The sequence below is a fragment of the Acinonyx jubatus genome, chromosome C2 (genome assembly GCF_027475565.1).
Source record: "Acinonyx jubatus isolate Ajub_Pintada_27869175 chromosome C2, VMU_Ajub_asm_v1.0, whole genome shotgun sequence".
Lineage (NCBI taxonomy): Eukaryota > Metazoa > Chordata > Mammalia > Carnivora > Felidae > Acinonyx > Acinonyx jubatus.
The window spans coordinates 56,402,860-56,474,948 of NC_069384.1; the positions used below are offsets into that span (position 1 = coordinate 56,402,860).

The 72,089-nt window shown below is 37.7% G+C and overlaps 1 long non-coding RNA gene and 1 other non-coding gene across 2 annotated transcripts; both read left to right on the forward strand.

The window, feature by feature from the left end:
• Positions 1-27,227: 27,227 nt before the first annotated feature.
• On the forward strand, positions 27,228-27,331 carry LOC113604823 (U6 spliceosomal RNA). The gene has a single exon (XR_003426848.1). It is a non-coding gene; the product is annotated as a U6 spliceosomal RNA (small nuclear RNA).
• A 15,732-nt stretch (positions 27,332-43,063) lies between these two features.
• LOC128315055 (uncharacterized) lies at positions 43,064-43,460 on the forward strand. Its single transcript, XR_008297422.1, has 2 exons — positions 43,064-43,183; positions 43,270-43,460. It is a non-coding gene; the product is annotated as an uncharacterized LOC128315055 (long non-coding RNA).
• Positions 43,461-72,089: the final 28,629 nt, after the last annotated feature.

Sequence of the window (72,089 nt, forward strand, 5' to 3'; positions counted from 1 at the left end):
TGTAATTACATAGTCTGATACAAACTTGAAAATTATATTCAGTGGTCTGGTTTCATAATTAATGAAGTCCCAGTACATATCCCAGAATGCACTGGCTTTCACATGGCACTAGCTGAAGAAAGCAGAGAATTCTTTGAGTACACATAAAATAATCTTTTCCTGTCCACCACAGTCGTAGTCCAGATGAGGTGCCCTTTCTGTGCTATTACTCTACTCTCTATTACGTTTAATCTTAGCATTAATTATACTGAATACTAATTATAGCACTATTATATACTAAGCATTATATACTATAGCATTATATACTAAGTATAGCACTAATTATACTGTACTTGTCTCTATTCCCACTACTGAAATTTTAGGATTTAATAAATAGATTATTCTTTTTTGCCCAAGAAAGATAGATAGACACAGGAATCAAAGAGATGGACATTTTAAAATGTCAGTTTTATTACTGACTTTCAAAAAAGAGAAAACACTGGAATGAAGGGTATGGCTAAGGTATTTGAGCAAATGGTCATGATATAATTCACCACTGAGTTAGATATATGGCACTCACTCTACTAGTTGTCACAGTTGGACAATTATGGGCTTCTGCCTACGTGAAAAATGTCCCTTTTACATGACAGAGAGCAGATCTGAGCACTTGCTTTCTGCAAGCAGAAAGATTATAATCTGAGTGGTTCCAGTAGAGTGAATCCATGCATGCCCAGAACCCAATCCTAAACTCCCCATCAGGTAAACCATTTACCATCCTCTGAGGAAGATTGGTAAAAAGGGTAGAGAAAATTCAAGATTGATAATTTTTGCTTTTACTTGAAAATATTAAAGCTAGAAGAAAATTGGCCCACCTAACCTCAAACACCCACTGAACTATAGACCATGGATGCTCGTCTGTCCTGTTCTCCATTTAATTCCTAATGCTTAAGACAGAGCCTAGTATACAGAAAGTGAAAAAACAAATCTTAGACAAACTAAATTGTTGAAAGACCATGTCCAAGAATCTAATATTATACCCCCTCCAAAAAATGAAATAAAATAAAATAAATAAACCAACTAAAATCATCCAGAGGAGGCAGGTAGAGAGAATATATGCTTAAACTTCTTGCTGGGTTTCCACTGGGCTCAGGAAAAAATGTTCAGAACTTACTTTTATGTCTAGTTCAAAATTAATCACTAGTATAGAATTTCTCATCCAGAGAATAACCACAACTGAAGACAATATCAAGACCTGGACTCCTGTTTTGGGTAAGTAGGAGCCAAAGACTGCCCACAGGGTATGGGATGGGCCATCAGGGTGATCCAGTACAGTATAGACAAAAGGGATGTACCATCCAACTGAGGAGCCATTCTAAAGAAAGTAGGCAGAGACACAAATACAATCTTAAGACAGCAATTTACAAGTTAGGAATACTAGAACACAGCACAAGAGAGGAGGCAAGAAGAAGAGGAGACAACGTCTGAAGAGAATCCCACTCAGATAATACAGGAAATTATTGTTGGTGCCCTCGACCCTGCAAGTCATTACCATTGTAATTAGCAGACTTAAATCCATATTCACTTGTTCCTCCATGAGGAGGAAAAGATCCAATAAAAAGCTCTTTCTTCAAAAGATCTTTCTTTTCTTTCCTCAAGAAAAAAAAATCCACAAAGGAGGACGTGTCATTTCAATTGAATGATTACTGACACAGTGGGAATCATTTTACATTTTTATGCATGACCTCTCTTCTACCATGTGGGATCTTATTTATGACAGGATGGCAGGGGTTGAGGTCTTAGCTTTTTTGAGTTTTATTTTTCATTTCCAGCATGTCTGCAACTAAGCATGTTAAGAAGTAATTAGGTAATCATCTCCTGGCATTCTTATCATTGCTATCCTCTGTGTAACATAGATTCTGCTTTCCTGCCTCAGCAACTTTAAGTTTTTCCTTTCATATTTTCATAATTTTGACTATGAGGCACTTCGGTGTGGTTTTTCTTGTATTTATTCTCTACGCTTCATGGATAAGTGGGTTGATGGTTTTGGTCAAATACGGAAAAATTTTAGCCAAATATTCCTTGAAGCTATGTTTTGTCCCATTGTATAACTCCTCTTCTAAAACTTGAATTGTAGAAATGTTTCATCCCCTAAAACTGTCTCACAAGTCACAGAGGTTCTGTTTACTTTGCGCAGTCTTCGTTTTTTCCAATCTGTGTTTCAGTTTAAATGAATACTATTTCCTGTTTTGAAGTTTATTGATTCTTTTATCTGCTGTGTTCAATCTGCTTTTAATATTCAGTATACTTTAAAAGTTTCAGATGGTGCATTTTTAGATCTTTGATTTCAGTTGATTTTTCTTTTTCTGCTTTAAAAATATCTCCTGGAATGTCCCTTCTATTCACTCATTCTTAGTTTAATATACTTCTGACAGCTGTTTAAATTCCTTGATTCATAATTTCACTATCTGGGTTATCTCTCAGTCTGTTTCCATTGACATTTTCCTGATTTTTGTACTTCTTTTTTTTTCCTGTTTTTTTAAAAATTTTTTTTAACGTTTATTTATTTTTGAGACAGAGAGAGACAGAGCATGAACAGGGGAGGGGCAGAGAGAGAGGGAGACACAGAATCTGAAACAGGCTCCAGGCTCTGAGCTGTCAGCACAGAGCCCGACGCGGGGCTCGAACTCACAGACCGTGAGATCATGACCTGAGCCGAAGTCTGACGCTTAACCGACCGAGCCACCCAAGCGCCCCTTTTTTTTTTTTTTGTAATTTAATGCTTAGTAGTGTGTCTAAAAGAACAATAAAGGTCTGGTCTATGGCACACAGACTTCTAAGGTGGCCCCAATTATATTTAATTTCTGGCATCCTTGCCCTTGTATAATGACTTCTGTTGAGTATGGGCTTGAGTTAGTGACTTGCTTCTAAACAACTGAATTTCTGAAGGTAATGGGGTAGCACTTCCATGGAAAGAGTGTGACTTCCATCTTTATAGCTGAATTTATCTATTGACTGCTTGTGTTGCACACTTGGATGAAGCAAGCTATCGTTTAGAAAAGGCTACTTGAGAAAAACACATGCATGTGACAATGAACTGGAGATTATTTTGGTGTTTGGTAATATTCTAGACTCAAATTCAATATTCAACACAGATTCATCAAAAGTTTGTGTGGTTTCTTTTTCTCTAAGCAAAGATAGTCTTTCTTCTCCTTTCTCCTCAGTTGGAGCCAAACACGAAAACATCCCATGTTGCTTACTTATTTAGGAAGGGCTTGTCCCTCTTGGAGTTTAGCTACTTTAGACTTATTTGTGCACCTAGTTCTTGAGTGAGATTTTTAAATGTAGGATTTGTTTGTTTGTTTCTCTTTTGATTTTTATCCAAAAGCAAAGCTCTTATATTCATTTCTGAAATTATAAATTTATTAAAGTAAGTTGATTCTCTTTTATCTATCTTAACTATCTACCTGTACAATCACTAATCAAAGTAGATATTGAGATTGCCAAGTTAAAATCTTAAAACTAATATATTCTCAGTTTCCTGTTAAGTATAATGATCTATTCTAGGTCAAAGTTTGTACTATTTTAGCCTAAATAAGGATTGAATGAAATTTAGTTTTCTATTCTTTTAAAAAGCCTTAGAGAATCCAATAGAGGTTTGTGCCTAGGATTTAAATGTGGAGAAGGGTCAAAAAATATCTTTTGTCTGATTAATTAATTCCACCTCTTATTTGTATAACAAGACGAAACCAAATGTAGAATAAATTGGACTACTATAATCTAGTTTCAGAGTTTTTAAGTACATTACATTCTCAAATCACATTGATAAAATCCATTTGAAAAATTTCTCTGTGTAGTCATGAAATTATTCTGGAAACAATTTAAGATTACACTTTAAGTGTTTTTCCCAGTTTCATATATTTATATTTATAAATAAGGAAGTTCTACATTTGTTTATTGAGAGGCAAAGAAGTTGATTACTATTTTGGATGAAATGTACTTATATTTTCTTTCTTTAATATAGTATCTTAATACCCTTTGATTTGACGTAATTATGGTGAACTTTCTTCTAAATGTAGTTTAATTGTAATTTTTTTTCTTCAAAGGACATGGTAAAAGGGTAGGGAAAGGTCATGATTATGTAACTTAAATTGGAAGCTACTTTAATTATAATTACATTCCAGCAGTGGTCAGTGTTCACAAGAAAAAAAAATTCTGTTAAAATATCACAATATGACATTGTTTTTTTCCCCTGTATTTGAAATCATAAGAAGTACAAAAAAGTATCAGTTATTCTGAAGGTTCTAAACAAGAGAAGAGGACCCTCCTACAATTGTCAGATAACTTATTTTTTAATTACAGATTAGAACCGAAATCCTTATTAATAAACAGCAAACAAAACCAAAAGAAAACACCCAGATTTGTCAATGTAATATAAAAAACAGTGATAGAGTTTATAAGAAATGTTTTCAAAACTTATACCAAAAACTCCATTCAAAAGATCAGTTAAATGGTATCATGGAAGAACTTTGAGAAAGAGAAAAGAACAGACATGGGGGACTCTTTGAGAACTAATAGTTAAGTTTCTTGTGAATTGTGGAAGATTTACTAATAAAATTATTAAGGCCTATTTTATTATGATGTATGTTTGAGCTAAGCTAACAATAACAGAGAAACATGCACAGCCTTTCAAAGGTTTTTGACTGTTGAATGATTTATTTACTTCTTTTTCATAATTTTTCACCAAGTGAAATAATTTATTAGGACTTCATATCTATCAGAAACCTCATAAATAGAGAATACAAATATGGCTATCTTCTTACATGCATCATAAAACTCAAAATGAAAGCATCACACTGTTCACCTCATTGTGTAAGTATTATGGAAGGGGCAAATCACTATGGTGGCCTAAAGTTGATACTCTGAGTTGAGCTCATCAGAGTTGGCCCAAGTGGCAATTTCACAAAGCGGTCTATAAGGCTTTATACTAGGCAAGAATGGTTCATTATTCTTGGGCCCAGGTTGAGAGCAAACTTTCCAGTCTTAAGCCTTTTAACCTTCTCCATATGCTTTTTTTTTTTTTTTAAGTTTATTTACTTTCAAAGAGAGAGAGAGAACAAGAGGGGAAGGGGCAAAGAGAGAGAGTGGGGAACAGAGGACTTGAAGTGGGCTCTGTGCTGACCGCAGCAAGCCCAGTGTGGGTCTCACAAACCATGAGATCATGACCTGAGCCAAAGTCAGATGCTTAACTGACTGAGCCACCCAGGCGCCCCTAACCTTCTCCATATTTTAAAGGATATAATCATACTTCAGTTTTTCTATACTCAGTTTTTCTAAACTCACATACCAGGATTCAATACCTTGATATTTTAGACTTACATTTACTATTATTTGCGGGTCAAAGAGCCTTTTACTCTCATTATCTTCTTCTTTTTTTAATGCTAAAACTTCCCCTCAACCCATGTCTAAATAAAGACTAACCCAGACTGACTTTGCAAAAGGCTTCCAACTTTTTAAAAGTGAATAAACACTACCTTTGATCACAAAACATCCGGATCACAAAACGTATGGGCAGTTTTAGATCAATGATTTAATTCTAATATATCCAAGACATATGCCTTCCTTAAAAAGTTAATCAGTGAAAAGCAAATGAGAAGTCAGGATGCGCATTTGCATGTCACAGTAATAAAAGCAACAAAATGTTTTCAAATGTCTCAGCATACACACCTCCTGTATTTAAAATGAAGTCCTACAACACAGAGGGCAGAAAATCTAAATTTTGCCACTACATGTTGATAGCACTATTGTAGGAAGCTACAGTTTTTCTTGATGGCCCCAAATTCTGTTTTCACGTGTCTCACACATTAATAATAACATAGGATGCACTGATGAAGTCAGAGGGTAATTTTCTTTCCAAATCGGAAGAGGCCTCGGATGCATTGTCTCTCTTCTCTAGTTCACACAGGCTACCTTAACCCTTTCCTATCAACTTTCATTTGTAAAGGCTTTTGAACTCCTGAAAAAATTATATGCTTCATTTTCTACCATTATAGTTTTAAAAAGATGGAATCACATTAAATAAAAAGGACACTAAGTGATCCAAAATTTACAAATTGGTCATCTGAGAGGATTTTGTACTGGTAAGACTTATACATAGTGTTATGCTGTGGAATTAGTATGGCATAAGTTTAATGCCTCAATTAGCATTTTTGAAGCTTCTTCGGTTTGTCTGGTAGATCCTTTCTCTATTACATACATTTAAGTCAGTGTTATTTAATTTCAGCTAAACTCAGAAGAAATATATTGAACATCCACTGTATGCCACAGCAGCAGATAAACATGATACTGTTCTTGTCTAGAAAATAGTTAATATTCAACAAAACACAAAATACTCTGTATAAGGGAGACTTCAAGGCAGATTCAAAAACTGTGAAGATGCATCAGCAAGAGAGCCTCTTTGTACAAATTGACAAACTAAGACCCTATTGGGTTAATTCCTTGCAGAAAACCACCCTAAAACTTGGACATAATGCAAAAAGCAACTCCCTGAAGGTACTGGAAAGAAACAGAAACAGCTTCTCTCAAAAGTGCATAGTTTAACTTAAGTATAAAAGATAGAAGCTATCTATATTGGTAAGTAGGTCTACAAGGCTTTTATCCTTGAACTAAATTCTATTTATCTATCACTTGACTTTTCAACATTCAATTTTTATGAACATATTTGGATGCAGGTAAGGGAAGATCTGTATTTAAAGCTGGTTTGTTACATCACACTTTACAATTGGGGGCTGACCTCTTATATGCCAAGCAACAATTTTCTTAAACATGAGGCTTCTGACATCAAAATTTAAGCCTGCCCTGGAAAAGATATAATTTTGTTAAAGAGATATAAAGTTTAAGATAATTATGCTATATGGAGTGACTAAGAGTTTTACAATGCTACGTAAACAGTCACTGGCCAGCTCTGACCCCATTTTCCTAATTTCTCCAGAATCCTGACAAAATACAATCTGTGACAAAAAGGAATCAGTTTTCAGCAGGTTCCCTGGTGATATTTTGTCTGTCATGAATTGCTTTATTAAAATTAAACCATTTTTTGTTATGAGGATTAAAATGACTTGAAATCAAAATTAACCTCCAAGGAAAAAAGAATCTGCTATTACTTATATTTATAGGCACTGGAAATCTTGGTAGCTCGCAAACCCACACAATAATGCAGAATTTAAACCAACAAACATTTCTCAGAAGTTACAACTCAGATTTAAAGCTCTGTGGCTGACAGAAAATTTAATAGAATTGGTTTTTCATAACCCATTGAGGTGAGAAGCAAGGGCCCAGAGCCTACTCTCTGCCCAAAACATACGTGGCTCTGTAGTTCATAAAACCTACGCATGTGCTATCAGTACAGAAGAGGATCTGTACAAAACACGCCAGAACTAGAAGGTGATTTTCTAAAGCATGATGGGAGCTTTTTGAGGCAAAGATCTGTGTTGTAAGATTAAAATTTGGCATCTAGGAACTTCCTAGTATGTGAATGATCTCCCTCAGGTAAGGGAAGGTACAGGCATAGATGGGAACAGACACTCAAACAGTGCTAAGTGCAAACACAGCAGCTATTCAGTAAATTTTTGCTTGCTGATGTATTCACTACACAGAAAGCATTCAAAGAAAAATGGAAAAGATAGAACCCTACATCTTGAAAATATCTCACTTTACCATGATACTTGCAAATAACTAAATTGTGTATGTAATATAGAAACATTTGCAGATTAGAAACTTTATAAAATAATCCTTTTATTAATTCTTTTCATAACTCTTCAGTAGCTTTTTAAAAATTTCATTTCCATTTGTACATGAGGCCATTCCTGGTCACTCCAGATTATAGAACATTTTAGATAGAGATAGTTAAGGGGTTTAGTTTTAGAAGGAAAAATAAACCACACATTACTTTAAATACTAATCAATTGTTTTAATTTGTTTTGAAATAACTTTGAAATCATTTGAAATCATTTGTTTTAATGGTAAGCTATCGTTACCCCTGGTGCCCTCTATAAATGTTAGCAAAATAAATTAATTTTTTAAAATAAGAAGACCTCTCCTCCACTCCTTGACACCATTGCTATCCTAACTATATGGAAGAATATAATTTTCAGTGCATTTTGAAGTGCCTTATTTACATGAATCGATGAACTGAATTCTTCCATGCATCGTACTGAACTCTGTATTGAAAGATACACCCAGGTGATTTTTAGGTACTTTGTTAACTGGTTATTAGAAAGGCAATATGCCAATGAGAAATTGGAATTTCTTTTGTAATAGTTTAAAATTCTTACAGGCCTTACTCCTACCAGGCTGAAATGATAAATATATCAGACACCTCATGCCCTTCTCAGAGTCAGGTCTTCTCGGCCCACCTTCAACTCCAGTTTTTTCAGAGCACCACCTTTGAGAAAGTGTAACACGATAAACTACTTTCAGCTCTACCTGAATTTCTCGCATCTGTTCTTGGGCTTCTCTGATTCAGCAGCAAGCGCTCACACAAATACATGGGAGTCAATCCCCAAAGAGTCACTGCAAATCAGTGTTCCCTCTTCCATCCCTTGGGTGAGCATTCTGGGAGACAGCTCCTCAGAAGCTCTCAGGCTGATGAGCCCCTGCTGCCCGCTTGTACTGTACCCTGCATTGGCTTGTCTTCCTTTCCTAGTTCCCTCATCCCAGTCCCCTCTCCTACTTCCTAAAGTGACTTCTCAACATAAACCACCTCCATGCAAACCATGGTCTCAGCCTCTGCTTTCCTATGGGAACCAGGCTAGGACAGCGAGGTTTCACTAAAGTCACCAAGTCCAATGATGCACATAGCTGAGAATCCATACATTGCCGCAAAAGTTCGCCTCTTCCCCCAAAAGCTTTCATTAATATATTCTTCTATTCACAACGTATCCAATAAAAACCTAAATTTTCTGCCTGGAGTTAAAGGTCCTTGATATCTGCACCTTCACCCCAGATATCCAAGCTTATTTTCACCTTTTTGCTCAGCTAGAACCTCCTTCTAAATATATTCCCACCACTAGTCAAGCATATCCTGACTTGACCTACTCTTTAATGGCTTTCATAGCCTATACTACCAAGTTTAAAACAATGGTATTGTCTCAAAATCTTATTAATTATTTGGGTTTTTTTAACTCTCTCCAATTATATTTTAGCAACTTGAGGGTAGAGACACTACTAATATTCTGCTTTTGCATTTCACAGCACTGAGCAAAATATCCTTAAAAAATATACACTGTTGATTGATTCACCTTCCAGCATACTTGACAGGCTACTAAAAGCTATTCCAATATCAACTGGCCAAGAAAGATAGCCTAGGTTTTCCCCAAGGTAAGACTCATCACTCTGCTTTTGCAAAAGATCAAGGATATGACCAAGCCTGATAGAAATTAGAATGCACACATGCATGTATACAGGCAAAAATAACTACTAAGTTTCTGCTTCAGGTTAAAATGTCCTTATTTTTTCACAAGAAGTTTTTAATCAGTGTCAGTAACTCAAATTGTTAGGGAGATACAACTTTTTAACCTTCTCGGGGAGTTTAGAATACAAAGAAAACTGTATCTATAGGGAATCACTACCCATGGGTCACACTCAGACCCCAGTAATGGTGCTGTTACTGAATCCCCCTTCTTCTAAGCTAGAACTTAGTAGTCTATCATGTAGTTTGAGGGATGACAACTTCTAATGTGCTAAAAGTTCCTGACAGGTTCAGACAACAAGGCCCAGATGGGTTTGCTCATTGCCTTAAGTCAAGCCCTTACTACTCATTTTCTGGATTGGTATGTAAAACTGCCTGGGGAATGCCCACTGGATAAAATCATCTCCTTATTATGACCTTCAAGGTCCTTCATGGTTTGTTCTCTGTATACTCCTTCAATCATATCCTTCACATGCTTGTACCACTCCAGAACCTAGTCATTCAGGGATGCCTGGATGGCTCAGCAGGTTAAGCATCTGACCGGCTCGGGTCATGAACTTGAGGTTCATGAATTTGAGCCCTGCATGGAGCTCTGTGCTGACAGCTGCTGGAGACAGCTGACAGAACCTGGAGCCTGCTTAAGATTCTGTGTCTCCCTCTATCTCTGCCTCCCCCACCACTCATGCTCTATCTCTCTGTCTCTCTCTCAAAAATAAATAAACATTTAAGAAAATAAATTCTAGTCATTCAGAATTAATTGCAGTTTTCTTTTAATTGTACCTTTTATATTCTACCTCCTCATTATGAAAGGCTCCATCTTTCTTCACTTAATTAAATCATTCTTGGTGTTCAATGCTCAAATAAGTCACTCTTCCCTCTAGAGAGAAACCTCCGATAACTCTACCCTAGTTTAACAATTTATTGATATGTGCCTATTATAATTTTTATATCACACTAAATTGTATTTAGCTCTTTTTCTGTAGTTAAGTTCCATTAGCCTACAAGTTTCCTAAGGGTTTGGACTAGTTCATATGTATATTGGTTTCCTCAACATATAATAAGCCCTCAATTTTTAAAGAATAAATAAACATATTAAAAGATATTTAAATAAGAGCTAGTATGTCATTCCTGTGAAAAAGAAAAGTATAAAGCCAAAGTTCTTAATTATAAAGAGAAATTTGGGGGAGAAACGGAACTAAAACGAAGTGAAAAAAAAGTACAGAGCAACAATGTGGGACTTAGGTGGTCATGTGAATCCATGACTGGTGATACCCATGTTGGGCTGTCCAGGCTGTCCCATGGAGGGACAAAAAAGCTCAGACGAGAGATTAAGATAAAGAGCTCTATACGTATAGCTTGCTATATATGATTTATAGAATGGAAATTCCTTACACTGGCAAGTAAGCTCCTCTTATATACTAATTGACTCAATGATGACTAAACTTGGGTATTTGAACCACACTGACAGCTACAGATTTGGATCCAGCATTTACTTGCTGTATATGCTTAACATTTCTGAATCTGTTTCCTCACCTATAATGTGGGTGACTTGCATATGTGGGTTGGAGTGAGGGTTAAAATGATGCATGCAAAGTCTGTAATGCAGATCTTAATAGCGCATTTATTTAATAAATGGCAGCTGTGTTAGAGTTCTCCAGAGAAACAGAACCAATAGGATCTATATATACACTACCAGCTGGAGACCCAGAAAAGCCGGTGGTGTAATCTGAACGCCTGAGAACCAGGAGCACCAAGGGCAGAAGATCATTTTCCAGCTCAAGCAGTCAGTCAGAGAGAGAATTCAACCTTTCTTTGCCTTTTTGCTCTCTTCAGGCCCTCAACGGATTATAGGATCCCCACCCACATTGGGGAGGGCCAGTTCACTACTCCAATTCTAATCTTTTCCCAAAATACCCTGTTGAACACACCCCAAAACAATGTTTAACCAGCTATCTGGGCATCCCTTGGCTCAGTCAAGTTGACACATAAAATTAACCACCACGATCAGCAGCAGTCACAGTGGTGGTTATTGTTTTCATTTTAGTAGTAACAATAATAATGTAATCTAAAGAAAAAAAATCCTTGATTCATTAGGTGTCTGTAGCAGAACCAGCTGGAGGTAAAGGGAGAAGAGAACTCTTCCACTGAGGTGAGTTCACTATGTATTTTCATCCTAGGATCTGGGTCACTTTCTTCTTTCCCAAGTGTGCTGCTTTCAATGGTCTGGGCTAGCACCAGCATACCAAATTGTTGTATTATAGATGAAGACGGAGAGGCTCTGGCTAATTTGAGTTCCTCATTACCATATGACTGAGGAGATGTTTGAGCAATCCCCCTCATTAAGAGCATTCATTCCAGCAATTGAGCATCTTTTCACTCCTCCATTTTGTGATGACTTTAAGACCACCAGAGAAGAAGAAAGAATAAGGAAGTCACAGTAGATGGGACATAGGACTACTTTTCATTGCTCTTCCACCATGTTTTACATTCTCTCTCAGCCAGCCTGCCTGCCAGCAGCCCTGGATACCTCTAAATCCCTGAAGCTGGGCAAGTATATTTTCTAAATTTTCTGAAAAGCAAATTATTTTTTAACAGTATTTCCATCTGTCCTTCCAAGCGGAGCGTATTACTAAGAAACCACCCTCCCTCCTGCTGACTGCCATCCCTCGCTCATCTCAGGATAAATAGACCCCTTTCGTGTTGATAACCACTCCATTTATGTTGGGATTGCCAAATTAAAGGAACACACTTGAAGTATGTGGGGATCCAATTAGCTTTTACTAACAAACATGATATTATTTTTGAGTTTGATGTGCTACAGGAGTTTATACACAAAGTCAATATCATTGCTTTGCCAGGATCTTTCTTGCAACTCTCCTTTAATCCAAGTTTGAAGCAAAATATAATAATGAGACACAAGCCTACTGAACAACATTCAAATACTTGTCTGATGGTAAAACTCATTAAAAGCCACAGGGCTCTTATGATGAACCCTTACACTTCACAACAAGACAATATGTGCATGACCTTCTCAAAGAACCAGTTGGAAATACACCTTATCAAAAAGCAGGGTCAGACTAAGAATTAGCCCACAGAGTGCACACAAAAATCTCTGGCTTTCTGGGAGAGCCAAGAAACAACAAACCAACTGCCTGCAGTAGCGTCTATTTAATGATAAAAAGAAAACACTGCATTTCTGTGGTAATCCATCCTTACAGCTTTCCCAGCTACCTAATCCTAAACTAACATCTAGCAAATTCCAGAAATATAGAAGCAATAAATTTCATCCTTAATCTATGTAGGATACTCCTTCCATTTTACTATGTTACTTTAGTAAACAGTAGAAATATTTAAAAATAGATATAAGAAGGTATCTTCCCAGTGATGCATTTGAATGTAGTATGTATATTCACATAGAGAGAGCACTTTATGGAAATACACTCACTGCTGTACAAATTAAAGCCCAAAATAGGACAACATATTATCAGAGACCTATACTTATTACTGTATATAATTCATAACGTAGCAGCTTTCAAGAAAATTACAGGTTTCCATAAAAAGCTAACCCACAGTCTTTGGTTGAGATTATTCCTTTGAAGCTGCATGTTCCTAAACCTAGGAATTTGGAGTTTTAGAATACTCTACCTGTAAAATCAGGTACTGTTGCTGATGCTATTGCCCAACTAGGATCTTGAATGATCTTTTTACCCAAAACTCCATTTATGCCAATACATGTATATAGCAACACATTTTTTTCCTTCTTTAATTATAATCATGATTGTATTTTTTCTCATCAGGACTTGGAGACATTTATAGATGTACATATTGTCCCATTGTCTTGGTAAAATAGGTTTTTACCTATTTTTCGCTTTTCACCCAGAGAAATGAAAGTAAATGAAAGTAAATGAAATAAATGAAAGATTTTTCACTTTTCACCCAGAGAAATGAAAGTAAAAGGATTTTCCGAAGGTTGATACTAATGGCCTTAGTATGACTACATCGCGGGCTTTTGTTATCCACAAGTTGAATACTTATCATTTCACTATCTGTTCCTCTCTCTGTAATTTAAATATCCAATCAGAAACAATTTTTTTCATACACACAATACCTATATGTGTAATATCTATGGTTCTTAACATATGGTTAACCATGGTTCTAAAACATATCCCCAAATTACAATGAGGTTTTCTGATGCGTATCTACTAGCGTTTTTCCTAACCTCACTATAGCACCCACTACTTCTATTTGTCACATTTTTTCAAGACATAGCAGTTCAGTTTGAGAGGCTCGCTGAGATATCTTCAATGTGGAAGAGCCATTGGAAGAGGATGCTTAGAAAAACAGGAAATTATCCTTCTAAATACAAGGTATAGAAATATACACAGTCACACATTGGCGAAAGTAGCATACTGTTGCTATTGAAATGAGGTATGGTCTTTGGATTACATTGAAAGGAAGGCTTTTTAGATTGTACAGCTAGCTAGCAGATGGCAGTTGGAAGTGCTCAGTGTGGTTTGCAGATGAAAAGTTCACCGTGCCTTTACCTAATTTTTTTCTCCCCATTCTTTGATAACCTTTTGAATGGAATGTTGAAAATAGCAGCCTTCAGAAGTGCGTGGACACATAGCAGGCTTGACTTTTCCTAATGACCTTTCAGTGCAAAGCAAAAGGTCGACAGCTAGTGTCACTCACACTGAGGCTGACGAAGAATGTGACGACACATAAATGACAAAACCTTAGTGGTGGAGGTCACTTTTGAATTGACTTTCCTGACATTAATTCTTGTGATAACCCAGGCAACTAGTCGTAAAGTTGCGTTTCTCTCTTCAAAGTCCATCGTATTTTAGGTACTTGTCAAAGACACAGGTCACTGCTTGCTTACTCAGTTACATGGATAGTCTATAGAAATTAACCTCCACATGTTGCTCATTCTTTCATATTTTGTCACATTTTATTTAAACTAAGTGGAGTTTCAAGCTACATCTCTAGAACTTTAGGTCTTTGATCTCTGTCTGTACCAGGTGCGTTAATACCCTGGGTGTGTTCACAGGGTCTTCTTGGTTCCTGTGCTTTTTCAGGGGGTGCCGTGGTACCGTGGAATATGGATGGACCCTCAGATGACCAGTGCCCACTCTGACATTCACCATTTTTAAAATTAGAATTGCTTGGGATTTTGCTCTTAAACTCTGAGGCTTCCTAAAAGTTTATATAGGAGTCTAGTAGACAAGGGTTCTGTCACCCAAACTGTTGGGGTCTCAAGTTTCCTAATTTATAACTTTGGGATTTGTATAAATGATCCAAAATTGTGGTTGCACTGCATTGTATGTCTAGCATGTTTGTCTTCTTTCATCTTCAGCTGAATTAGAACAACTCAAACATTCAGCAGCTGCCAGATACTCACATTAGATTGAACACTCTGCTCTTCACCACTCTTTCAAATTTGGCAAACATGTTTTTAAGGTACTTCAGACAATCCAAGGCATGCTTACCAGAGTTTTCCAATCAGAGTAACTTCCTTTATTATGCCCCATAGAAAAAAGAACTATCCCATAAGTTCATGTTCAAAAAAAAAAAAAAAAAAGAAAGCATACAACCTTAGGCTAGAAGAAACCTGCAACTGTCACATATTTCATCTGTGTTACTCACTGACTGTTCAAATCAGCTGTGCCCCTGCCAAGAGGTCTGCTAGACTTGCACTGTCCAATAAGGAGTCACTAGCCACGTATGGATGTTTACATTTAAATTAATGAAAATAAAGTAAAATAAATACCCAGTTCTTGATTTGTATTGGCCACATTTCAAGTGCTCCTAAGCTGATACATGTGGCTAGTGGCTTCCATATTGGACAGTAGAAGCATAGAGTATTTCCATTATCATGGAAAATTCTACTAAACTTTAGTAAAGTGCCAGTGCAAACTAAACTTTAACACTATCATGACAGTAAACTCACCACCTCCTAAGAGAAGCTATGATATTTTTAGAACATTACCTTTTTAGGATTTTTTTCCATATATGGGATCAAACTTCTACCCATTTGTCCTAGCTCCATTCCCTAAAATAAGCCTACAAATCACATGCTTTTCCACATGGGATTCTTTCACATGTTTCAAGAAAGTCGTCATGAACCTCCTCTACTGTTTTGTATCCTCCCACATGTCTATCTCCTGTACTTCAGGTTCATGATAAAATTTGATGACTTGCCCTCAAAAATTCTGAAGTGTGAGTTTTATTCTGAGTCACAAATTTGCAAACCTAGGTGACAGCTATATAGATGCATAAACATTTAACATTAGAAGGAATAAGTGTGTATCCTCCAAATCCTCCACTCCCATCCTGATTGCCAGGCATAAAATGGCCAATCAATACATATCAGCTGAATTAATAAACGAACACATGTAATCAGAACATGTTACTCAATGCTTGCTTTTCATGTGTAATCCTCTCCATGTAGTAAATTAGAAACTCTTCTGATTATAGAATAATATGCATTATAGATAACCTTGAATATGTACAAGAAAAAAGAACCAAGATGCTACTTAGACATAACTTCTGTTAATCTTTCTGTTGTCTAGTCTTTTTAAACAAAGTTGCAGTATACATATATTCATATTTTGTATATTTTCACCTCATATATCATGTGCGTTGTTCCATGTCACTCAGGAAACTTCTAATGCCTTTTATTTCTTTATTAGCTACATTATATTAGATTATTTATATTACGTCAATTTGGATTAACATTTACTTTTTGGACTGAACTGTGTCCCCTCCAAATTCATAGTCAAAAGCCTACCCCCCAGTACCTCAGAATGTGACTGTATTTGAAAATAGAACCTTTAAAAAGGTAACTAAGTTAAAATGGGATCCTTGGTGTGGACCCTAATTCAATATGACTTGTGTCCTTTTTTTAAGATTTTTTTTAATGTTTATTTTATTATTTTTGAGAAAGAGAGACAGTGCAAGTGGGGGAGAGGCAGAGAGAGAGAGAGAGAGAGAGAGAGAGAGAGAGCTGAAGCAGGCTCTTTGCTGACAACAGAGAGCCACATGAGGGGCTGGAACTCACAAACTATAAGATGGTGAGATCATGACCTGATGAAGTCAGGAGCTTAACCCACGGAGCCACCCAGACGCCCCATGTGACTTGTGCTTTTATAAGAAGTGGAGATTAGGACACAGACCACATGGACTGAAGGATGACCATTGAGGACACAGTGAGAAGGCAGCAATCTGCATATCTGCAAGTCAACGGGACAGACCTCAGAGAAAACCACACATGCTGACATCTTGATTTTGGACTAGCTTCCAGAAGTTTCAGACAATTTTGTTTTTCAGGCACCCAATCTGATCATTTCTTAGGGCAACCTTAGTAAACTAATATACTTTATTTCCAGTTTTTCATTGTATAAATAAATTTATTTCAAAAAAATTGCATACATCTCTAATTTTTCACACAAACTTTTTACAAAAAATTGTTTTTGAAAATTCACGAAAAGACCTTTAATATACATTTTCAAATTATCTCATTAAAAATTACGCTTGCAAGCACGCAGGATTTTCCCAATTCAAGAAGCAAAGACAAAATTTATATTACTCTATGTGTTTAATTTTGCATTTTTTAAAAAATTTCAGTGAAGTAGAACATTTCTTTCAAACAATTATTGGCCACTGTTTTCTGTGGCAATGTGATGTGCAAACTTTAGTCTTAATGCTCACGTAAATACGTGTTGATTTTGTGTGTATTTGAACATATACACTTATATATGATATATATTTTCTGCCCTTGCTTTGGCACTCAATGTTATTTTGATATTGATTTGCATGATACAGTTAGTTCATTTTCATTATTTTATACTATTATTCTGTATGACTACATCTCAATTATTCATCATTTCTCTTATCGATGGATTTTTAGGGTTTTTATTTTTAATTTTTTTTGTTATCAACATAATTGCTGTAAGCATGCTTATCTCTTTACACTGTGAGCAAAATTTTACTATGGGGTATGTTGATAAGTGAAATTACTGGATTTACTAGTTAGAAGGGTCAGCATAACACAACAGTTAAGAAGATGAACTCTGAAACTGGACTGCCTGAATTCAATGCTGGGTGTACCAGTTAGATGGTTTTGATCTTGGTCAAGGTACCCAACCTCTCTGTGTCAGTTCCTTCATATATAAAGTGATTAAGATTGCGGTACATAGCTCACAACTTTACAGATAGTATTTGTACAGTTAGGAAAATAGCTGGAACATAGTAAACACTCCACAATCTTTATTACATCTCCAACAGTAGGAGATAATAAATTATTTCCCTAAGTGGTCATATGAATTGATACTTCCACAGTGGTGCATATGAGTTCATGCACGATATTGTTGGACTTTTGTCCAAGATTATTAATTGCAAATAGTGATAGTTTTCACTGTTGCTGTCATATAGCACTTGATTGTATCTTTATATCTCAGTTTCATGATTCTCCTCTCGAAGGAATTTTAGATTGTTCTCAATCTAATCTCACTATCATAAACCTCACTGCTGTGAACATTCCTGTGTGTGACTCCTGGTTCCCATGGGAAAATGTTTCCCCCCTGGTATATGCAAAATATAGGTATCTCAAAGATAAGAATATATCTGAAATTTGAGAGTAAATCTATTACAGAGACCTAGATAATGTATCTATATACAAGAGTTAGCCTCTAATATCCAATTCCAGAAGACTTCTAGAATTCCTCTCCCTACCACAAATTAGTCTCGATAGACACAGTATTCCCAAGACGTAAAAACTAATTAGTTTTCTCTCCTGAGAAGGGATTCAGTTGTGGCTGAATCCTGGGAAGGAATGAAGGCTTTGAGAGAAGAACTTCAGAAACGGAGTAATAAGTGCCACAGCATACCCATAAAATGTATCTATCATGGATGGATAAATATGTTCAATAGCCTCAGGGTTGCAGAGCTGCATTAGCCCTCCACCAGCCATAGTTGCTGATTGATCCTTGGACGGACAGCAGCACCAAAGCACCACAGAATAAAGCAAAGATTCTAAGGTTATTTTAGAAGGTGCGGGTAAGGTACATGCAGCATCTGAGACTGAGAAAGAAAAAAATGATATTGTTGTCTGCCTTCCCTCCCTGCTGGGATGACACCAATCATCCTCAATTTCTTGCCCTTTTATTTAGTCACTTCTTTAGTATTCATCTCTAATAATATGTAACCACAACCTGTCATTACAATCAAAGGACAAAATCAAACATAAAAATGTGAATAGAGGCTACATAAAAAAAAGAGTCCATTTGCTCATCACGGGAACCCCTGGCAGCTGCCTTAGTTCACATTTGGCTCCATCATCTCATTTGCTTTTCCTCAGCCTAGGATTCTCACCCTTTCTTCTGCAATGACCACAGGCATTGGCCCTTTCCACCTCGGCACCTACAAGGTGGGAAAAGAACGGCCACGGGTGCAAATGACCTTTTAAATAATTACTAACTCTAAAAAGAAATGGCGAGAATCTCCCACAGGATTAGAGACTACAGTATGTCTTGCAACTTAATTCAGACCTAGGCAGAAATAAATCCAGAATAAAAACGTCAATTTTTACAAATACTGGAAATGTAATACAAAGTTAGTCCTCGTTTACAAAGTGCTTGAGCTCAATGCTGTCAAATTTCCCATAGTTATAATGCTAGAAGTTTTTTTAAGGGATAAAACCCACTTAGTTCATGTTAACATGGCCTAAAGCAACATCGAAAAGTGAAATGAGCACCAGAATGGAAGTCAGGAGGCATGGCTGATCTTTTATAGGCTGTGTTACTTTAGACCAGTCACTAAATTGTCTGATTTTATATTCTCACTTTGGTAATAATAAGCATGTAACTCCATAATTATTTTCACTCAATAACCTGAATTGTTGCCTCCTTGATCCTTGCAGGAGGGCAAATGGGCAGAAGTCTAGAATGCTCCCGTCCAGATTAACCAGAGCTAGTTTGATCTGTTTCATATATTGGATTAGATGATCACTAAGGTGCTTTTCATCGCCTCTAAATCACTTTAGAAAACAGCTATTGTCCTCAAACCTGGCTGCAAATTGGAATCTTCTTGGGAACTAGAACAATCCCAGTGCCCAGAACACACCCTCAGAGATTGTGACTTAATTGGCCATGCTGAGGCCATGCCAGGAGTATTTAAAAGCTCCCCAGGGAATTCTTTGCAACTAGGGTCAAGAAACCCTGCTCCCAGGGTTTATGCATACATGACTGGCTTGGGACTCCTCCTGGTTTGTCCTTTTACATTAGTCCACATGCCAAACACCCAAAATTATTCAGTCGGCAAGAAATGAGGCAGCAGACTTGAAAGAAATTGAATAAATATTTCCTCTATTTTTTAATCTCTCTGGCTAGACTTTTCATGGACATAGATTGTTATAAAGTGAGCCTTAGCAGCAGAAGCTGGTGTATCCCTAGGCCACTGAGATGGTGAACAAGGGACTATCTGTCTGGGAAAAGCTAGACTAGGATGAATAGATTCAATGAACTTCAGTGCACTTGGTGGAAATTTGGTAAAGCTTTCAGAAAACCTGCAGGCTTCCTAAATCAATATCCCAGGACAGGTTTCAGCGATAACCATGCCAATCTTTCCTACCATGTGTGGGTGAAGCAAGTATCCATGTATTAGTAGCAGTTCCGTTCTCATTCAATATACACCTGGTCTGTCCCTGGTTCAACAGCTGTGGCCACTCAGCTGATTCCTGTTGGCTCTTTTCAGCTCCAGACTTTGTGACCTCAAAAAAAATCTGTCTTCTGTAGATACATAGCAACCTGTTCATTAGCTCTACTAACATTCTTTCCAAGACGCGGGATCAATCTGCATTTCATATATTACAGAGATGCTCTTTGCAAAATTTGCATCAGAAAGCTGAGTTAATTCCATTTCTATTGCCAAAAATGCAAAAATTTATTAATCCAATTTAGGCAAAAGTGAAGAAACAACAAAAATTTCTTTGTAATATGAATGTACCTATTATTAAAACAAGCTTGATTAAAAGAAAAGCTGGCTTTTCATTACACTGTGAAAGCATACTCATAAGTGATAAGTGCGAATAATAATTTATTATTATTAATACATATTACCATATATTAATTATCCATAACCTTATGTATATAATCTGAAAAATGGCTTTATACAAGTAGATAGATGATAGCTAGAGATTGATAGATATTCATAAATGGGGTGAAAATGGCAGATAATATCATTAAAATTGAATAGTCTGGCAATGGCAAAAAACAGAAGTATATCACACACCAGTGCAAAAAACCTTGCTTTAAATCAGAAGCTACTTTCGGGCAATGATTGGGCCTTGTTAGAGATTGGTACATACAACGTCAATTTTTTTACTTAACATCTAAATGCTCACATTTTAAGGTAAATTGTCGACGGGGAGGAAAAGGTGGTGTCTCCTCTTTATTTGAGAATATAAGTGGAGGAAAAAAGCATGAAATAATAATAATAAATTAAACAAATAAAAAGCATAATAATAATAATAGCTATTACTTAAAATCACTATGTATTAATAGATATATGTTTCACATACCTGACCTCATTGACTCATGGAAGATGTATATTACCATCCCTGTGTTACAGGTGAAGAAACTGTCTCTTACATGTGAAATAACTAGCCCAACGGCATAGGAGTCCTAAATGACAGAGATAAGCTCGAACCCTGCACTGTTTTTACTCTATGTAGGTGTTAACATACATAATTATTAGAATGAATTCCAATTGATACACAAACCTAGGAAATGTTCTCCACAAATGGCACCGGTATTCACCCAGCTAGACACATGGAAGCCATCCTGGCCTCACACCCATGTCTAATTAGGCTATCAATTCCAACCATTTCCCCTTCTAAATAGCTCTCATATCCATCTCTTAATTTCTATCTCACTTACATGCGTAAGTTCAAGCCTTAAGCAATTCTCACCTAGATTATTCTCATCATTCTTTCATCCGTTCTTTTCCTTCCTATGTGAAAGATCTATCTAAAAGGCTAGTTTAGCAGTGCCTGGGTGGATCAGTCAGTTGAGCATCTGACTTCGGCTCAGGTCATGATCTCACAGCTTGTGAGTTCGAGCCCCACATTGGGCTCTGTGCTGACAGCTCAGAGCCCGGAGCCTGCTTCGGATTCTGTGTCTCCCTCTCTCTCTGCCCTTCCCCCACTCACACTCTGTTTCTCTCTCTCAAAATAAATAGACATTAAAAATAAAAAAATAAAATAAAAGACTAGTTTGATCAGTTACATTCCTGTGATTCTACAGGATATATAGTATATACTATAATCCAGCAACTCCACTTCTGTGGATAATAACCAACAGAAATGCATTCCTCTATTCACCAAAAGACATATACTCAACATGTGTAACATCTCTATACAAATAAGCTAAAAATTAGAGACTACCTAAACGTCTACCTTTAGGATGGATGAAAAGATTGTGGCATATGAACACAATGAAATATTATACAGCAATGTGAAAAAGCAAACTAAAGTATATAGCAATAAGATGCTTGTATGTATAAGCATTCAATCAGAATTCAAAAACGTGTGAAACTCTTAGAAGTCAACTGTGGTTACTCATGGGAATTTGGGATAGGATCTGGGAGAGGGGGGTGGCAATGTTCCATGTCTCGTCTCTACCTAGGTCCTGATTACATGTAAGTGTTCATATGAATTTCTACAAAGACAATTAACACGCATAAATGTTTACTTTTCACTGTATGTGTTATATGTCAGTAAAAAATAAAAAGAACAAAAGAACAGAAATGATTTGATCATTCTCCATTGCCTTTCATCTTTTACTTCTCTCCTATATTTGTCTGTGTTAGTCAATTAATCTATTTCCCCAGAGAAATAGAATCAATAAAATGTATAGAGAAAAAGAGTTCAAAGAATAATTGGCTCATGCAGTTATGGAGCCTTGGAAAGTCCAAAATCTGCAGGGTAGGCCGGCAGGCTAGAGACCAGGAAGGAGTTGCCATTTGAGTCCAAAGATGGTTTGTGTTAGAATTCTCTTTTCTTCAAGGGAGGTCACTCTTTTTTTAATTAAGGCCTTCAACTGATTGGATGAAGCCCACCCATGTTACGGAGAGTACCCTGCTTTACTTATAGTGTAGTGTGCTGATTTAAACGTTAATCTCATCTAAAAAGTACTTCCACAGAAACATCTAGAATAATGTCTGGCCAAAAATCTGGGTACTATGGCCTAGTCAAATTGACACATGAAATTAACTATCACAGTACCTACTCTCTTCTAAGCCATATTGAATTACTTGGAGATCCTCAAATATACCCATCTCTGTAATATCTTTCTATTAGCACATTTCTCCCCCCTAGGAATTTCTCCCGAAGCCTTTGCTTTATCACTTTCTTATTCCCCTTTTCTGCTTCATTGATTCCCACTCATTCTTCAAGTCATAGTTCAGGTATTACTTCCCCTGGAAAGTCTTTCTGACCCTCTACTTTTTGTTTTGTCTTACTCTGCCATAAAGCTTACCACCACAGGCAATATTCTATCCATTGTTCTAGTTCTCTCTTTCTCCCTCTAAATCATTGAGTTTTGTAGAGGCCAAGACAGCACATACACCCCTAATTAAAATCAGAAGCACCTAGGGAGAGTTAGTTTGGGTCCAGCATGCTATGCAGACACAGATGACTACATCTGATTAAACGAAGTGAATGAATATATAAATAGGATTTGTACCTGCTATCACAGATTTTGTACACTGTTATTGCTATACAGAGTTTTGGCCTCACCACCACCCCATACTTGGTCTTTCCATTTTTAGCTCACAATATAGCAAACGTCTAAGGCTAACCTCATACCATACTAAAACCATCACTTGATTCAGTCATCAGTGAAATCAAATACACATATCCTGATCACTTGTTTTTAAGATGATCATATTGTTACTCAAAATAACTGATTACACCATTGAAGTTTCAATATAAATTTCCAATTACTCCAGCACATGTAATCCTATCAAATTGGGGGGTAATTAGCATAAATTCATATCATTGGAGTTTTTATATCCAAGATGGAATTATGTCACAGACTTAGATGGAATGATCACTCGCTCAAGTTTTTTCCCCAAACAGTGGTAATTACTGGTTTGTACCCCATTCATTCCTCACAATTTCTGAGCAAATTAAGCTGCTTTAGGTCTTCCTGTCCCTCTCCCAGCACCTCATTAAGGATATCTTTGTTTTTGTATTTAATGTAAAACGTAGTCCATAGGCTTTAATGAGGAATTTGTTCAAAAAGTCAAAAGGTCAAATTTAATAGCGATGTTGCTTTTATAAATTGTCACTTCATGCAAATTATGCTCTGCTCTGAAAATGCCCAAATTGAAGAAAATATTCATTTGCTTGCTGAATAAAATCTAATATTTCATTACTTAAAAATGCAGCTTATTACCAGCTTTTAAATCCATTTCTCTTTATAAATTAATTTAAACTTTCCAAAGTCCAAGAAGGTGTTTACCAAAAGAAATTCTGTGCTCAAACACCCTTCGTGAATGCTACATGCCACAGTACATCAAATCGATCAGATACACAACACATATTTTTTCTTAAATTTTTTGAAAAGTGCTGCTTTAAGGAAATCTGTTCAACCTAGTATTTTCTAAACCTATCCTGACCACAGAATATATGCAATTTTTAGCCCAAATAAACTATTGTATTCATTTATTTACTTTAAAATTTTATCATTACTAGTTAGCACTAATTTTCACTAATTTTTATTAATTGTTATAATGGCTTTCTCTGTGCAGAGCACTTATCTAGCATGGAAAATACAGGGAAGGATAAGCCATGAATACTAAACACAGGTGCAATAGAGAGAGAGAGAGAGAGAAGATGCATGATAATATTATAAACTCAAACAGACTTGCATTTAAACTTCAGATCTGCGACTTAAGAATTTTGCAAACTTGGGCAACAATATTTAAATAATTTTTATATAAATGTCTTCCTCTGTAAAATGAGGATAATAATGTGTACTTCATACTATTATTGTAGGGATTAAATATTGAGTATAATATATTTAATACAGTATATGGTACATAGTAAGTGCTCAATAAATGGCACCGATCATGATAGTCCAAAAATGGAGGAGGAGAGGCAAAGAAGCAAAAGGATAACATGAGAGATTTTGTTAAAGGTCAAATTAATTATATAGTTACTCTGATCAACTGTGGAAAAGATCAACAAAGATGGATGAAATAAATTAACCAGAAGAACCAATTTACAAGTTAGGTAGAGATTTGTGATTTATATTCACATTCTACCATATATATATATATATATATACACACATATATATTCCTATTTTATTTTATTTTATTATTTTATTTTATTTTAGAGAGAATGCATGCAAGTGGGGGGAGAAGAGACGAGGGAGAAAGAGAGAGAGAGAGAGAGAGACGAGAGAGAGAATCTTAAGCAGACTCCCCACTCAGGGCAAAGCCCCATGGGGGGCTCAATCACCTGACCCTGGGATCATGACCTGAGCTGAAATCAAGAGTCAGATGCTCGACCAACTGAGGCACCCAGGCCCCCCTATCTTCTCCTATTTGAATGCTGTGTTGATGCTAACAATTTTCATTATTATATTTTTTCTTTTATTATCATTATGTAAATTGTTACATGATATGAGACTTAAAACAAGCAGGTAGGGCAACTCTATTTCTGTTTTATAGAAGAAGCTGCAGACAAGAAAATAGTCAGTCAGAAACAGAGAATCTCCTAGTTCATGACTAGGGCTCATCTCTTAGACTTCACTAATTTCAGAATCTAATTCTAGCCCCACAACACAGATCCCTTACCTTAACCTTATTCTCCTATCTCAGGACAAAATAGCATGACTTTCAAACTATTTGATGACAAGATTTTTTTAAGGCATCACATCTAATTAACTTTGTAAAGAGTAAATATCTGTAAGCGTCAGAATTTTTCTCTATAAAGAGCTAGATAGTAATATTTTAAGCTTTGCAGGCCATCTGGTTTCTGTCACAAATACTGAACTCTGCCATTTTAGCAAAAGAGCACACACACAGCACCACCACCATCACCACCACAAGCTGTTATTAATATGATCTTGAGCTTAAAAAAGAATGGTTTAATTGCGCAATGTCTTTATTTCTTCTGAGGAATATGTTGCTGGCATACTGTTTTTGTTTTTTTTTTAAGTTAATGAGTATTTACTACCTCTATGACTACATTTATTATCTTCCCTTATTTTAGTTTCAGGGATGTGATTTTTTTTTTTATATTAGTCCTTCCTGGGATTTGCTAAACTTGTTAAATTATGGGTTTTCATTCATTAGTTTTGGAAAATTCTTGACCATTCTTTCTTCAGAAATTGCTTCTTTCCATTTCCTTATCTCTTTTCCATCTACCATTCTACTTAAACATGTGTTGGACCTTTTCACATATTCCATAGGCTCTTACCTTTTATTTTGTATTTTCTTCCTTTTAGTCTCTCTTTAATTTTGAAGTTTTCTCTGGTCCTGAATTTCTGTTCCTTAATACTCTCCTCTTTTGTATCAAGTGTGTAGTTACATCACTTTTTAAATCAGTGCCTAATAATAATTATAAACTGATAATTTGTGGATCTGTTTATGTTGTCTGTTTTTCTTTATTGGTTTTCCGTCTATCTGGTCTTCCTTCCTGAAATGCATGGTTATTTTGAATAAAGGATAGAAGGAGAAGAGAGAAAATGGAAAGAATAACAGTAGAGATTTTGGGGACTTTTATCTTCTTTCAAAGGGAATCTAATTTTGTTCTGGAAGGCGCACTGAGTATGATCTGAAACTATGGAAAATATAGATTGAGACTCAGAGATACGTTAACCGAACAAAAAATAAGCCACATTAATTCCATACTAACTCCTTAACCATCACTAGATGAGGCTGCTTTGGGAGAGTCGAATATTCAGAGCTTGCAGTTTCCCCACACATGAGACAAATGAATTCCCTCAGGAAGACCAAAATCTTAGGCAGAAAGTCACATATATTTTCAACATGAGTGTATTGGGGGTAATTGGTGTGACACCAAAGGTGTATGCTATGACTTCTCTCCAAGACCTTGGGTCCTCAAGTTCTTTCTGACTTGGAACTACTTCCTTCATGGGCCTTCAAACACTTACTGTTTTCTTATGTCTTATAATATCTATTTCACATATTCATTCCAGCTTTAATCATTTTCTTGGTAGGAAAGAAAAATAGCAGTCAGAATAGCTAGAAGTAGGGGCGCCTGGGTGGCTCAGTGGGTTGTGTCCGACCTCGGCTCAGGTCATGATCTCACTGTTTGTGAGTTCGAGCCCCGCATCGGGCTCTGTGCTGAAAGCTCAGAGCCTGGAACCTGCGTCTGATTCTGTGTCTCCCTCTCTCTCTGCCCCTCCCCCACTCGTGCTCTGTCTCTGTCTCAGAAATAAACATAAAATTTTTTAAAAAAGAATAGCTAGAAGTAGAAGTCCGCTGCTCCTTTTGTTTTTAATTTAAAATTTTTTAACATTTATGTATTTTTGAGAGAGAGAGAGAGAGAGAGCGCAAGTGGGGGAAGGGACAGAGAGAGAGTGGGACATAGAATCCAAAGCAGGCTGCAAGGTTTGAGCTGTCAGCACAGAGCCCTATGCAGGGCTTGAACTCACGAGCTGGGAGAGATCGTGAGGTGAGTCAAAGTCAGATGCTTAGCCAACTGAGCCACCCAGGCACCCCTTGTTTTTAATTTAAAATATAAACAGTGCTTGCATCCTCAGCATATATACTAAAATTGGAAGGATACAAAGATTAGCATGGCCTCTGAACAAGGATCACATGCAAATTCATGAAGCCTTCCCTATTTTTAAAATAAATAAACAAGCTTTTGTGATATAAACAGTGAGAGGCACCTGGGTGGCTCCATTGGTTAATCTTCGGATTTTTTAATTTGACTCAGGTCATGATCTCAAGGTTGTGAGATCAAGCTTGGGCTGTTGGGCTCTGTGCTAGGCATGGAGCCCTCTTGGGATTCTCTCTCTCTCTCTCTCTCTCTCTCTCTGCCCCTTTCCTCTGCTCATGCTGTCTCTGTGTCTCTTTAATAAAGGGAGGAAGGAAGGAAGGGAGGAAGGAAGGAAGGAAGGGTAATGTAAACAGTGATACAGAAGCTTCAGAATACTGAGAGATGAGTCCATGATGCCTTCTATAAAGTAATCCTGCAAAAGATGAGGTTTGAGGCTCAACAAAAATGAAAAAGTGGAGAAAATTCCCAAATATTTTGAAACCAAATAGCACATCTCTACAATAACACATGGGTTAGAGAAGGCATCAAAAGGAAAATTAGAAAGTGTTTTGAGTTGAATGAGAATGAAAATGAATTGATATTTGTGAAATTCAGTTAAAGCATTGCTTAGAGGGAAAATCATAGGGCCAAATGATTATGTTAGAAGAGAAGAAAAATTTCAAATCCACCCATAAAATTAGAAAATTAAAACATAAAAAGAGGAAACATCAGAGAATAAATTAGTGAAAAAGAAAACAGAAAAACAATAGAGAATACCAATAAAACAAACAAAAAAACTGATTTTATGAAATCAGTAAAATTGATAAATATCCAGACTTATTAAAGAGGAAAAATTTTTAAAAATACATATTATAAATATTAGGAATAAGAGAGGTGACATCACTAAAGATGTTACATATATTGAAAAGAAAATCAGGAGATTTCACATACAAGTTTATGGTCATAAATTTAGCAAATTATAAGAAATGGAAAAATTCTTTGAAATACACAAATCAAAAAATAAACCAAGTAGCCTCCTGGTTACTAAGTAGATTTATTTTACAGCAAAAAAAAAAAAAAAAAAATTGTCCACAAAGAAAACTCTAGGCTCAGATGATCTTATTAATGAATTCTACTAATGAGTTAAGAAGGAAACAGTAGGGGCGCCTGGGTGGCGCAGTCGGTTAAGTGTCCGACTTCAGCCAGGTCACGATCTCATGGTCCGTGAGTTCGAGCCCCGCGTAAGGCTCTGGGCTGATGGCTCAGAGCCTGGAGCCTGTTTCCGATTCTGTGTCTCGCTCTCTCTCTGCCCCTCCCCCGTTCATGCTCTGTCTCTCTCTGTCCCAAAAATAAATAAACGTTGAAAAAAAAATTAAAAAAAAAAAAAAAGAAGGAAACAGTAGAAATTCTACCATGAGAACATTCACTGATACCAAAACCACACAGTGATATTGAGAAGAAGGAAAATTATAAGACCAATATTTTTCATGTGTATAAATATTTAAATTATTTTTTAAATTTAGTAAATCATATGCTGCCATATATAAGTCATATCCAAGTGAGGTTTATCCTGAGAATGGAAACTTGTTTTAACATTTAAAAATCAATCAATAAAATTCATCATATTTACAAAATAAAAGAAAAACCATGTGATGTTCTCATGAAATGCAGATAAAGCATTTGACAAAATCCAATATCCATTCCTGATAAAAACTCTCAGCACAAAAGAAATACAAGGGACCCTCCCCAATTTATTATGAATATTTACAAAAAAAATGAAGCCAATACCATGCTTACTCCTGAAACATTGAATACTTTCCCCCTAGGGTGATGAAAAATAAAAGAATATTTTCTTTTACCAGCCCTATTCACTCTCTCCTAGCCAGTGCAATAAGTCAAAGAGAAAAAGACAAACAGGCAGACAGAGATAAATGGCATCCAGTTGGAAAAGAAAAAACATGATTGTCTATGTATACAATTCTATGGGATTTACAAAAACACTACTAGAACAAATAAGTGAGTTTATCAAGTTTGCAGAATAAAATTTTATTATACAAAATTTAATTATTTTTCTATATTAGTAAAAATCAGAAATTTCAGTTATAAAATATTATTTACAATAGCATCAAAAATTATAAAATACTTAAGGATAAATCTAACAAAATAAGTTTAAGATCTGTACACTGAAAACTATAATATGTTGCTGAAATAAAAGAAGATCTTTATTTAAAAAAATTTTAATGTTTATTCATTTTCGAGAGACAGAGAAAGACAGAGCATGAGTGGTGAAGGGTCAGAGAGAGGGAGACACAGAATCTGAAACAGGCTTCAGTCTCTGAGCTGTCAGCACAGAGCCCGACGCGGGGCTCAAACTCACAAACTGTTAGATCCTGACCTGAGCTGAAGTCGGCTGCTCAACCGACTGAGCCACCCAAGCACCCCTGAAATTAAGAATCTTTAAAATAAAGAAAGAGACCTATACCATGTTATGTGTCAGAAAATTCAGTATTTTTATAACCAATTTTTGACAAATTGGTCTATAGATGCAACACAGTGCCATTCCAAACCCCAACAGCATTTTCTAAGAAATTGACAAGCTACTTTTAAAATTCATGTGGCAATGTAAAAGGCTAAGAATACTTAAAACAACTTTGAAAGGATTTTCTGGTTTTAAGACTTCAAATTATATAATTAAAGTTTATTCTTCAAGTTATATATAATTGGCATAAAAATAGGCAAATAAATCAGTGGAACAAAATTAATCCTGAAATAGTCACGCGCCTAAATGGAAAACTGATTTTTGACCAAGGGCAAGATCAAGTCAATGGAAGACGAATAGCCTTTCAACAAACAATGCTTGAACAATTGGACATGCTTATGCTAAAATGAAAACAAACAAAACAAGACAAAACCAAAAAGCAACAGAAAAAACTTGAATCTACACTTTATATAAAAAATAAAAATAAATCTACATGTAAAACTATAAAACTTCTGAAAGAAAACACAGAAGAAAATTTTTATGAACTTGGATTAGGTTCACATTTCTTGGAAATGACATCAAAAGTATCACTGATAGGGGGCACCTGGGTGGCTTAGTCGGTTAAGCGTCTGACTTCGGCTAAGGTCATGATCTTCCAGTTTGTGAGTTTGAGCCCCGGCGGGCTCTGTGCTGACAGCTCAGAGCCTGGAGCCTGTTTCAGATTCTCTCTCTCTGATCCTCCCATGCTCATGTTCTGTCTTCTCTCTCTCTGTCTCTCAATAATGAATAAACGTTAAAAAAATTTTTTTTAAGTATCATTGATAGAAGGCCATAATACATAGATTAGATTTTATCAAAATAAAAACTTGTTTTCTGCAAGGCACAGTTAACGGAATGAAAATGTAAGACACAGACTGGGAGAAAATTTTTGCAAGTCATATATTTGCTAAAGGACTTGTGTCCAAAATATATTTGTAAAAGCTCCAAGCTTAATAATAGGAAAACAAATGGCTCAATAAAAAATGAACCAAAGACGTGAACAGACACTTCACCAGAGAAAATATGTAGATAGCAAAAAGCACATGAAGAGATGCTCATTTTTTTCTTTTTCTCACCTTAATTTGTCATTAAGGAAAAAGGCAAATTAAAACCACAGTGATATACCACTGTACACCTATTAGAATGACTAAAATTTAAAAAACTGACCATACCAAGTACTGGCAAGAACGTAGAGGAACTGGAGGTACTACATGTTATTAGCAGGGCTATGAAATGGTTTAACGACTTTGAAAAACAGTTTGCCAGTTTCTTAAAAAATTAGACATACATTTAGCATATGATTTCACCATTCCATTCCCAGATACTTATCCAAGAAAAATAAAGGAATATCCATACAAAGACTTAAAAATGAATGCTCATGGCATTCATGTATCTGTAATTATACTTGTAATACTTACGCATGTATGATTTACAAAAACTAGAAACAACTCAAATATCTGTCACAGGTGAATAGATAAAGTGTTGAATATTGGTACTATGAAATACTAATCAGTGATAAAAAGAATGAACTGTTTATGTATGCAATAACATAGATGAATCTCAAAATAATCATACCGAATGACAATTCTAAAATATGCAAACAGCAAATTGGTTGTTGCCTGAAGGGAGAGAGAGAAGAACAGAAGGGAAGATTACAAAAGGGCATGAGGGAACTTTTGCATGGATATGTTGACTACCTTGATTGTACTACTGATTTCATGGCTGTCTTCATATGTCTAAACTTATAAAATTGAATGTTTTAAATGTGTGGAGTTGGTTTTGTATCTATTATTCCTCAATAAAACTACTTCTTGAATGGATTAACCAATGTGGTATGTATATTATACACACACACACACACACACACACACACACACAGAGTGGAACATTATTCAGCCTTGAAATTGAAGGATATTCTGACACATGCTACAACATGGATAAATCTTGAGGACATTATGCTAAGAAAAGTTAGCCAGTCACAAAAAGTCAAATCCTGTATAAATTTACTTACATACAGTATCTAAAGTAGTCCAATTCATAGAAACAGAAAGTAGAATGGTGGTTGCTAGGGCTGAGGGGAGGGGAGAATGGGGAGTTATTGTTTAATGGGTAGAGTTCAAGTTTAATAAGATGAAGAAGCGCTGGAGATTGGTTGCACAACAATGTGAATATATCTAACACTCCTCAACTATACACTTAGAACTGGTTAAGATAATAAATGCTATGTAACTTGGTATTTTGTACCAAAATTTCTAAAAACTGCCTTAAAAAAGTTCAGGAAGTTCAAGGTGTCCATTCACTCCTCCTCGCGTCCAGATGTGAGGTTCTGCCTGCCACACTCAGCATGGGTCTGTAGAGACCACTTATGGAGGCATGATGGGCAGTAACCTCATTTGAGCCTATTACAGTGGGATAGACTTTTTCTAGTCTTTAGTATAAGCATTAACAAATGAAGGAAGAACTTCGGTGCAAAGAAAACTTTTGCAAAAATATTGCTAGGATGACTTATATTTTGTAAAAAGCCCCATGCAATCACTTTGTCACATTGATTCATTCTTTCCCAACACAGAGAAAACGTTTTTGATAGTTGCATAGTGAAAGTTAAGAAAGGGTTCTTTGGACTCAGAAAGGGGGCTTTTCCCAAGACTGAACCAAGAGCCAAAGTATATCATCAACTGGACCTTAAATACCAATATTTGAGAAGGGAGAGGATATTGTATCTGTGGAAACACAGTGGTCAAATCAGTTTTCAAATAAGAATAGAGAAAAATTCAATATTTTTTTGCAAATATTTACATTATCAGTTTTCCAACTTTTCAGATGTCTGTTGAAATGTCATCTCCTCAGGCAGGACTCATGATGTAACACTGCATGATGTTAACCCTCAACCCTCTTACTCTATTGCCTTATGCAACTTCATTTTTTTTCCCTTGGAGTATTGTCAGTACCTGACATTACATTATGCAATAATTGAGTGTTTATTTGTTTACTTTCTTGCCCATAATAATATCCATGAGTGCAGAGACATTGTCCAAATATCTCATTCACACTATGTCCTTAGAGCCTAAAACAATGCCTGGCACATAGAACAGACTGGAAAAAAAAATTGTTGCATGAATGGAGTACCAACAAGCCATTGGACTTGCATATATCTCTTGTTGTCACAGGGCTGAGAGAGGCTTAGGAGCCAATCAGTGAGCTAGATCCTATCCTGCCATTTCTCACCCCAAACTCAGAGCACCTCATGGTCACAGACACTGTCTAACATGATCATTTGGAGTTAAGCCCATACTTCATTTTTGTTCTTTTTTATGTGTTCTATATCCCAGGCAGGTGAAAAGGTCCCTTAAAACTCACATCCTAGAAAGATTCCCCATTATAGACTCTCTGGATATTCTTGTAAATAAAAAGAAAATCAGTGAAAAATAATTAAATTTGCATCTCTGGACCAGCAGCCTTGTTTTATTTTCTATCATAAATGTGGCTCCTGGAAAAAAAAATTCATTAGGATTTATGCAAGAAATTTCACACTGAATAAAATTCTTAGATAAAATAAAAAGTCTTCATATAAGCAGGGAGCTGACAAGGCTCTATAAACCTTGGTGTATAGACCCAGACTCAGTATCTGCTGGGTAGATTTGATGAATCACTGCACAAAAAGGTACCCTCTCCTTAGCTTACCTGTGTCCCATCCCTGTGATCCCTCCTCCACTCTGGACAAGCAGGGGTAATTGTCTCAGCCCCAAGACTTCCAAGTAGACCTGAAGGTGAAGAACTTATATGGGTCCCATTAGCATGAGTCTGATGGGGATATCTTGGTCCCATATAATTTAATAATGTGGTAACCTCATAAGAGGGAAGTCCTAGAACAAGTTCTCATAACTCAGCTGAGAATAAAGCAATTAGAAGTAATATGTGCTTATATCATTTCACAGCCACACCTCAAAATGCTACTAACCTGTAATTAGCCACAGCTCACCATGCTCAATCATCTCCTCATATTACAGGTGCCAGAAGTTTATAATTCCTTAAGAGATGGCAAAAAAAAGGAGGACTGATAAGAATCAATATGTGCTGCAAAGTTCATCTCCTTTTGCAGGTATCACAGGATGCAGGAGGTGGAAGAACTCTAATTAATGAGATGTTAGATCCTGGTCCAATCAAAATGAATAAAGGGAGGTTCTGGAGGTTAAATGATTTTCCCACATTCTGGAAGAAGACAGAGCTAGAATATAGCTGTGTCCCCCAGGGCCCCATTTCAGTACTTTTTCTACAACTACCAATAACATTCTGGATCTGTGGTGTTTAAACATTTTTATCTTTTGCAGAAGAACCCCTTCTTCAACCAAATTCCAACTCAACGTGTGATGTTAGCAACAGAGAAGTGAGTAGGTGACCTGGTGAGACAATGGGGGAACTACTTTGCTTTTCCTATCCACAGTTGAAGATTGGAAGGAACGTCTAAGAAGGGATTGTGAAGTCTTGAAATATGTCTTTAGCGCTCACAATGCCACTGTTCTATTTCCCTTTTCTCTCTTTGGGAGTCTGGCCTGTCCCTGTTTTCATGATGTTAGCCCCTCTGCATGCTCACCCTCTCTTTCATTTGCAGCTGAAGGTATTCAGTGTTACTTTGAATTGAAATCATTCACACTAATACTTATCCAATTGCAGTTCAATTTTCTTTATAAGGCTTTACTTTCTCTTTATTTGTGAGATATAGTCTCCTCTCCCAGTGAACATTTCAAACAATTGGGTTGGATAATTATTTTGGCAAGAGACGTCTGGTCTGGGGGGTGCAGTAGAGCTGTCTAACTAGCTTCAGCTATTGTAGGCATGCATCCCAGGTAGCAATCAAGAGACACTACATAATATTTTTTCAGCTCTCCGTGCCTGGGTTGTAAAGCTCACTCTGCTAGTTACTTCCTATGCAACCTTAAGTAAATTGCTTAACTTCTCATAGTATCAATTCTCTAGTCTGCCAATTAGGCTTAAGAATTCTCCCTCAGGGGCACCTGGCTGGCTTAGTCGGTAGAGTAATTGACTCCTGATCTCAGGGTCATGAGTTCACCTCCCACGTCGGGTACAGAGTTTACTAAAACTAAAATAAAATTACATGCAAAAGAAGAAGAAGAAGAAGAAGAACAAGAAGAACAAGAACAAGAAGAAGAACAAGAACAAGAACAAGAAGAACAAGAACAAGAACAAGAAGAACAAGAAGAACAAGAAGAACAAGAAGAAGAACAAGAAGAACAAGAACAAGAACAAGAACAAGACATCTACTTTGGAAGACTGTTAAGAAACATTAAAGATCATAAGGAGTGTGGTATATCTTGCAATTGTGAGGGCAGCAAACAAAATTGATTCCATTCTCAACTCCCTTCTCCCTTTTGGAAGAGGTCAGTTGAGGTGAAATGGACTGTGACTTCTGATGATCTATTCCCAATAACTGGTGGGAAGGAACAGACCACCAGCTTTTGCAACTGGAATCTATTTTTCCCAAACAAAAGCTCACCCACCCTTTCCAGGCCCGTCCCAGTCTTTGCTCCTGCTCCCCTTTGCCTTCTAGAGCACAGACTGGTTCATTCGTTCAATAAATGCATGGCTCTAGTCTTGCTTATGCATGTGTGTGCACACACACACCCACACACACACACACACACACACACAAATAAAACACAGTTTCATCACCCTAAGAAATCTACATTTCAGTTGCGATTTTATATATATACATATATGAGCTATACACTTTTCCTTTAACCACACCTATGTAAGGGTTTCACAGGGGATCAGGGGTGTTGTTGATTAGTAGGAGGTCACAGTAAAACAGTAGAATTATAGCAATAATCACAGATTTGTCTATAAAAGAGGTGGGTGCATATGGTGCATATCATGCTCATCTTAATTTAATAAACAGCAGCATATAGTTCATTCTGTAAAGTGACATTAATTCTCATCTTTTTGTGGTCTAAAACAACTTTTCAGAAGTTAAAAAGAAAACACTACAGTAGATGGAAGCCAGCAACAAATGCAGTAGGATTTCAGTGTCGAGAGTGGCCAAATAAAGCTACAAGTCTTCCTGTCTCAGTCATACATCACTTGAAAAAGTGATGTATAAGTCTCCTATGTAATACCTTCTCCCCTTCCCTGGCTCTGCTTGGTTCCAGAGGAAATATTTTCCAGGCTCTTCTGCCCCCAGGGTTCTGGGAAACTTAGCCAATTGGAAGGCAGTGACCAAGGACTGAAGGACAAGACAAGCAAGCAAGGTGGGGTATTTCTCCTCCTTCTCTGGGTCTTGTGGTGTTTTTGGCAGTGGCTACCATCTCCTCTGTGACAGCAGCTCCCGTTGCACAGGCCAACTGTGTTTCAGTTGCTGTGGGACCACAGTCCATCTCCCTCGTCTCACTGGCAGGTGATAGGAGCTTCCTGCTGACGCTAACCTCTCTGTTGTCTTGCCATCTGCTTTTTGGATTCCTAGAGATTCTATCACCTGTGTAACCAATTCCTGATATTAAGTTTCTTCAGTTTTAAATGTTTACAGTGATAGCTGTGTGCCTGTTTTGACTTTGCCTTGTACATAGGGCTTGATCTCGCGTAAATGCACCATGCATTCAGATGTGCATTGTGTGTGTGTCTACAAGATACTGTGAGCACAGTAGAGACAAAAATTAACTTATATAGGACATCCAACACTAGCTGGCATGCAGTAGGTGTTTAATGTGCATTGCTTATAAATTAACTGGCTATAGCATTAGGAGAAATAACATAAAAAGTAATTCAAATATGGAAGATTCATAGCAACTATACACATTTCATGAATTTAAAAACATTTATACCCTTCACTGTATTATACATATTCACAGTAATATACATTATACATGTGTCAGAACAACAATGTTCAAAGTTTCATTTGACTAAATATATAAACTATACATAGGTACTCCCCTTGACTCTTCATGAGTTACAGTATATAATCGCCTTCTCACTACTTAAATATATGTAAATATTTTTAACATATATTTAAATATATAAATAAATAAACATACATATCACTTGACATGCAGAAGATCCCTTCCTCTAAAATCCTAACCCTAACTCTAACCCATATCTGAGAGAGTGACTTCTTGAACAGTCGATAAAAAAAGCTGAGAAGTTATCCTGGAGAAGACCCCAAACATTTAGGAACTGATAATATTTCCAAAAATGGGTGAGAAGGTAGAGAAAAAAACAGAAGGCCTGATTGAAAAAAATAATACTAATAAAAATTTTGATTCATATTTCGTTTGTAATCAATCAATATTTTTCATGGCATTATATCAACACTCTTCAGAGTTTGTAAAGCAAGTAAGAAAACAAAATTTGTAAAAACAATATCATGATATGGTATTTAATAAGATGCACAATGACTAAAGAGAGTTCACATCATTGGAAGCTGTAAAAACCTGGGAAGCTTCAGGAAGGAAGTGATCTTCACCTGTGTCTTAGAGAATGGCTGGCAGGTTGACCTCTCCCACATGCTATTCTCTCCTTCCCATTCAACTACAGTGTTTCTGCTTTCATCTGCCTGATATGCTGAGCTTTTATATAAGGTTTATTATGTATCTAAAAGCAGGTGGATTCTTTGATCTGTAACATCCCTGTAAAATATAAATACTCTGAGTTATGGACACAAACAAATAGAAAACAAAACTTTGAAATAATTTGCCATGGCAGAAAGTAGGAAACTAAGTTAGAGAAATATTTTTAGCAAAGTGCTTAGAATATTAAATCAGTATTTTTAGGAAGATTAATCAGTGATGTGGTAAGGTAGATGAAAACCATAAATTAGGGGACTATTACAATAATTAACGTGTAAGATAAAAACACACATGACAGTGGTCACCATGCAGTGAAAAGAAGCAATGGGCACTTGAAACCTAGTAAAGGACACATTTTTTAAAAGCAATGTCATCTTGATTTATAATGAAAATAATGCTGACATGTATTAACATTTTAAATGACATCGAAGTTTCTAGCTGGGATACCTGGAGAAATTGTCCTATCACTTAGAGAAATTTAAGGCAGAACGAGGAAGAGAGCTAAAGAAACGCTGGACTTGGTGGGTACAAAGTCTGAGATACCAGCAAATGTCCAGCAAGATGGGAAATTTCAAGCTTGTAAAACCTTCAAACTGGATTGAGTATTTGCTAAAAGGTACATTAAACTTAATTGTAGGTGTACTACATTCTTGTCCAGCTAACTAGTTTGTCAAATACCTTAGGTGGAAAAAAAAGTCACACAAAAAAAATGGTTTCTAAAGCACCAATGAGGGGAATGCATTGATTTGTTCGTATACTTGACAGTAACGAACACTGATTTTGCTCAGCTTCAAGGTGAAGAAATTTAGGATTTCCACAGCAGTAGCCAAGTATAATCTGTTGGCTTCATCCATAATCTTCTACACGATAGTCTCTTTTGGAGAAAATTTACACTTCCTCCTCCGGCTGCCTTTATAAAAGACCGGAGTGCGTTGCACTACCTCCCCTTCGGCAGATTTAATTTTATTTTGTAATTAACAATAACTAGTTTGGGAATTATGCAGTGGTGTCTCTTGGTTTTGAATTTTCATTGAGTCTTTTTATGAAAAATTACAAACTGCTCAGAGGGACTGCTGTAGTTTGTTGCCATGGATAATTGTCTCTAAATAAACTCAGGGTAGTTAACTGGAGATGAACAGATGGAAATAAATTGATGGAAGTTGACTATTGCGCCTCTTGGCTCCTGTTTGTCACCAGCGGCACATCTTTTTATCTTGTCATGCCTGGCATTTTACACACTTGAAACTTACCAATGTCAGCTGGATCCCTCCTCAGAGCCTGCATGATACTGAGCTCCAGGGTAGAGCCCACTACCAACCTGATCAGAGCCACACTAGAGACCATGGCCTAATCACAGTTCTCTAAGCCCCGTAGAAAGGAAGGCTACACATTTCGGTATGGCTGCCTAACCTCGGCCATGTTCAACTAACCTCAGCTAGAAATGCAAGCAAGCTCTGTTTAGCATCACCATTTCTTTGCCTTTACTTTACATATGGGGAAAATTAAGCCAGGGGAAGGGAGATGATTCAGCTTAGTGTCCAGTCATTTATTGAACTAATTCCACAATGAGTTATTAAGTGCCAATGGTAGGCTACCTACTATTCTGGACACTGGGAAGACCACAGTGACAGGGTACAGGCTCTGCCCAGGTGAAGCCTGGTGGTCAGGAGCTCCCCAGAACCAGGATCACATGCGAGTGACAACAGATGGAACCAAAGAACACCAGCCAAGGCAGCCGCTACTGGATTCCAGGGGGTCTGATCCTCCCCTCCTGGGAATATCATTTTAGAATAAAAAACTATAATATTTCGTGTTAATTTTTTTGCTCAACGCACACCAAAACTGAAAGAGTACGTTGTGCAGTTTTGGTCAGTTGATCAGTTTTACAACATCACATGGTTATTTTGTAGCATATTTTGAAAAAGAGAAACAAGGACAGGTATTATATAACGGACACGATATTATATAATGCATCAAGATTATAAGCATTGTAAGTAAAATGTGTTCCATTATGTTAATATATAAAGGTCTGGAGCTAGGAGAGGGGCAGTGGCCAGGCACCCACAGGCATCCACCACAACCACCACCAGACGCCCAAGAAGAAGGTCCACTCCACCAAGGAGGCAACAAAGGAGGAGGACAAGAGGGAATCCACGCAGTTGTCAGCACCTGCTTCTGCAAAAGTGGAAACGAAGCCAAAAAAGCAGCAGGAAAGGATGAATCTTCAGACAAAAAAGTGCAAACAAAAAGGAAAAGGGGAGCAGAGGGAAAACAGGTGGAAGTGTGAACCACAAAACTAAAAAAGACTTATCTGCAGAAAATGGAGATGCTAAGGAGAGTCCAGCCTCTGATGAAGTAGGAGAGAAAGAAGCCAAGTCTGACTAATGTCATATGTCATGTCGTATCAGTGGTCGTTAGCTCAGGAATATTTTTACCAACTGTTTTGTAAATGCAAGTTTTTAGTAGCTCTAGAAACATTTTTAAGAAGTAGAGAATCCCACCTCGTCCATTTTTTTAAGTGTAAATGCTTTTTTTTTTTTTAAGAAGTGAACTAAATAATTTACTTGTTGTTTATTTTGTGGTGTCACCAGAAAAATGTAGGATATTGAACCAGAGGTTTTGATTGTCTTGGGTGTCAGTTTAACATTCCATAGATGGACGTAGTTTTTTATCCTGTAATACAAAGCATACTAAATGACAATTCAGTTGCGCATTTAATATGTCTTCAATATTTTAAATTATTTTTATTCCTGTGTTATTTTTGGTAGATTGTTCCCTAAAAAAACCTACTCCTTGATCTTGGATCCTCTTGTCAGAATTTTGTGCACTCTGTAACATCTTTGGTTGGTGCTTGCTTTTCCTAGTAACTTTGTTAATGTGCTGGGATAGGTTGAAAATTTGAATATGTAATGTACATGATAATAAACTGTGAATTAGTGGGACTCATAATATCACAACGTATCAACACTTGAAGGTATTGGTACTTAATATCCTGTCAAGGAAGATTTGCCTCCAAATTTTAAGTTAGAAAGTCACAAAGAGAGGCATCTGGGTGGCTCAGTTGAGCATCCGACTCTTGCTTTCAGCTCAGATCATGATCCCAAGGTCCTGAGATCAGGCCCTGAGTCAGCTCCTTGCTGAGCATGGAACCTGCTTAAGATCCTCTCTCTCTCCCTCTTCTTCTCCCCTGTTCATAAGTCTCTCTCTCTCTCTCAAAAATAATAATATATAAATAATAAAAAGTAAAAAGAAAGTGATGAATAACTTTAAAAAGAATCAAAGCTACATGGTTTTCTAGATGTTCAGCACATATGTTAAAAATTATACACAAATTGAACTGTTTGTGCACTGATCCTCAGAATGACCAATAATATCTCAGTTATGAAAGAAAACAGAAAAAATATGAAATTAGAATGTGTACGAAATTAGCTAATTCAGCCAAGTAAAGATGAAAGAGATCATCAATACAAGAGGTAATATTAACAAATATGTGGGAGAATGTTCAGATTTGTTAGTTTGTAAAAGTAAATGTAAACTTTGGAATAATTTTAAAGTATTAGCAAGTTGGGGGTGTGGGGTGGGGAATGTAACACTGCATGTTTAGGAAGTATTGTATTGTATTGCATTTGTATTGATGGTGGCATTGTAAATATCCTGCCAGCTCTACTTTAAAAATCTGGGTGCCTCAGACTCTTGGTTTTGATTCTCAGGTCATGATCTCATGGTTTATGGGACTGAGCTCTGCACTGTCAGTGTGGAGCCTGCTTGGGATTCTCTCTTTCCCGCTCTGTCTCCCCCACCCCGCTGGTGCTCGTGCTCTCTCTCTTTCTCTCTCTCTCAAAATAAATAAATTAATGTTAAAAAAAAATATATGTGGAATCTGAGCACTTCCTATAAGCATCTCAGCTACACCATGGTCCAAGGCACTGCCATCTTACCTGCGTAATTGTAAAGCTTCCTAACTGGTCTCCCTGCCTTTATTCTTACCCCGTCAGACACATTCTGTGAACAAGTCAATCCATATCATTTCTCTGTTTAAAACTCTCCAATAGCTCCCTATTTCATCTAAAGTGAAAGAAAGTCAGAGGCCGTACTGAATTCGTCAAAGCCTTATAAGATCTGGGCTCTGTTACCTGTCTGATCTCTTCTCCCACTGTTCCATTCATGGGGACTGCTTGCTCTTCCTGGGACCACAGCTATGCTAGGCATGTTTCTGCCCAAGGCCAGATATCCCAGACTTTTCTCTCACCTTTTCAAGTCTTTGTTCAAATGTCACCTTCTCATCAGGCCTCTTAAGCTATCCTACTATGACATCTGCCACCCTCTGTATTGTCCAGCCTCTTCCCTGCTTTATTTTTCTTCAAGCTTACAACATAATTCGTTCATTTATTTCCTGTGTTCTTTCACCAGGATATAAGGTCCATGAGGGCAGGAGTTTCCATCTGTTGATGCCTATATTTCATTGCCTAGAATAGTGCCTGGGATATAGTAGGCACCCAATAAATATTTAGTAAGCAATGTAATAAGCCATTTATCTTAGCATTATTTAAAAGAGCAAAATAGGGGCGCCTGGGTGGCTCAGTCAGTTAAGCGGCCCACTTTGGCTCAGGTCATGATCTCACAGTCTGTGAGTTCCAGCCCCGCATCGGGCTCTGTGCTGACAGCTCAGAGCCTGGAGCCTGTTTCAGATTCTGTGTCTCCCTCTCTCTGACCCTCCCCCGTTCATGCTCTGTCTCTCTCTGTCTCAAAAATAAATAAACGTTAAAAAAAATTTTTTTAAATAAATAAAATAAATAAATAAATAAAAGAGCAAAATAGTGGAAATCATTTACATGTTCAACCAAGGGATAGCTAAATGAATAATGATACTTTTCAATAGAATACCATATGCCCATTATGATAATAATATTAACTGCATCATCTGTATAAATGTTTACAATAAACTAATTTTAAAAGTAGAAAACAAGCAATCAGGACAACTAAATCAGATTGCATGTGAATATGGAATGAAAAAATAAAAATGCCTTGTTAGAATTATGGATACAGTTTGGGTTTTTAAAAAATAATGCTTAATGTCTTTCTGACCATAAAAAATTTTTAAATGAAATTGAGCTATATTGGAATACTGAAAACTGAACTAGAGTTATATTTTTAGCCAGTTGGATTCATTGTTACTTTGTGGAATTTAAGATAATAAAAAAAATTGGGGCAGCTGGGTGGCTCAGTTGGTTAAATGTCCAACTCTTGATTTCAGCTCAGGTCATGATCTCACAACTCATTAATTCAAACCTTGCATCAGGCTCTGTGCTGACAGTGCAGAGCCTGCTTAGGATTCTCTGTCTCCCTTTCTGCCCCTCCCCACTCTCTCTCTCTGTCCTTCTGAAAAATAAGCATTAAATAAATAAATAAAATAATAAAATTTAAAAATCTAACTTTATTCTGATGATTAAAACTAACAGCTTTATTTTTTAGAACAGAAAATTAAGTGATTTATTGAAAATACATTGATGAAATAAAACTTCTCTGCCTGGGATACTGAGTTAAACTATTACAAAGTTTACTTTTACTCTGTAAAGTATGAAAATAGAGTTTTCCTTTGGCACAAAAGTAGGAGGCTGTCATTATGCTGATGATACGTATTTTATTTACATTATGTTGATAATACATACATCTACTTACATTCTTTGAGTTTACATTAGCTTAGGGAAATTTATGATTTTAAAATATCTTGGTGTGGAACCCTATGCAACAAAGTCTGACATCAACAAGGGAACTCAGGACTTCAGAAGAAACGTTGCTCGTGAAAAGAAGTTCCCACTGATGGAGAAAGGCTGATACATTTCCAGGTACATTTATGTCTAACACAAAGGTGAAGATATTTTTTGGTTTTGCTGTAATTACTGCCATATCCTTGACCTTCTCTAAATTCCAGCAACACCCAACAGTCTTATAGTAAAGGCAGCGCAGAACCAAGTGCAACAGAACAGAGAACAGAAAACAGTCACCAGAGGTCCACTGGAGTTGGTGTGTGCATACCATGGCACATCCAAGGAAGGTGATCCTTGGAAGGGGAAGAATTGGGGGACATTGGACCCTACTTCCTTGTGGGCAGAGGCCATGCAGGTGGGGACACTTTGATCATACACAGTTCCTTTCTGACCCTCAAGGCTATATCTTGCTATGGCTAATAAAAATTTGTGGGACAGCACCCATGGCAGTTAATTTTTTTATACAGATACAAAATAAGTAAAAATAAATGAGTAATTAATGTAAATAAATGAGTGAAAGAATGAATGTGAGAAAAGGAAAGAAAAGAGGAGGGAACAAAAAGCAAAGAAAAGAAATACCATCCCTGAATGTGAAAATCAAGAAAAAGAAAAGAGTAAGAAATGACTGTAGAATATCGGAATGAAATAATTAGATAAAAAAAAGAATTAGGAAAAGGGGGAAAAAATGAACTAAGCTAGGTTTCTAGGAAAGGAAGCCAAATGGGGCAAAAGAAAAATCCCTGGGATGCTCAGCTAGCTCCATAGAGCACTTGACTCTTGATCTCAGGGTCTTGAGTTCAGGCCCCACACTGGGTATAGAGCTTACTTAAAAAAAAAAAAAAAAAGACCCAGTTTTTGGAAGATAACATCAACACGTCTAGGTTTCCTCAAAATTCTGGAGGAATCACATGCAGAAGGAAGAATGTCTTCAGCCTGCAGGAGATTGGAAAGATGCCAATGGGAAGAGAAACATAAAACATTGGTTTTAAAGGTATCCAGTGAATTTGTCCTCTTATCACTTTGTATATCTAGAATCAATCACGCTGAAAGGATATTTCACTAATACTATGTTATGTACTGTGCAATAAAACACTACTTCATATTTTAGAAATCACATTATATCCAGAGGTAGATGTCAAAGAATTAGTCAACCCTTTTATGAAGGGCATCATTATTATTGCATTTAAAGGCTAATTAATATTTGGTGCCACCTGGGTGGCTCAGTCAGTTAAGCGTCTGACTTTGGCTCAGGTCATGATCTCATGGCTCATGGGTTTGAGCCCCACATTGGGCTCTGTGCTGACAGCTCAGAGCCTGGAGCCAGCTTCAGATTCTGTGTCTCTTCTCTCTCCCCTCCCCTGTTCATGCTCTGTCTCTCTCTGTCTCTCAATAATAATTAAACATTAAAACATTTTAATTAAAAAAATAAAATAGATTATAGAGCAAGATCATAATGGTTCAGGGAGCAAGCGCTTGCTTATATTATGATAAATTTGGTATAAATTTAAATTGCTAAATCTAAACACCTTGCCTAAAGCAATGTTTTTACATTTGTAAATACCTTAAAATTAGGTAATGTGGGGAATTGTGAATGTAATAACATAGTTGCCTAGGAGATCAAATTCTGTAAAATAAAACAGAGTCTGCATCTAGAACCCACTAACTTCTGGCAGCTTGATAAATAGATGTCCACAAGATTCCAAACCTTAAAAATTCTTGGTTTTTGCTATTTATCTCTGAGACCCATATGCTGGAAATCATGTGTATGCATGTTTTGTATTCTGCTATCTATCCCCAGCTCCTTATATTCCCTTTTTGCTAACCCAGAACATCCATGTATCTCCTACTTCTCTTATCAAGGGCCCAGGCAAATGCTTATAGTTCTCTGCGTCTTTCTGCTTCGTCAACAGTTGGGTCTAAGTTTAACTTCCTTGTTGTTTCAGAAAAAAAGTCACCCATCAAATACTTAATTGGCAAAATGCAGCAGAAGTGTAACTGTGGACAGAAAATGATATGCTGAACTTCAGAGCAAGTCAGTACATTATGTATGTGGAGTGCAAACATAGGAAAATTCTCCTTTGTAGAGACCCTCCAGAAGTATTGAGGTCTTGATGTTACCTATACATAAGGGCATGAAAAGGTTCAACTCCAATGGCGGAGAATTTCACATCATAGAGAGGATGCTAAACAGATTTAGACAGAAAACTGCCAAAGGTGAACCCTGCTTCTCTCCCTTTCAGGAAGCCCTGCCCTAACTCACCCAGGGAGTACTAATCAATGCACTGATCTATCTGAGAGAGGACAGAGGCCCCACCACCTAAGTCCTCTGCTATAGCATAGATTATTATAAAAGGCAGACACTTGCACTTTTTGTTGGCTTTTTGTAATGGAAACATTTAAATGTAAGTACTTACACTTCCCCTCTCTCAGCCTTTTTTGAAATATAAGCCCCCGAGTATCTCATGTATATTTAGTTGAGTGAGGTGGATGCAAGGAAGAGAAGCAAAATCCAGCCTGGCCCTCTTTCTGACAGAAGCTGCCAATTTCAGTGTCTCAGAATGGGCTACGTGGGGACTGTTTACTGTTTTAAAGCATAGACTGGAAAGTGCCATATGGGAAGAAAGTCTGGGGTCACCAGATCTTCTGGATTGCCAAGGGAAGCAGAGGTATCTGGATTTTAACATGACATATTCTGACTTTCAAAGGTTGGCAACTAATTCAAATTTTTCAACACTCCATGAAGGCCACAAATACCCCTGGGCTATATTCAGCTTGCTGGCCATGAAGCGGTGACCTCAGCTTTTCATACCAAAGACTTGAGCGGCCAGAGGAGGGGCTAGGAGGGAAAGTTAAGAGAGACAGAGCTTTAGATATCTGTTCTAAGGAGTGGGAATTTGGAGAGAAAGAGATTCTTAAGGGGAAATTTCAGGCCTGTTTTCAGGGTGATGAGTGGTATTACTCCATTTGTAAACACCTTCAGTGCTTTTAAAATTGGGTTTGTATTTTTTTTTCTTTTGGATGTGGTAACATGCTAATACTGGCCATAAAGTAAAAGGGAATCAGCCTGGCTATATATGCTTACATTTATAAATGATAGATATTGTAGAGCCAAGTTTTTGTGCAAAGATCATATTGGATTTCATGTCAGAGTTTATGATAAAGCCACAGCTCTTGGGAATTTAGTAAGGCCTTCAAAGCCTTTCAAACACAGCACAAAGGTGTAATGCATCTCCAGGTTATTACTATTTCCAAATAGCAGATCAACCCAACACAGAGGATAAGTGCAAAAAGATGGACTGAAATGATTCCAAGACACCTGCTTCTTCTCTGATCTCCACCAGACACACATGAGCATGTGCACACACATGTATGTGCGATTCACTGAAAAGGTATCCGCAAAAGGCTCTTCTTCCTCTGAGTATTCAATCTACCTCCACACAGAGGCAGAAATCTTTATCGTTTAACCAACCGACTAGAATACATTTTAAAATCAGTCCTTAAATAGCGTGTCATCACAGAAGACCACAATTGACACTGTCAGCTATTTTACTCATTTAAATGCAGTTTTTAAATTTAGTTCTAGCAGTCTCCATAACACTATAAATATTACTTGTAAAATCTGCAATCTGCATCATGTTAAATGAGAGAATCCAGTTTAAAGAAGACAGGCTTTGCAGTTAGCAAGACCCAGGTTAAATGGTGAACCTACCACTCACTAACAGTGTGGCACTGGGTGTTTTATTTAACCTGTCTGAGAAAGGGATTCCAGCTTTCTGAAATGAGGATGCTACTCCCTACCTGATAAAGTTGTCAAAAATATAAAAATGAGATTTGTAAAACATCTAACACAGTGGAAACCATGAAAATTATTCTGCTATCTCCTCTTAAAAAATTAAGCTGGTGCTTCAATTCAACTACACTGACTTTTAGAATCATCCTTGGGTAGCGATGAGGATGAAGTTTTCCCTAGGGGCAATTGCTAATTCAGGAAGAGGTAGCTAAAGGCTAATAAGCTGATCAGAACTAACAGGACCAAGGGGACAAAAATAAAAATAAAAGATTGGACTCCCAGGCCTGCACAAGTAAAGACCTCTTAAAAGCTATAAGCTTTGGGCCGGGACAATGAAGGACTCTGCATTAAGTAAGAATGAACCAGAAGTAGATCAGTCCTTGCTGTAACTAAAGCCATCACTGAATTAGCTCAATCCCTGAAAATAGGTTAAGGAAATTTTAGCTTTCTACTGTCCCAGATTGAAAAAAACAAAACAAAACAAAACAAAACAAAACATATATCCTCTATGGATGTAGATACCATGATTCTAGTTTGCAAATTATTTCTGCAATTTTTCACATATACTATCTAGTATTCAATCAAAAATTATGATGCCCATGATGAATTGGAATCGTATTAAAGAAAAAAAATAGCAGGCAGTAGCAATGATCTACAAGGGTTTAAGAGATAAAGTTACTTGGAAACAGCTTGATCCTTTTTGGTCTTGCTTTCTAAACAGGGCTGCTTCCTGAGCATGTGACCTTATGCAGGACCCAGTGCTTATAGAGGTTCTAGTCTTCAGCACTCTACTCTCACCAATTCAAAAGTCTTAATGATTTTGAACATGGGATCTAGCATTTCCATTTTGCACTGTGGTCTGCACATTATGTAATTGCTTTTTTTAAAAATTTTTTTTCTTAATGTTTTTATTTATTTTTGAGACAGAGAGAGACAGAGCATGAGCAGGGAAGGGGCAGAGAGAGAGGGAGACACAGAATCAGAAGCAGGCTCCAGGCTCTGAGCCATCAGCACAGAGCTCGATATGGGGCTCGAACTCACAGACTGTGAGATCATGACCTGAGCCGAAGTCGTACGCTCAACCGACTGAGCCACCCAGGCGCCCCTATGTAATTGCTTTTAAGATGTGTTAGGTGGGACCTAAAGCAATGTACTCCACCCCAGTACCCTGTGAAGAATCAGATTTTCCAGTCAAACTGGAAGGATCAGGTATTATGCCTCCCCTGTCTGAGTACAAGGTATTGCGTACCACCCCCCCCCCCCCCCCAGTATACTCAGGTGGTTCTTTCTCCTGCCTCAGGTAGTTTACTCACATGCATGCACTGATAAGTGTTCTTCTGAGTGCTCAAAAGGAACCTTCAAGACTCCCAGAGTTCTCTCTCTATGCAACTCTCTCCTGTCCCATCCTCACCCTTACAAACTCAGGGAATCCTCCTGGGATCTCCCTCCTGCATCACAGACTGGTAACTCTCAAGGCAGTAATCCAGGGTGATCATACGGCCATCTCATGTGGTTCCCATCTCGGGGGAATCACTGTCCTTCATCGCCTGATCTCCAGAGGCTTGAAAACAGTTAGATATCTTGTCCAGTTTTGTTGTTATTTCAGGTGGAATGATTCATCCCATCCTGTTATCCCATCTTGGTTCCAAGCGGTAGTCCATAGTATTTTTTTAATAACCTCCAAATCAAAACATCCCCAATGTTCATCAGCAGTAAATGCATAAACAAGCTGTGGTACGTTCATAAAATGAAATACTATTATTGAAATGAAAATGAATGAAATATAATCACATTCAGCAACAAGGATGAATCTCACAGTGTTGGACACAAGAAAGCAGACATAAGATAATGGTGTATGACTCCAAAAGCAAGCAAAACGAAACCATTCTATCAGAAGTCAGGGGAGTAGTTATCTTTGAAAGGAAGGGAGGGAGGGTCATGATGTGGAGGGGACCCACAGGAGGCTTCTATGCCCCTGGCAGTGTTATTTTCCTTGACTTGGGTGGTGATTATGAAGCAATCTCTTTGTGATAATTACTGCAGCACAATGTTTGGTGCACTTTTCTGTATACATGATGAAGTATAGCAAAGATGATATGAAAATAACAGTAAAAGGAAACATGTAACGAACAACAATAATATGTATAACTTTCACAAAATTCAGAATCCCCCTGAGCACATTTGGAAAACATTTTTATCAGGAGGTGTGTAACATCTTTGCCAGGAATATTCTAAAATTCCTGAGACGAAAGCTGTAAAATGACTTATTGAAGCAGGGTGGTTTTTGACATTGATATACATTGTTATGAAGTATGTTACATGTCAAGAAATCTCTCTGCTAAAACAAGCCACATTTCACCAAATTGTTTCCTTGTTTATGGAGATTGTAAAGTGTATTTATTTGCAATCATTCCCATTAAAATATTCGGTAAATGACTAATACCTTATTTCTAGATTATTGATAGGTGGCTTGACATTCCCTTTGAAGTTCACAGGTACTGCTGAGAATGTAACTTTGTAGCCAATGCAGCTCCCATGCCCAGACATATCCACATCTGCAGCTTATGTGGCGGGGCTGGCAGCTAATAGAAAACATCAGCTCTGGTTTTATTTTGCTATCAAATCATATGTGATAATGTCATGACCAGTAAGTTTTCTTTTTAGATATGTGTTTGCGCTGACTTGACAGTGAACTTAAAAAGTGAAATAGAAATGAAGAACAAGAGAAATTCTAAATCCTCACCCTTTAGAAGTTTTGATATTTCCAATCTGCCTTTGTCACCTATAAAAAAAATCATACAAAAATAAGTCTCTTCCTTTATTACCATCATCCTTGGCATACGGAAGATGAAAACAGATCCTACATGAGCAAAATAGTGACAACACTAACTCAAGTTATTTTGAACTTGATAAGACGAGGTATTTGGATTTGTATTATTTTTGAGGTTTACAAAAAGATAACATGCAATCCCGTCGTCTTTCCACTACAGGTAGTGAAGCAGTTTGAGGTAAGAGTAAGGGGTGAGTATTTGAAGGTAGAAATTCAGAGCTGGTCTCTTCATCCCACACTTACTACCTGTGCTAACTCTATTAAATAGCCAAATTTGTTTAATTTGATTATCATTCTATGCATCTATGAAATGATGAAAACATTGACAACTGTCTCAGTGGGCAGATATAGCTTTAAGCTGAGATGAGATGTTCTGTGCCTGAACATGTGTGAATAGCACCTGTTCAACCAGCCCCTCGTTTTACAAAGGTGTAAACTGAGACTCAGAGAAGTTAAGCCATGGGACCAAGGTCATGGTTGAGCAAATCCCTGGCATTTGTGTTCCCTTTTACTGAGTAAATTGAATCCTTCTTTCACATTCCCTCATTGGGAATTCCCTGCCAGCGCTGTGCAGACCTCCCCCGCTGAGCTCAGTGAGTGAGGTATTTGTTCTGAGTAGTGTGGGTGAAGGAGGCTTTCTGATGAGAAGGCAAGAGTCATAGCAGCACAGCTTGAATTTTCATTAAGTAATGAGGCTGGATCAATGCTGGTGGACATTATAATTTTCATTGCGAGTCTTCATAGCCTTTAATCATACCTGACTTACGAGCAAAATCTCTTCAACCGCATGCTATCACACAATTTACTCAGATTTGCCTGATGTGATTCTCAGCAATAGCAGGTAAACAACCTATTTTTTAAAATAGATGGTAGAAATTTAATTATTTATTTACTTACTTATTTTTTATTTGAGTAGAGTTGACACACAATGTTACATTAGTTTCAGGTGTACAACATAGTGATTCCAAAACTCTATACCTTGTGCTCAACGTAAGTGTAGCAATGGTAGAATTTGAATTGTCAACTTCCAAAGCCCACTGGGGTTTAGATCTACTGGAAGCTGCACCCAGCTTTCCATTCCGAGAGTCTTTTCTCATACACAGTAAACTCACCACATGTATGCTTCCCCTCGTCCCACATGCACAAGTACTTCCGGGTAATGAAGTAAGGCCACTATGTGGAATGAAAAGATCAGTGTTGATTAAAAATAGATGACACCTCATTGCAAGTTATGAAGTGCTATATAAATTTAAGCATCTATGAAATGAGGAAAGAAACCTATTGATTTGGATTATAAAACAATGTGCTGAACATCTACCTCTATACTATAGGAAAGGGGAGGTAAAAAAAATAACATTAAGAGAGGCTCTGACTTAATAGAACTCATAATCTCATTATGGAGAAATAGGTATATTCATAAAATGGCAAAAATACTAGGCATTTTATGATTAAAGATGGAATTACTTAGAATAGTTACTTAAGGAACTACGGACTGGTAGAAATGGGACTTGAACTGGAATTTTGCTGTGGCTCTGTTCCCTGACTCATGAAGAAAGTCTGATTTGCAACAAGAGAATATGTGAACAACAACCAGAAAAAAGCAGGCAGGCAAGATGGCAACAAAGAGAGAACCCTGACAGCAAGTGAAGTCCCCAGTTCTAATCCCCAAAGCTGCTTTTGTCCCCACCCCATTTTTTTCCCCTATTACTTATGCTCCCATAACATTTTTTGTTGGATTTTAGTGACCAAAAGAGTGCCGAGTTGGGTTTTGGTCACCAGGAGTGCTGTTCTTAATATCTCGTTTTCTGATCCCAAATTTTCCAACAAATGTCCACATGTTTTCTCTTGCTATGGAAACTTAACCTAGAAAAGCTAAAATCTTTGCTGTTCCTTCTGTGTCTGAAAGTATAGCTATTCTTTTGACTTATCAAGTAAGAGAAGAGTAGAAACAATGGTCAATCCTTAAAATAAAAGAGAATGGAGACACAGGTATATGTTCATTACAGCTTTCTTTCTTTTTCATTCCCCACAGTCAGAGTGTTGTCAGGAAAACGATTCCTCTTTTTGAGTAAGGATTCAAAATTTGTCACATAGTTGATGTCATGACCCCCAAAATGAAAATACCACTGCCTCCAGGCTGCCTGCTGGGAATGGAAGTCATACTGGCAAAGGGTGACTTTGACAACTCCCAATGGAAAACAATTATAAAATCATTTCAGGAATGTGTGCTGAGTCCTTATTACAACCTACTTAAGGATTCTATGACACTGTGGAGTTTGATACTTCTGGGTTAGCTAAGTCATCGGCAGGACATACTTATCTATAACCATAGCCCTAAATCCTCATTGGTAATAATAGAGCTGTGATCTTCAGTTTCTGACTGTCTCAATAGGGTCCTATGAAGTCCCCAGACCTACTAAAACAGAAGTGTTCTTTATGCAAGAGCTAAGGCAAATGGAGCTAAGAGGCCCTACCCTTTATTTTAGACCAGCGGCTACCTTTGATTGCCATCTCAGCAATGGAGTTACTACACTTCAAAAATGCATTTCTTGGGGCGCCTGGGTGGCTCAGTCGGTTGAGCGTCCGACTTCAGCCAGGTCATGATCTCGCGGTCCGTGAGTTCAAGCCCCGCATCGGGCTCTGTGCTGATGGCTCAGAGCCTGGAGCCTGTTTCAGATTCTGTGTCACCCTCTCTCTCTGACCCTCCCCCGTTCATGCTCTGTCTCTCTCTGTCTCAAAAATAAATAAACGTTAAAAAAAATTAAAAATGCATTTCTTCCATCTCTGCTCCCTACCCACCACTAAAATGTGGAAAGGAAATTCATGTTTTTCTCATGTGGACTTGGAAAAATAGGGCATAGAAATTAAGAAATATGAATGCCTTTCCCTACTCTAAGAGTAAAGTAAGGGACTGAACAGTGATTAATTTTTCTAATCCATCTTGCACAGTGTCCGTTGGAGAGTGTATCATCCTGAAGTCAGCTGCTGATCCACAGGAAAAGGATCAGCAATGGAATCCAGAAAAAATTTACTCTATTCAAGTGTGCAGAATGCTGATCAAAGTAGGGGGAAGTTTGTGTGACTAAATACAATAATTCAATTTAACAATATTTTTTGGAGGAAAATTATTAACTGAGTGGTGTGAGGAAATGAAAAAGTATGAAACATGGTCTCTACCCTCAAAGATAACATAACTGGGAGAAAGGAAAAAAACCAAACGCACGAAGCTTCTAAGGAACAATAAAAGATCGTGTGTAATTAGCTTCATGGAAAAGCTTAATACATAACCATGAATAAATGCTGGTAATACACATTTTATAACTTTTAACTTCTGTGGGTTTCAATATCTTCATTGATAAGATGCAGACAATAACCTGCCCAAAGTCAAGATTAAATAGGATAAGGTATAAAGTGCTGATGACGTTTTGATGTACAGCTGATCCTCAATGTGTGCGCTATTATTACTCTTGACTTTTTTAAGACTATACTGTTAAACTCTTTTCCCTACAGTCCAGGCAATTGAATGTGAAAGATCTAAATCTGTTAAAGCAAGATGATTGTTCAATAGAGATTATCTCACCGGGCAATCTATGTTAATAGGAATAAGATATGGACTCAGAAGCTTAAATGTAGCCAAAGAAACTTCCGGCTGTAGAGAAGGGAACAGAGTGTAAGTTGAACCATAGTTCAGGGTTTAAATAACCTGAAAGAAGTTCATTAACTAATCAGAAACAGATTACCTATAGTGTGCTTAAAACAAGTGTAGGGTTCAGTAAATATTTGTTGTGGGAAAAAAAAAACAAAGAATAAAAATGGGAAAAGAGACCTCTATGAATGAGGAACCCACGATTCGAGGGGCTACTTGAATTTCAGTCCAGGCAAATAACAAACCAGTAGCTATAGTCCCTCGCCATTTGATCCCGGGGATTCCCCAAAGAAACACAGGAACTAAGAAAAGAGAAAGTGCTAACATAGCAAACATAGCTTGAAAGTGTTGACAAAACTAAGACACCTCTATAAAAATTCTGGCACCGTCACTGTATGCGTGTGGGGATACAGAACCCAGGCAGAAGGTAGAGGACTTGCCTCAGCCACTAAACAGAGAGAATAGGCTTTAGATTTGTATGTATGAAGATACATATGAGAGAAGAAATTGGAAACGGAATGAGAGGTGACAGTTCAAGTCTGATCATTATTTTAAGCTCAGTGAAGCAGAATTGAATAACACGACTAGTATTTGCCATTTTAGAGGTCTGTCTTTGCAAGGTTTTGTTAGGTTTGCAACATTATTTGCAACAATATAAGTGACTCTTACCAGTTGAGCACTAATCTGAACTACAGACGAAAGCTACAGATTTAACCATGGATTTTCCTCTCATTACCTTTGTAAAATGAAATCAGAACACTTGATTGAAACTGCTGGAAAAATATGTGAAGCAGTATCTCTAGATACTATGTTTGGACGAATATGGTATTATTATATAACCATTAATTAAGGAGAATTCAACTTTACTTGTTTCCTTACTTTTTATTTTGCCTGTCAGTAAGTAACAAAAAATAAAATAAAGAGATAAGAAAGTGAGAAAAATTTAAATATTAATATTTTAGTATTTTAATAGAAGATCATTCTGTTCACCATTACACCCATGTAACCTGAACTATTTAAATAAAGTAAAAACAAAAACTACAAAATGTGTGGCTTATCTCATTATTTTTCTTAAATTTTATTTATTTTATTTTATTTTTTTGTTGTTGTTGTTGTTAAAATTGGTGTTGTTTTTTTTCGTTGTTTTTTTTTAATATATGAAATTTATTGTCAAATTGGTTCCCATATAACACCCAGTGCTCATCCCAAAAGATGCCCTCTTCAATGCCCATCACCTACCCTCTCCTCCCTCCCACCCCCCATCAACCCTCAGGTTGTTCTCAGTTTTTAAGAGTCGCTTATGCTTTGGCTCTCTCCCACTCTAACCTCTTTTTTTTTTTTTCTTCCCCTCCCCCACGCGTTTCTGTTAAGTTTCTCAGGATCCACATAAGAGTGAAAACATATGGTATCTGTCTCTCTCTGTATGGCTTATTTCACTTAGCATAACACTCTCCAGTTCCATCCACGTTGCTACAAACGGCCATATTTCATTCTTTCTTATTGCCACGTAGTACTCCGTTGTGTATATAAACCACAATTTCTTTATCCATTCATCAGTTGATGGACATTTAGGCTTTTTTCACAATTTGGCTATTCTTGAGAGTGCTGCTATAAACATGGGGTACAAGTGCCCCTATGCATCAGTACTCCTGTATCCCTTGGGTAAATTCCTAGCAGTGCTAATGCTGGGTCATAGGGTAGGTCTATTTTTAATTTTTTGAGGAACCTCCACACTGTTCTCCAGAGTGGCTGCACCAGTTTGCATTCCCACCAACAGTGCAAGAGGGTACCTGTTTCTCCACATCCTCTCCAGCATCTATAGTCTCCTGATTTCTTCATTTTGGCCACTGTGACTGGCGTGAGGTGATATCTGAGTGTGATTTTGATTTGTATTTCCCTGATGAGGAGCGATGCTGAGCATCTTTTCATGTGCCTATTGGCCATCTGGATGTCTTCTTTATAGAAGTGTCTATTCATGTTTTCTGCCCATTTCTTCACTGGATTATTTGTTTTTCAGGTGTGGGGTTTGGTGATTTCTTTATAGATTTTGGATACTAGCCCTTTGTCCGATATGTCATTTGCAAATATCTTTTCCCATTCCGTTGGTTGCCTTTTAGTTTTGTTGATTGTTTCCTTTGCTGTGCAGAAGCTTTTTATCTCCATGAGGTCCCAATAGTTCATTTTTGCTTTTAATTCCCTTGCCTTTGGGGATGTGTCAAGTAAGAAATTGCTACGGCTGAGGTCAGAGAGGTCTTTTCCTGCTTTCTCCTCTAGGGTTTTGGTGGTTTCCTGTCTCACATTCAGGTCCTTTATCCATTTTGAGTTTATTTTTGTGAATGGTGTAAGAAAGTGGTCTAGTTTCATGCTTCTGCATGTTGCTGTCCAGTTCTCCCAGCACCATTTGTTAAAGAGACTGTGTTTTTTCCACTGGATATTCTTTCCTGCTTTGTCAAAGATTAGTTGGCCATACTTTTGTGGGTCTAGTTCTGGGGTTTCTATTCTATTCCATTTATCTATGTGTATGTTTTTGTGCCTATTTTGTTATTATTTAAACTCAGGTTAGTTAACATACAGTGTCGTCTAGGCTTCAGGAGTAGAACCCAGTGATTCATCTCTTATATATGACAGCCAGTGTTCATCCCAACATGTGCCCTCCTTAATGCCCATCACCCATTTACCCTATCCTCCCAACCACCTCCCCTCCAGAACCCCTCAATTTGTTCTCTGTACTTAAGAATCTCTTATGGTTTGCCTCCCTCTCTATTTTCCTTATTTTTCCTTCCCTTCCCCTATGTTCATCTGCCTTGTTTCCTAAACTCCACATGAGTGAAATCATATGATATATGTCTTTCTCTGCCTGACTTATTTCACTTAGCACAATACTCTCTAGTTCCATCCCTGTTGTTGCAAATGGCAAGATTTCATTCTTTTCTGTTGCTGAGTAGTATTCCATTGTGTGTGTGTGTGTGTGTGTGTGTGTGTGTGTGTGTGCATGCTACATCTTCTTTATCCATTCATCAGTTGATGGACATTTGGGCTTTTTCCATTATTTGGCTATTGTTGATAGCACTGCTATAAATATTGGGGTGCATGTGCCCATTTGAATCACCATTTTTGTATCCTTTGGATAAATACCTAGTAGTACAATTGCTGGATCATAGGGAAGTTCTATTTTTAACTTTTTGAGGAACTTCCATACTGTTTTCCAGAGCAGCTGCACCTGTTTACATTCCCACCAACAGTGTAAAAGGGTTCCCCTTTTTCCACATCCTCACCAACATCTGTTGTTGCCTGAGCAGTTAATTTTAACCATCCTGACTGGTGTGAGGTGGTATCTCATTGTGGTTTTGATTTGTATTTCCATGATGATGAGTGATGTTGAGCATTTTTTTTCATGTGTCTGTTAGCCATCTGGATGTGTTCTTTGGAAAAATGTCTATTCACGTCTTCTGCCCGTTTTTCAACTGGATTTTTATTTTTGTGGTGTTTATTTTGATAAGTTCTTTATAGATTTTGGATACTAACCCTTTATCTGATATGTCATTTGAAAATATCTTCTCCCATTCCGTTGGTTGTGTTTTAGTTTTGTTGATTGTTTCCTTCGCTGTGCAGAAGCTTTTTGTCTTTTTTTTAATTTTTTATGTTTTATTTTATATTTGTGTGTGTGTGTGTGAGAGAGAGAGAGAGAGAGAGAGAGAGAGCACGAGCAGGGGAGGGACAGAGAGACAGAGACAGAATCTGAAGTGGGCTCCAGGCTCCAAGCTGTCAGCACAGCCTGATACTGTGCTCAAACTCAAGAACCGTGAGATTATGACCTGAGCCGAAGTTGGACATTTAACTGACTGAGACACTCCAGGCACCCCAGAAACTTTTGGTCTTGATAAGGTTCTAATAGCTGTTCATTTTTGCTTTCATTTCCATTGTCTCTGGAGACATGTCTAGTAAGAAGCTGCTATGGCCGAGGGAAAGAGGTTGCTTCCTGTTTTCTCCTGTAGGATTTTCATGGTTTCCTGTCTAACATTTAGCTCTTTCACCCATTTTGAATTTGTTCTTGTGTATGGTGTAAGAAAGTGGTCTAGTTTCATTCTTCTGCATGTTGCTTGTCAAGTTGTCCCAGCACTATTTGCTAAGAGACTGTATCTTTTCTACTGGAAACGCTTATCTCATTTATCCAACACATAGTCCAAGATCCTCAGGTTAGTAGGATGATTAGGGCACAGAGACAGAAGGACAAGCAATGGGATCAAGCTGAAATCAAGTCAAGAGGGCAGTTCTGTTGGCAGTCTGCAAACTGGAGGTAGACCTTCAACACCCCCCCCTTTGCCTGAGATATGGTCCCAGACATCTCGTTAATTCTCTGAGCTGGAGTTTCAAGCCTTCTAAGCGAACTCCATACTGACAAGCGGCTGCAATTTATCCTCAAAGAGAAGAGGTATGAAGTCTTATAAAATCAATACCTTTTTTGCTTAAAAAAGGTATTTTAACTAAATTACGGACAAATGCCAACTAAGTTACAAAATTCTTTTTATCCAGTTAAAATGTTTAGAACGTCAATTAACCTAATCAATAGAAGTCTCAGGTTTTAGAATCAAACAAATATAGATTTTAATCCCAGCCTTTCCACTTAGCAGATATGAGACTTTTGCAATTTCTCTGTAAAGTCCGTGAGCTTCCGTTTCCTTACCTTTTCATCAGGGATAAAAAATAGCTAAAGATTTGCGGACAGTATGAAATGAGAGAATACATGCAAATACTTAGAAGTGTGTCTGCCAAAAAGTAAGTACTCAATAGAGGTAATTATAATTATTATTCATACCTCTCTTTAATATATATTTTTGGGTCACCTGGATGACTCAGTCAGTTGAGCGTCTGACTCTTGGTTTCGGCTCAGGTCATGATCTTGCAGTTTGTTCCAGCCCCCACCTCGGGCTCGGCACTGATGACGTGGAGCCTGCTTGGGATTCTCTGTCTCCTTCTCTCTCTGCCCCTTGCCCACTCACTCACTATCTCTGTCTCCCCTTTAAAAAATATTTATATTTTTAAGCTTTGTTTCTAGATCTCATCTGAAGCTAGTACAGATTATGGCAGAGACACGAACTTTCACATTCATAGTTTTAATTATTGAGGGACTAATTCCATATTTTTATACAAGCATGGCGCATCACCTTTACTTACTACTGCCCTAAATTTTAAAGATATTACATTAACATGAGCCAAACAACATTGATTTCTAACAACTTTACTGTAATCACACACTTGAGCCCTATGTAAACATGAGGAAATATGTAAATGATGTGTTATTTTCCTAAAGGGAAAAATAAGAAGTGATAGATTGAATTTTCAAGTACTTATTTATTTTCAAACAAAAAAAAAATTAAGCCACAATATTTAAACAACTGAAAAAAAAAGACACCAAATCACTCAATCAATACATATCATACTGGATGCTGTTAGACAAAATCCAAGGACATATTTTCAAGGCATAAATATTAATAAGCCAAGTTTGACTTCAAATTTTAACATGATTGAATCAGCCAGATGTTCTTCCATTTATTTCTGTTATTTTGATTTCTGCACAGGTATTCATTCAACCATAAAAATGCCTTCAAAGATAGTGAAAATATCACTAGAAATTGAAAGATAGAAGTAAATGGAATGCAGAATGATTCTTGAACTTTTTATTGGCTGATACCTACTTTTGCTGTATTAATAATCCCATCCAGATGTCAACATTTAATTTTAAGAAGTTATGTGAAACAGTAGGTCACACAAAGGACCCACTGAAGGACCAAATGATATTCAGTCTGCATTACTGTACTGTCCTTGTCTCTAGCAAACATAGAAAATCAGCAGCCCCTGCAAAATATTGTACCCTCCCCAACACATCCACACACAGTATAAAGGGAAAGAATGTCATTACGGCATTTATTAAAATGCAACATGACTTTCAAAACTTTGTGTTAAAAGATGCAGTACTTAACCTATGAAGCATGTCTCCTGTGTCTGTTTTTTTCTTGTTCATTTATATGCAGGGACTCTATCTCCCTGTAGGCCCTTGAGTGTGTTTACCTTCTTTAACACGCTCTCTCTTTCTCTCTAGACAAATTAACAAGAGAAAAACAAACAGAAGTTCTGTAACATGTATATCACATATATACATGGAGATACTCAGAGAAGTGAGGAACTCTCAAGGAAGTGGCTTAGGATTCAGGCTTAAATACCGTCTGCAGCTAAATCAAAGAAAGAAGGCTGTGGAGGAGGCCAGTTACAGAAAGGTGATCAGGAAAATGTATGGCAGACAAGAGTAAGGCCTTTCATGAAGATTTAAGAAAGTGCCTCTCCAACTCTAAGGTTCTTTCATGATTTAGAATCATCCTTCTCTTCCTGTTATCCTTACAAATGGATGTCCTTACAAATGGGAGATATCCTTGCAAAAGGGTAACTTCTACTTTGTTTGCAGAGTTTCTCCTGTGTCTGCTATTTCTCAAAATATCCCTTACACCGAAAAGGTGTATTTGGGTATTCTAGTTCCCTACAGTCATAGTGTGGGATGGCCTATTCTGGTCTCCTACATTTTCATGAGATGAGAATCAAAACATGACAGATGGAAAAAGGCAGTGACCAGAAGAAGAAGTATTGATTACAATACTCGTGTAATTGTATTGTATTCAGCTAAGGACCAGAAACAAACGGTTATAACAGAAACAAGTACACATTGCAAGGACTCAATACATATTACAGAATGGATATTGTGTTTTAACCTCACTGGTAACCCAATAAAATGTGTACTTTTATTCCCCAAAAGTAAAAGAAAAATTGACGTTGGAATAGATTGGGTAAATCGTCCCACAGCAGAAAGGTAGCATATTGGAATGAAAGTTAACATCAGTTTGGAAACAAAGCACCCATTCTTGTCATCGTGTCTGTCACACCTGTCCTCCCACTGGTCTCTATATATTTATAGCTCTCTATCTCTCTCCATTGTAACATAGTTTCTTCCTATCTTTTTTATCTCTTTCTCCCTCAAAAAAATACCACTATGCAAATTTAAAAAAATTGTTGTGATTATTGAGTAACTGTTCTTTGGTTCCTATTTTCAAAAGGAATTGAAGGGCACAGAGAAAAATGTTGAATTTCTTTTGTGAAAGAAATAGAGTAAGGCAGAGACCCTATAATTTTTTTCTCCCCTATGGATCAGGTCAATAAAAAAATAATAATTTTCTATCCCTCCCTATAACCTAGAACAATGTGTCATATTTTACTGCTACTAACACCCCAACTCAAAGCACCTCATATGTTTGAGTGTTTATACTTAAGTAACCAACAATATAAAAGGAAATATGACAGATGTAGGAACAGACAAGATAAAGCCATTTTTAGCTAATTGCATTTTTAAGTGGACACTTATTTTTAAGCCCATTCTGTTGCATTTATCCTGGTCACCCCAAAGGCAAGGGAAAGAGGAAGAAAAAAGAGAGTGGGAGCAATCAGAGGAAGGACAGCAGATAAAAGATGTTAGGTTAGATGAAGATTGAGGGGAGAGGCGCTGAGAAAAGACTTGGGAAAATAATACTTCAAATACAGAGGATTCAGATACATACTTTTTTTTTTCCTCAAAAAGATGTAAGGGGAGAAAACAGAGCCCCAAAGCATCATAAGCCTCCTGGCACCACAGGAAATCCATTCCTCTTGTCAGAGCTGCTTCTTTGCCATTTACCCTTGGTGTCTAAGGTCTGAACATCTGAGCCTGACTTCAGGTGTACTTTTCTGCTTCCTTGACTTCCCACAGGTGAGAGATACATGAAAGGATGCAAAACCACAGAGACAGTTCAGCTCCCCTCATATCCTAGTTTGTCATGCCTCCCTTCACTTCTTCCTTCAAAACTGAATTAGGAACACACCTCTCTCCAGAAGTTTTCCTGGATGAGGCACACTCCATTCTAATCTGTCCTTCTTCACATCCTCCTTTGCATTCATATATTCCATTTGTGCTAGATAATCTAACATGGTTTCATGCAGTATCATAACACCTGCAGGGCATTTAAGGTGGAATTCGAGATCTTTTCTGGTAACCTTTCTTGTTTTGTTCAAATAAGGACTGCAGAGGTTAGGCAGCTTGGAATAGTCACTCAGACAATTAAAGGTAAATTTAAGGCACACAAACCTCATTCTAGGACTCATTCTATTATATTACATTGTTTGACTCATTTATTCCTTCTGAAAAAGTTAGTGGCTGTGCTCTATTTTGAAGCTTTGAAAAGAATCCTTTAGTCATTATTAAGCTTCTATCATTTAAATAGTCTCACACTCCACGAGGTATAAAATTTCAGGTTAAATGCAAAATTCCATGTTTCAAGTAATAATATTTTCAAATTTTTGAGAATCCTAGCATCCACAAAGCCAACAATTCCAATAACACTATTTCCTCTGAAATCCTGTTGGGGAAAATATTCAAGACATATATTTGTCCTAGATAATGTAATACACACACACACACACACACACACATACACACATACACACACACACACACACACACACACACACAGAATTAAAGAATCTTATACCCTTCCCAATCTGGAAAAATCCTAAACTGAAATATTCTTTACCTTGACTGCACAAAAGGAGTCTGTTATCAGCCCTTTGATTGCAACAATAGCAATGACTACCAAAATTTATACAGCACTGCATGCTGCTAGGCACTATGCTAGTCACTGGAGGGAAGAAAAAGAAAGAGAGAGGGGTGGGGGGGGGGGAGAGAACGAAGAAGGAGGAGAAGAAAGATGTGGATTTGCTGGAAGAGGGACATAGAATCAGATTTTTCATGTAATATGGAAAGCAATGGCATCAAGTCACGCGATCTATCCATAGAGCACTCAACCAAATCTGAGGATTTAGGGAGAGGGACATTCTGGAGGTTTTCCCAGAGGAAGTCTTAAAGGCTACATAAGAGAGAGGAAAGTAGGAAGGGCCTTCTAGGCCAAGCAAAGAACTAGAATAACGTGTCGTATGCTGGGAGCCATTAGCAATTTGAAGTTACTGGATTAAAGCATGTAACACGAAGAGCAATGGGAAAGAGGTTTGAGAAACAGACACAGGAAGTTCATAGAGAGCTGTTCCTCAGTGTAACAGTCTTTCCTGGAACTGATGGAAAGGAATACCCACACTCGTCTCTTAGTTACCTTATAATTATTGTAAAATTGAGTTGTTATATTTTCCCAGCCTTCCATCCCCACTGCCACTTTTCCTAACAAATTGAAATGAACACATATGAGACAGAGACTAATCTTCAGATTCTTTCAAAGAGAGCTGCCTTAAAGGCGCACGCATGAAATGTTGTTAAATGAAAGACCTGCTCAGAAAGACATGAAAATATGAGCGAATATTCCTAAGAGCAGAAGTGACTACATGTCTCCCACATGGAGAAACCAATTTCCCCTTAGTGAACATAATGGTAAATACTTTTTTTTGGTCATGAACGTGGCAAGGCCATGCTTTTCCAGTTGCTTTTTCAATAAACAAATGGCAGCCAAAGCTTTTGAAAAGTATAGAGTTTCCCCCTAAATTATGAGGCAGCCAGGCCACACGGGAGCCCTCTGTTCTTGATCCCCTTCCAGGCCTATTGACTGTTTTCAGCCTTTGCAAAATGTAGAATTAACAAAACCCAAATCAAGCTGCTCCACAGCACGCGCCTGATCTCAAGTGGTCTACAGTTTCTTTTCACTCAAATACGATGGCTCCTTTCAAATCCTCTACTCCATGTAACACATGCAACCACAAGTGACATCCTGTGTTCACTTCTTTGGCTTTCCTGAGGAGCGTGCTCTGCTCTGGGCCTGCTGGGCTAACTAAATACATTTCCCTTCTAAAGGCCACCTTTTTTCTAAGCTCCAAGATTTATCCCAGTCAGCATCCGTCAACTTCCGAGTATTTGTGTGTGTTTAGGGCTGTGCTGGGATGGAGAGATACACCAGTGAAAGAGGGATTCCCAGCGCCGCTCTCACCGAGTTCATGATCAGGTTCGGGAAGACAAGACTAACACACACAAGCGACGACTGAAAACAATTGGAGACAGGGTATAATTAAGTGCTGAATGGAATACTGACTATAAGTGCACAATTCTTCACTAATTACCAATTGCTTCAAGGAATTAATACTTAACTTCGGGGATTTCAATCACAATTTCTCTATAAGCATTAATTCTTGTAACCAGCAATTCGATTCGTTTCAAAGAGTTACAAACATACCCTAGTTTTAGCCCATTATCAGCATTGTTCTCAGAAATGTTTTTTCCATTAAGCAATTAATTTAGATCCTGATTGTTCTGACCTCCAGGGCCTTTTGGGGGGTGCTTACTCCTCAGACGTAATTTAATTTTTCAAATGAATTTTATTTTGGCTGGTACAGGAGTCTGAGCCCTGAGAGGAAGGAGTCTGCTTTCTCCCCAGAAGCAGGGAAACAAGAAACTTGGGTCCCTCATAGGCCACTCTCCCCTCCAGTGCTGGGCTTCTTGTCTTTACCCTGTTTTCCTTAATTCTCTTTTATTTCCTGTCTTTCCCCACCTTCTGCCTCCCTGTTTTGGTTCTCTTCTTCCCCCTCTTCTCCTGCCTTTGTGTTAGTCTGACAGTCCCATCTATGGGAAAACCTTCCTCTGCTGGCACCCCTCAGGATAACCCTGCCTCTCTTGCCAGCATGCTGGAGATGGGCCCAGCAGGGATTGTAGCCTCAGAGAGCAAACTCAGTACATCTTTGGAATCAGCCAGCAGGGGTGCTAGAAGGACTGCAAACGTAGTTTTAAAATGTGCTTCCAGACAGAGGCCTCATTGGTTTCTCACACCTTCCCTGAGCTTTCCTGGGCGTCTTCATGGGACCTCCCCGGGGACAGCATGCAGGGCTCTGGAAAACAACCACAGGCAGGATAACCACATCCAAACCTGCTTTTTGTTTCCCTCTGACCAGTAAAGAATTGGCAACTGGTATGCGTGACATGACACTTATCTCCTTATCTGAGTGTGGTAGAGGGTAGGAGGCCAGTGCAAGTGACTTCACTTCCCTGAGTTCCAGTTCCTCCTCTACCAGAAAGCGACATGCACACCACAGCTCGCTGTGGGAATTAACCAGCATGATGGTATGGAGCTGGATTTCCTGGCTTCAGGTCTCAATTCTGCCTCTTCCTTGCTGGGTGACCGAAGCAAATTAGGTAACTTTCTGTGTTTCGATGTCCTCTTCTGTGCAACAGGAAGAATAAGTAATTACCTCACAGACTTCATATCTCACGATTCAATAAGTTGAATCATGTAATACGTACACAAAACACTCAATAGATATTAACTTTTCTTATTTAAAGTTATTTGCACATAGTAGATACTCTGCAAACATAACCTCTCCTTTCTGTTCATTTGTAACGAGTTAGTGGAAGGTAAAGTACCAGGAGACGGACTGTTCCACGGTGTCAACCTGGAAATGTGATGTCTTGTGGCCAGAGCTAGATAAATTCCAGCCCTGCTGTACCATTCAAAACCCTTTTACCGTCAGTAGAAGAATATGTTCTATATAATCTGATAAACCTCAGCAATATGCGCTGAAGGATTCCTGAATAGAGCCCTGAAAACATTCAAAAGTGGTCAAAACAGGACAAGCCGATCAAAAGCATTTTTGCGGTAGACCATGCTCCATAAGCTCTTCCACAGACTGTACAATTAGGAAATGTTGATCTGATAAAAATAAAAATACCCAAGAATGCTCTAACCATTTAGAAGGTGAATGTGGAGCCAAATGGATTTGGAAAGGCTCTGCCATTATGCTACTTTCTGCCAAGTCAATAGAAAATACAATTGGGGAAATGGATGAATAAAGATAGTTTTTCTCTTAACATACAGCCCTACCATAGTTGTCAGCATTTCTCTCCTTCTACCTAGGAGAGTTCACAAGTGCTTTTGACTATGAGCACATTATTAGATGGACCAAACTGATGTTAGGGATCAAAAGGACAACTCCCAGCAAGTCTCCCATCTTCTAATTACTAAAGTTCAGAGGAGCAATTTCTTTCCAAAATCAAATTCTTCAAGAGCTAAATGACTTAGACGATGATGATGGTGATGATGAGGCTGATAGTGATGGCTGAAACATATTGAGTGCTTGCTATAACTTTCCAAAACATATTACATATATTATCTCACCTAATCTACTCATATGACCTCATTTCATCCTACCACAACCTAATACACAGAACCTATACTTATTTCCATTTTACTAATGAAGTTGTTCAGAGAATTAAGGGTCAAGCAGCCAGAAGGATGATCCCTGCTAGTAAGAAAGCAGACAAGGTAGGGACACCTGGGTGGCTCAGTCTGTTAAGCATCCAACTTCAGCTCAGGTCATGATCTCACAGCTTGTGAGTTCCAGTCTCACGTCAGGCTCTGTGCTAACAGCTCGGAGCCTGGAACCTACTACAGATTCTGTGTCTTCCTCTCTCTCTCTGCTCCTGCCCCACTCATGCTCTGTCCCTCTGTCTTTCAAAAATAAATAAACATTAAATTTTTTTTTAAATAAAGAAGGCAGAAAGGCAAACCCAAAAGCACTTGGCAATGCACTTGGAAAGCAGTTGAATTAGGTCGAGTTTTGTCACTAGCAAGAGCTATCCATAGTATAAAAATCTGAACACTCATTAATTTTTATGGTGGTGATATTGACTTTAAATACCAACTACCTCCTTATTTGCAAAGTCATAAATTCTGCTCCTAGGAGCCAAAGACTAAGAAAGCTCACAAGCTACTACAAACATCTAGTTTCATTTGTGCTGCACCGGTTCCTTCCAATTCAATTTATAAACCAGGAACACTTTCACAATAGAAAACATCAGAATACAACTTAATCGTTCCTTTCCTTTCACAAAAAAACAAGTGACCAGGAGGCTGGCCAGTTTATACAACAGGTACCATGGCCTTCAAATTCCTAACAGCCTTCTGCTTATCAAGAAAGTTAATTATTATCAAACCCCTAGCTCTCAAAAGGAGGCCAAAAGTCACCTTGCTCCAAAGCTGTTGCCAGGTAAAATAACATAGGAGAAAAATGGTAATTTTATTCTGAACCAAACTCTTGATGCTCTATAATAACACAGATAAATTTAGGAAACCAGATAAAATTTGTAAGAAAAGTTGCTACATGGGGCTGGGAGTGGGAAGGAAGGAGATGGTGGAGAGTAAATTACTTAAGAACCACAAAGAAAGATAATTCAGGGCAGATGATCAGCTATTTCTAAGACCAAATGATAGAGCTTGAGTAATGTATGTTAGAACATTGCTTAATGAAGAGCTAATCTAATAAGATCGATTGCTCTCTTACTGTGCCTAGAATCTTAAAAGCTACCCAGGCAGTGTCTGAAGGAGAAATGCCTGCCCATACAAGATCTGAATGCTTTGGAATTAATGTCTTGTGGAATCCCTTCCATTCCCAGAACAAATCCAGAGCACAGGATGAAAATATAGTCCACCAGTCTACATATGCAAGGATATGAAAAGGGAGAGAAAGAAGAGAGGGAAAGAAAGGAGATAATAAAATAATAAATTTCAAAGAAAAACCAGTAGTCAAAATATGTTTTACTTTATAGAATCACTTGAAGAGGTTAAACCCTTGTTTGCACGGGATTTTGGAAAAATTGATTTTTTTCCTAAAGCCAAATGGATAGTGAGTTGTGTTTTCACAGAGAAGTAATCATGGTGGCCTTTATCATTCTCATAGATGGCTCTCTTGGCTTTGAACATATGGACTGATGTGGATTTAATAGATTGTAAGGGAATTCTAATTTATAAGCCAAATTTGTTCAGATGAATTAGGAAAAATAAAATTCTGCAGAAATATTTCTCAATGAAGTGGAGCCAAAAACAGAATTTGTGGTGACTGATAACATACATAAAGATTTTACTATAAAGCACTGATTGCATAAGCCACACTCAAAAGAAAAAGAAAAGAAAAGAGAAAGAAAAGCCATTTTAATTGATGCATAGAAGCATATCATAACATACAGGAATAGTGTCACATATAACTTACATTTCCAAAGGATGATAAATAATTGTTTTCTGGTAAAAAGATCAGTAGAATGTAGATTGGGTTTGCAGCAAGGTCAGTTCCCTGAATGACATGGAAAGTGTATGTAGCACATACCATACTTCTTGAAACAAAGGCAATGCCTCTTTGAAATCTACAGCTTCCTGTTATCTCCTTTTGCAACAGTGATTACATTTGGGTTTTACATTATGGGTGCAATGAAGCTGGAATTTACTGCCTGAATAATAGATCAAAGCAAATCAGAAGATAATTAGTTGATAGAGCAAAGGGCTGCTTATCTGAATGACTTGGTTCACGAAACATAAAGCAACACGAAACCTTTGACTTAAGCGTTTGAAATAAAGAGGAAACTCTACCAAGCACAGTTTATCAGTAGAAAGGAAATCAACTACATCTATTCTTTTCTCTTGAAAAATAGTTCCCTTTCTTCCTTGGTACTAAACTTCCTAATCTGAGAATCCATTTCCCCTTTCAGTATATGTTTCTCTGGAGGATGCATATTCATTTTCTAGATATTAGATACCCTATTTACCACAGCCTGTAGCCTGCAGACGTTTTCTGTACAGGCTTTTTCCCCTCCCCTTTCAGTGAAGAATTTTATAGTGAAAATTACTGATGAAGGAAGTGAGTGACAGACCCCTGATGGGCAGCCTGTGATCACTACGCATTTAGATTTTACATTATTATTATTTAGCATATTAAGTGCCTGCTCTATCATCATCGTGGGTGACTTCTCAGGGAGTAGCAGAGCATTCAGCTTGAGGAGGACAGAGTTTAATATTAGGTTGAAAATGGTTAACAACAGGCTGAAGGTCTAACGAAAACACATTTAGAAAGTCAACCAGAGGGATTTTTATTTTAATGAAAAAGAATAATGAAAATCCCTCTGCAGGGAGAGCAAATTTGACAAGGTTATTTAAACATATATGTGGGCTTTAATGTTTCAAAAGAGGTTTTTAAAAATAATGGGATTTAATCTAATTTGTGAGTTTGGGCCAGAGCCTCTGGGTGGTCGTAAGATAGTTTTGGAAAGCAAGACTCCTTTGCCATTTGTGAGTTTAGAATAGATGCGAGGATGCTTGAGTTGGATGGGGACTTAGAGATGATCTAACCTAACCGCTTCATTCACTGGGCAAGACTCCGAACCTAAAAAGGTGGAATGAGTTCCCATGCAGGTGGTAAGGTGACAGAGCTACACTAATAGTGACCCGATAATGAGGACTTAGGCAGACCAAGTCTGTTAGTAACTTTGCATTCTCTGTCTATAATCCACAGTGGACCGTGAGCGAATATTGTCAGTTTACAGATAAAGAAATGCAAACTCAGAGGAAATACCTAACTTACCAAAGTTCGCACAACCAGAACAAGGTGAAGCGCAGACTTAACCTGTATGATCCTGGGAGGTGCCTTCACTGCTTATTGCAGCAGAAGGCAGAGCTCTCTATGGTTTTCCACGTGGCCTTCACTCTCCAGTGAGCTGAGTCTCTGTAGATGTGGCCAGGTTCTGTCTACCAAACCTGTCCGGTTTTGAGTTACCTTCAAGCTCTTGACTTAATATCTTGAACCCACTCACTCTAGTTCCCAGTTCAGCCCTAACTCTTCAGGTATTAGATCCTATTCCCTTCAGCTCCTGCCTGGGATGGCTCCCATCCCCCTCCTCCTCCACATCCAGCTCCTGAGACCTCAGCTCAGGCCAATGCCCTGAGCTCAGAATCAAACGAGGAGCAGGTCAGATGGAAATAAAATCTACCCAATTCCAAATGGGAGATGTAATGGAAAACGGAGTAAACACCTAAGCCACTGTCAGGGGGCAGTCAAATCTTCAGCCATGACGCACCTGCTACGTAACTTAGGAACTAAAGACAAAAGGCAAAGCTAGTTTCTCAACGTTCTAAGCAAAAGGGAAAGAAGGAGGTATAAATACCCAAGGAAGGGAGTCAGGAAGAAGGGAGCGATCAGGGACAAATCTGGCAACTCAGTGACTCAGCTATCAATTGTGCCACCAGATCCTACGCTTAGTGATCTCACATAATACTAAGCCCTGTCCCAGGGTGGAGCAGAAGCTCTCATTTTGAGGAGCGCAGCTTCAAAAAAATGGCAGCAGGGCCCCTCTATGATCCCAGCAGTGTGAAGCTATAACAGGAGGAGGCAGGGGGCACCCGAGGCGCGGCCTGAAGCATTGCCCCCCACCTCTCTCATGATGGAACAGACAGACAGGAACTGAGACTACCTTATCCTCATCAGTCACAGTTGTGTCTGTGATTGGCTTAGTCAATTGCCTTTGAGGCTTAGTCTTTTGTTCTGGTCATAGTCAATCCCTTTTGCTTCAGGCACCTTATTTCTTAAGAACGCCAAACGCACCAGGGCAGAGTTACTGTGGCTCCTGAGCCCCTTTCCTGGTCAGTGCAGTATCCCTGTGCTAGATATGCCCTCCCTCTTCTCCTTCCTCTGTATTAATGAAAGACACCCTGAGGCAGCTGTGGGCAGCTTATTCATTGCACTGAGCTACATAAAAGCCTATAGTTCCCTGTGGTTCTGTGGATAGTGCTCTCCAGAGGCCCTGCTTCCATTCTTCTTTCATATGCAATGTTGGATTTAGTATCATCTCTGTCGTTACTTGAAAAGGCATTGGGAGAGCAGGTAGCGTGTCAGTGTGGATCACCTGATCTAGTTCAGATTCAAGAGGATCTGGTCCATGGTGGATTCCTCACTGTGCCATCCCAGTCCCACCAGGAGAGCCCATGTGACTGCCTCTCCGGTCTGCAGCCTGCAAGTGAGACCGGTTGCAGATAGTCAGCATGGAAAGGACAAACTCCCCTACACTCTCTCCTCATCAGTGCCATCTGTGTGGAGAGAATCATGGTTTTCTAATTTTCCTCCATTATATTCTGAGTCCACCCTTTACTATCACTATTAGATTCCAAGAGCCTTTTAACCTCTTTCAGTCTCAGTTTTGTTATCTCTTAAACTGTATATACCTCGAAGCTTTGTTGTGAAGAATGATTGAGTAGCTGTGGTTCCAACTCTGGGGTTCCCTAGGTTAGCAGTAATAAATCAGGGTTATCCAGAAAAACAGAACCAATTGGATAATATACATATCAAACTTATTAATTTATTGTAAGGAATTGGCTCCCATGATTATGGAGGCCAGGATGCCCCGAGATCTGCAAAGTGGGTCGGCAAGCTGGAGACTTGGGAGAGCTGATGGTGTGGCTCCAGTCTGAGTCCAAAGGCCTGGAACCAGAAGAGATGATTGCGTGGTTCCAGTCCAAAGGCTGTCAGACTCAAGGCCCAGGAAGAGACGGGGTTCCAATTCAAGTCTAAAAGCAGGAAAAAGCTGCTGCCCCAGTTAAAAAGGCAATCAGGCAGAAAAAAAAATTTCTGTTGCTCAGAGGAGGGTCAGCCTTTTTATTCTATTGAGGCTTTCAACTGATTGGATGAAGCTCACCCACGTTGGGGAGGGCTAACTGCTTTACTCAGTCTACCTACTTCAGTGTTACTCTCATCCAGAAACATCTTCGCAGAAACTCAGAATAACATCATATCAAATATGTGGGCACCCTGTGGCCCAGTTAAGCTAACACTTAAAATTGACCATCACACCTAATAAATTCAAACATGCTAAATCTTGGCCAGTTTAGGCCAGCAAGTGCATGGGAATAAATTCACACATGTATCAATCTGGTCTTTATGATGAATTTTTATGTTGGGTAGATCACACAATATATTTTGTAACCCAAACACACAATCTATGTGCCTGAAAACTGCCATTAATGTGGCACACATCATAAAAATATGAGAGCTCCAGAGGACTTTAAGAAACACAACTTCATAAAACACAACTTGATAAAATTTTCATTCTTGGGTAAGTAGATTAAGAATCAGATTAAGGGCAAGCCAGTATGTTTATAGCATAAGGTTTTATAAAATAAAAATTAAAAAAAAAAAAACCTCTAAAAAAAAGAGAAGGAAAAAAAGATCTGCCTCTAATCTATTAAATTCCCTCTATTTTAAATAAGATATACCTATATCATACTATATAAGGGACCAAATAATTATATTTGCTCAGTTTTTCACAAAGCTTTTTGATAAGCTTCCTTATAACAGATTACTAAAGGAAAGAAGTCACCGGAGGGTAAAGGTCAGGATACTGTCAGTTGCTGTGAAAGTCATAGCAGCAGTCTTTGTGAACAGAAGTGGCCAGGAATGAAGTTAATAATTAGACACGAGGCATCCAGCTTTGGTTCTGGCATTGTGCAATACAACATATTTAATGTGAAGGAGTTGAAACTTAGGAGGTCACTTGGTAGGGACATAGAGTCTGATTGCTTAATCTGCCAATGACTCTGCTTTTGCTAAGTGGAGAAAATCAGAACCATGAAAAGTTATCACATAGCTTCGGTGCTTTGGGATTTTAGCAAAAATGAAAGCACTAGAAAGTCAACTTATACCAATAGTCAAAGCATAAATTAAGTCAAATTTCTCTGAGATTTTTTCCTAATGTTTATTTCTTTATTTTTTTAATTTTTTTAACGTTTATTTATTTATTTTGAGAGAGAGAGATAGAGCACGAGCAAGGGAGGGGCAGAGAGAGACACACACACACACACAGAATCCAAAGCAGGCTCCAGGCTCCAAGCTGTCAGCACAG